Genomic DNA, 60948 nt, shown 5'->3' with positions numbered 1-60948 from the left:
TTAATTTTTAACTTTAAATTTGGAGTAGATTTTGGGGGTTTTCATCAAAGTTTATTTTCAGTATTGGTTTTTAAATCCTTAAGAACACGTATATAAAGCTTTTATTCTTAAATTATTTTTCACCTGCAAATATATCGTTTGGTTTTCCATTGAAAAGCCAAAACAATCACCACTGATATGTGGTTACATATTTACCAAAAGAGATATTATATATGACAAAAATGGTTGTTAGAAGTGATGTACACGAAGCTAAATATATCCGGGCGAAAAAATAAATGTAAAAGTGATCCAAAATAAAACTAGTGTAATAAAAAGCGATCCAAACTAGTATCATTTACTCTATAGTAGTTTTTTTAAAAGATTATGCTAACCCTGTGAGCGAACACAAGAAGAAGAGAGGAGAAGATATGGGATTACAAGTTGAACAAGAAAAAAAGGGTTAACTTTTATTTTCATATCTTGTGTTGTGTGTGTGTCTGACGGACAGTGGTAGCAGAGGAGAGCATCTATTAATTCCTCCTCTCGTGTCTCTCGCTCTGCTGTCCTTGTTATGCCTTCATTATTATTGCTATGGATGGATGCATCCATAGTCCCATGCATGAGGAAGAGGTTGCTCTCTCTTCTTCTTCTTCCAATGTTAATATTCTTCTTACTTTAATTTCCTCCCCCAAGAAGAGAAGTGTGGCAAGCATTATTTACTCATGCATTGAGTACTCCCAGATAGTAGTAGTAGCCTTCTTGCCTTGTTGTTTGCGTTAATTGTTTGTTTGCGTGCGGCGGCAAGACAACGCAAAAAGAAAGAAAAAAAGTTTTTTTTTATTTTTTTTGAGGGGGGGCGCTCTTCTCTTGTGTTGGTTTGCTTGCAGTGCGGGGGAAGAAGAAGAAGAAGACTCACCTGGAGCTGAGGCAAGGTCTCTTCTCCAACTGGCAAAGCTAATAAGCTAGTCCATGTCCATGTCGTTGCTTGGAATCGCTGCCTTACGCCCCCGGAGAAGCAACTTGCATTATCAGCAACAACCATTTCTTTGATATAAGCCAAGCACCTCCCTCCCTCTGCTTCTCCATTACCACCTCCTCTTCCTCTTCCTTGCCGCTGGCTGAGGTGAGTCGCTAATGCTTTTTCTCCACCTGTCCTTTCCTCTGTTACTGCTACTGCTAATGCCTCCTCCTTTTGTCTTCTTGCTTCCTCCGGCTGCCTTCTTTTTTCCCCATTTTTATTCTGACCTCCCCTTTTTGTTTCTTCCTTTTGGCTCGATTTGCGTTCTAAGAGAAAGGGGGTTGATTCAGTTTAGCCTCTGCTGGTCAGCAGTTTAATCTCTTGAAATGGGCCATCTTTACTTGCAGATTTGCAGTTGCTCTAATCTCTACTCCTTTAAGCGCAGATTCTCTTATACATCTTCTCTGCATGTGTGTTTTTTGATCTCTTGCCCTTCTGCAGCAAGTTGATGAAAGGGGCCAAAAGTTTTGAGAGATTGAGGCGGTGAAGAAACCCCAAAACAGGATTCCAAGTGACCCAAGACAGAAAAAGGCTCTCTTGCACCTATGGTGATAGCTTCTGGAGCCATTGACAGGAGGCACCTGTCGCCGTTCGCCCCAGCGTCAGACTCGTCGTCTTCATTCTTCTCCCAGGACCTTGTCCCCACAGAGGTTAACAAACATCCTGCAACTGACTTCTTTCGATTATGCACAATTCTAGCACCTCAATTATTTCTTTCCCATGCTTCATTGCAGAGGCAAGTTGGATTTTGGAATTCGGAGTCAATGGTGGACCAGAAAGGTGTGGATCATATGCTTCTTTTAAAAATTTGTGATTATTAACATCTCATGGTCGTTACTTCTTACATGATGGAAATTGTTCATTTAGGTGCTCTTTTCTATATTCCTGCTGCATACCGGAGTTTTTGATGGTTCATTGGGGTTTCTTTCTTAAATAGACCATGCTCCATGCCTGACTTGCCTTATCCACCTTATTATGCTTCAATAACAGTTCAAAAACTCATCTTTCATGTTTATGGGGATACTGTTCTTATTGGCGCGACAGTTATTGTGATCACCGATCACTTCCCACCTGTTATTTGTCTGCCAATTTAACTAACTAGTGGAAAAAACCAGAAACTTTAGGCTGCTGCATCAGTTTGTTAGCTAAAAGGGATTGAGTATCAAATTTTGGTTGGTAAAGATATCACTGCAGCAATTCAGCAGGGAATGAGTACTTATAGGAGAATGCTTGGGAATTTTGTCCGAAGACAGTTTGGTAGGAATTAGTTGGGTGGTTAATTTAGCACAGTTCGCTATTAAATGATATGATCAATTTATCATATGACACATGTGTTGAAGGTTGTAATATGGTGACAGGTTAAATAGCTCTTCAGGAACTGACATTGTTCATTAATGGCAGGGAGCAAGTCAGTTTTTGCTTCTCCACTTGAAAAGATCCATCCCAATGGAGCAAATCATGCAGGAGGTCTGGAGACTCCAGGAGGTCAAGCCTTCAAGGGCCTGGACATCCTTAGCCTCAGCAATTTGATGGGGCAAGAAAATGCTTCAGGTTCACCATCAATTTCTTGGGATGAGATCCTCACAAACCCCATATCAAAGCTTGGCTTGTCGACAAGAAAGTCAGCTTTTGTTGAACCAGCTACTGCTGATCAGCATCTGCCTGGTTATGGGAAGGGACTTTCATCCAGCTCCCTCTCTGAAGTATTCAATGGTAATGTGAATTCCTGTTGCCTCCCTTTTTTTCCCTCTGTAAGCTGTGTTGCGAATTTGAAGTCTGGTATCATCTTAATTGCACTACAACCAAAAGTACTGTTTCTGAAAGAAGTCGCAATATTGTTCATTAAAGATTAATGTTATGCAGCGAGAGAAATAGCAAGTGGTGTTCTTTGTCAATCTGCTGGGCCACATACCTCCATCTGCAATGGTGATGAGCCTCTAGAATCTATGGAAGAGATAGAGGCTCAAACTATTGGAGATCTGCTTCCTGATGATGATGATGATTTAATATCGGGAATTGCCGATGGCTTTGAATTTACTGGCCTGTCCACCAATCAGGATGATGCTGATGAAGATATATTCTGCACTGGAGGAGGGATGGAACTTGAAAACAATGATTCCATCAAAGGTGACAAAGTTCAGGATGGATCCTTCAAGAGCCAATTTTCTGCAGGACATTTCATCAATAAACAATCCTCCCGAACTCTTGTAGTCAGAAATATCACTGCTAACATCGAGGATTCTGATCTAACTGTTCTGTTTGAGGTATTGAACCTTTTACTTATTTCATTTCGAATTTTGTTTTGTTTTAGTTTTAGTTAATAATATCCTTTCAAACACATCATATATATCTTCCAGCAATATGGGGACATATGCATGCTCAACACCACCTTCAAGTATCATGGGTTTGTAACAGTGTCTTACTATGACATAAGAGCAGCACAAAGCGCAATGAAAGCACTCCATGCCAAGCCCTTGGGGATGATGAAACTTAATGTGCAGTTTTCCACTCCTAAGGTACATATAATAATATCAGTAGTTTTGAATAGGCATGCTATCTAATCTATATACCTTTCTTTTCATTTGTTGGTTCTGTGATGCTGCTTCTTTTTCACATTAACTTTCTACAAAATCATGTCGCAACTTTCATATGTGCCCCTTCTTTATCTAGCATTTTTTGTATTTATTAGAACGCAAAAGCGTTTATGTTCTTTGTTCTGAAAATTATTATTACCTAAGATATGTTTAGTTACATTGTATCTTATTATATTCCACAGTTCTCCTCCAACCTGAATTGAAAAGGTACCGATGGCTGTAAGAAAATGTGTGCATACTTTATGTCCCATTTGTGTTGAGACTACAGAATTAAATGTGCCTAATTTGCTATGTCCCGCTATTATATCTAAAAATAAAATAAATTATATAAACTCCAATATTAATCAAGATTAAAAAAAAAACAGATGGTTCCTAGTTTCCTACCTAGTTCCTACTGCTTAGTTTGGTTGTGAGATATCATGAATGGTGCGTATTATTAGGACATAGGTGAGAATATAGTTGTATTTCAATCATCGGTGTTAGAGCTGTCTTAGTGCTATTGTAACATAAAAGTGAGCCACAGTTTGTTCAGGACTTCAGGTTATGCTATATATGTTGGCCTGTTTATTTTTGCTCTAAATCCGTCTTCCCTACTTTATGACTCCAATAGTTAAACACTCAATGTCAAAGTAAATATTTTGATGCTTTCATGTTGCATACTTTACTAGGAAAATGTTCCAAACAAGGATATTGATAAGGGAGTATTGGTGGTATCTAACATTGATTCGTCCATCTCCAATGATGATCTTCACCAAATATTCAGTGTTTATGGTGATGTGAAGGAGGTAATTATGTCGTCAAAATTAAATACAAAAAGTTGAGATCCCCACACGATGATAACCATTCTGTTGTTTATAGATTTCCAGCTCTGCTATAAGCTGCACTAAGAAGTTTGTAGAGTTCTATGATGTTAGAGCAGCCGAAGAAGCACTACATGACCTTAATAAGGGTGATATTCCAGGTCCAAAGTTCAAGGTTGAACTTAACCAACATGGAGAGGCAAGATCTTGGTAATTTTCTTGGCTGCCATTTTTCTATCCTTTTTTGGTATTATCTTGTCATTCTTGTGCTAGAAATCGTTTCCTTCCTTCATATAGGTTTAGTATATTAGAGCCAAGGGAGTATTTTCAATATGCTGAAAGTGTTAACTTTGGGAGATGGGACAATAAAATGCTGTGTATTGTTCTCTTAGGTAAAATTATGCAAATGCTCCTAGATGCAAGGAAAATGCCTCAAGTTCTCATTCATGGCTTGTATCGCAGCATTTGCTGCCACTGACACACTATTGGATGAGTTCTTCCATTTTGTGGAACTGTCTAATAAGAAATCCACTCTATATCAATTACTTGAACCTTTTAAATATTCATTCTCGGACCAAACCTACTGAGCATGTTACTATTCTTTTCTATTCTTTTTTTATTAGTGTGGTGAAGATCTTGTTATGTACTGAACAGCTTGAGGCAGCAACATGATAGAGATTGGAAGCAACACGATTTGCCTCACCAACCTAAAAACTCTTCACCTGGGACCATTGGTACAATATTTTACTTACACGTATTTTGGAAAGTGCTGTTCATTTCCAATTGAAAAAAATTCCCTTCATGTCAAAACAGGAAAGTTGGGCAGCAAATTTCAGGAGAACAGTGCCCTTCATAATTTATTTTCTCCAGTTAACCCACAACTAGAGAGCCCAACCCAGTGCATCTCTACTACTTGTCCTCAAATGCTATCGTCACCTATCGGAATTAAATCAACACTTAAGCACAATAATCAAGCTCCTATTGGTGATTTTAGTGGCTCACTTGGTCAAGGAAACTTTGGACATGGAATACAGACCCTCCACTCACGCTCATTGCCAGAGCATCACAACAGCATTTGTAATAGCTCAAAGTCCATAACAGTAAGTGGGAGGAATGCAAACTCTAGACAAGATGGAATGGATAGCAATATCCATAAGGTGGGCTCTGCTGGTTTTTGTGGCCGTTCTTTTGGTCGAAATAATGAAGGTAACACTTCTCAGCTTGAACTGCTTGTCATTGGCTTTACCAACAATTTTTTTTTTTTTGGTCATAACAGCATAATGTTGAAACTTGTTGGAAATCTTGGATGAGATTATTGATGAATTGACCAAATATTATATGTGATTTTTTTGTTCGAATTTCATCAGCACAAAAATTGTTTTGCAGCATTTGGCTTTACTGAAATCAGAAGTTGCCCTCATCATGGACATCACTACAACTGGAGTCATACAAATGTTTTTCCACAAAGCCCCTCAGCTCCAATATTGTGGTCGAACTTGCAGCACCCAATGCGCATGAACAGTTATGCTGGCGTTCCACCTCACATGCTTAACACAGGTACTCATCCTATGGACCAGCATCACTTGGGTTCAGCTCCTGAGAATGGAGGCAGTTTCGGAAATATGCACTCTTTTCATCCAGGATCTCTTGGAAGCATAGGATTGCATGGTAGCCCTCAGTTATATCCATCAGAATTCTCTGTCTTTGCATCCAACGGAGGACACTTTAGGGAGGCTATGTTCTCCCCAGTTGGTACTGGATTTCCATCCCTTCAGCATATGTGCCATGCAATCAATGATCAAAACCCTTTGATCCATGTTTCCACTTCATACGATGCTACTAATGATCGGATGAGGAGCCGCAGACATGATGGAAATGCTGCACAGTCCGAAAACAAACGGCAATTTGAGCTTGACATTGACCGCATAGGAAAGGGTGAAGACTCACGTACCACCCTGATGATCAAAAACATACCAAACAAGTAGGTTTGCACATCTTGCCACCAGTTGTCAGTTGTCTTGCACATTACTCAGGTTTCTTTTTTCTTCAGTGGACTCAATCACACTTGATGTGATCAACAGGTACAACTGTAAGTTGCTTTTGGCTGTGATTGATGAGAACCACCGTGGAACCTATGATTTCATCTATCTTCCAATTGATTTTAAGGTTGATCTTTTTTATTAAGTGTAAAGATTGCAACTGTGAGTAACATTTCAGGGTCTGACTTTTGCATTATTCACTTTTCTCAGAACAAGTGTAACGTGGGCTATGCTTTTATCAATATGACTGATCCACAGCACATAATTCCATTTTATAAGGTATATATACCCATGCGTTACTAATTAAAATCAGCTTTCCCATATTTAGTGTACCTTCCTAGAGTAGAAGCTTAACATATGGTATATTTGCAGCAACAGTATCTCACATTGTTATGTGTTATATTTACTTTTTTGGGAGAAAAGTTCTTTTTCTTACATTGGCATTTCCAGTTGAAAGTATGCTTACGACTAACCGGAGTTGACATTTATGCAGACATTTAATGGCAAGAAATGGGAAAAGTTCAACAGTGAAAAGGTGGCATCGCTGGCATATGCCCGTATTCAGGGAAGGAGTGCTTTGATTGCGCACTTTCAGAATTCGAGCCTGATGAATGAAGACAAATGGTGTCGACCTATGCTTTTCCACAAAGATGGTCCAAATGCAGGAGATCAGGTATGAATTTCTGCCCAAAAAAACACGCATATAGTAGCATACTGACTGAGACGCTATCGCACAGAATGATTGACATGGCACTCTGACTCAATGCAGGAGCCTTTTCCTGTGGGGAACAATGTCCGGTCCAGGGCTGGGAGAAATAGGTCAGTCATCAGCTTGGACGCTAAAGATGGAAATCCATCAACCTCCCCAAACCAAGAAACCAATTCTCATTCTGTTGGCAACGCCGAGTCCGACCTTGGAGCAAACCTAAACCACTAACAAGAGGCTGTGTGATTCCCAGTTTTGCTAAATATTTATTTGATTATCACGGAGCACAAGTTAACCTGCGAGTGCACAAACTATGAATGAAAGGAAGGAAGGCTCTGGCAGTGCCATGCCCCACTAAAATTATCATGAGAGAGGCCATCAGTTTTGCTCTTTGTATGTATGGAAGCTGCCAAACTGGTATTGGTATATGTACTACTACTATTATTATACTGTATTTAGTAGTAGAGCAACAAGTCACAACTTTGTGTGTGTGACTGACTCTGAAAGATGAGAACTGTAACCTGTACAGTTGAGTAGTCCAAGGCTTTGATTGACCGCTGAAAACTCGCCTTGATTCATTTCATGTGTCCGTGTCCCTTCTTCACCCATGCAGTGCACTTCAGGGATTTCAATATCCTGATTATCACCAAGATAATCAGCCAGCAGCCAAGCAGGCAGAGTAAGATAATAATAAACCGTGTTTTTGTTTGGTAAATATCATAAGAATTCAATTTTTTTTGGGAAAAATAGAAGAAAAATCAAGTAATAATTATAGTGATATATCATGATAATTATGACCTCGCACGGTTTTTACACAGAAATTGTCATTATTGATATAACTAAAAAAATCATGATTATCCTTCCAAATACCTTGATTATCATTTCCGCCAAAATCATGGCAATAATCATTACCTACCATATAATTTGACCTCTAAAACCACAACAAATTTATTTTAAAAATAAATTCAAATTCATGCAATTTTCACAAAATTATCGCTGATAATTGTGGTATCATTGGCGCACGGTTTCAGGCTTTCAGCTTATGAAACGATAACAGGAAGAGCGTACTTGCATCAAAATTCAAAACATGCATAAAGATAATTGTAAAGTTCAGGAGTTGTTGGAGTTGAATTACTTCACATACATGATCGATCGCAGCCTGCAAAATACGCGAGCTGAGTACGACGACCCTCAGGCATCTTAAGAGGCATAGCAGCAGCAGATTAGATTAGTTAAAGACATTAAAGAAGAAAGGCAAACCATGCCAGTGCTAGGAAAAGAGTATGATGAACATTCATCATCCATACAGGTAAAGGTAACGGTACTCCACAGCTACTGTATATAGGTATGTTTCCTTCGACTAACAACCCACCCAAAAGCCAGCACAGTAGGCACAGCGCGCCAGTTCCAGGTCCAAAGTTCTGAGTTCCCACTTGCGAACCAAACTACTAGTGCTGTAGAGCAGCACAAGGCACACGGCCCAAATTACTATAGATTCATAGAATATACGACCCCAAAAGTTGAGACATGGCTTCAGCTTCCGCCATGGCTCAAGCACTCCCTCTACAGCCAACCCACCTTGAGGCTTCAGAGAGCACCTGTATCAGCCCGGCTAGCCCTCCTGGTCCTTGTCGCAGGGCTACCATCGGCTTCACCAGCCTTTGCGCTGCTCCTCGTCACCCTGCGAGGGCTGCTCGCAACAGGGCTACCGCCGCTGCCTTTAGCATCCACCTCACCACTCTTCCTGCTCCTCTTCATAGGAGTGCCTCCATTCAGGGGACCATCTTCTTCCACCACTGTCTCCATATCATCACCACCACCAGCAGCGGTTTTCATCCTTTTACCACCATTGGTGGCGACAGTCTCAGCATTCCCCTTACGCTTCCTTGCCTGCTGACCACCTCCCTGCTTGTTCTCAGCCTTCTTAGAGCCCTCCATCTGTTTCTCTTCGACTGCAATGTCCACCACCGCATCAGCACTGTCCTTGGTCTTCTTGTCACCTTGTCCTTTCTCGTCCTCTCCTTTGCTCTTCTTGACAACTTCTCCATCATCCTTAGCATCCGAATCAACAATAAGGAGGCCCCCAGTCTTTTCATGCCTATCACCATCATCTTCGTCATTCAAGCTGCTTTCGTCCTCTTCCTTCTCTAAAGCTTCGGTGTTTTCATCATCTCCAGACGACTCAGCCCCATTGCTACCATCTGAGCTTGTCTTGTTATCGCCTTCTTCAACAGCTTTCTTTTGCAAGGACTCAATTAGACCCATCATTTCTCGATTTATCTGAAAGAAGCAAGGAAAGCGAAGCATGAGCAAGAGAGAATTTACATGTAGTAGCATGCTTCAACAAACCTAATATTAGTGTACCTGTGGATTCGCTAGGAAGTCACAAATATCAGTTGGACAGGAAGGGCACTTCTTTACAACCTTCTGTGCCCTTAGAGTACGGCCACCCCGGCTTCTCTCCCTTATAGATGATTGGCTGTCATATGCCCCAAGTAAACATGTCTTGCAGAAGTTGTGAGCACAGGGAGTAGTAAGTGGCTCCTTCATCACCTGCTTGCAAATGGAACATCCAAACTCTGCAGGAAACATAAACCAATCTAGATTAACTTCCAGTTCTTCTAAATTACAAACACAAGTCTCAGTGGTGCATATCTAAGTAATAAGCATGCATCAGAAAGAACCTTTCAGCAGCCTTTCAGCCACAGACATCTGAGCACGCCTTACAACCCTCCGAATTTGCTTGTCAGTCTCAGGATCCCCTGATAGATTAGGCTTCCTGCTGATTGGTGGAGGCTTTACCCACTTCCAGCCTTCTTTATCCTGTTATGGACCAATAGTAATCATTGGTGACTGGTACTCTGGTAGCATCCTAAGCATAGTATGGTGAAATGGTGCCAAAATAAAACACGGTATGGTGATATTGCACCAAATGGAAATGTTCTACATACATCAAAGTTCCATGAAGGAGTTCCTTTCCTCTCTGATATGTCTGTTGCACCTTTCAGCTCAGCAACCTTGGGTAGTGGCCTCGGACGGTCACCGTAAATATCACTTAAACCAAATAACACAATGTCAGTGTGAACAAAATGTGTTGTTCAAAAGAACAATGTGCATCTATCAAGTCAAAAGCAAGCATTTCAACGAACCTGGTCCAAGGAGCTGGTTCATTGTCACAACGTACAAATAGATACCTGCAAACCTTGAATGTACCCTAAGACACATGGAAAAGCAAAAAAAAAAAGATCCATTATGTTTCCAATAAAGAGAATTATCAAGTGATGAACAAGTGCACAGCACAAAACAAAACTACAAAGCAACATCTACAAAGATGTGCAGAGGAGAAGGAATTACCTGAACACTAATCTTCCTCCAACATTTCTCAATCCTATAAACTCCATCATACCTCACACCACGTTCAGGAGCATATGAAGAACGCTTCTCCTTGTGGGACCTTTTTGTTTAAAAAGGACGTGATCAGAGAGGAAGGCATGACAAACTATAGATCACCAGAATAGTGAATAAGATGTATATTCCTATCATCGACAACAGACAGACAAACAAAAGAGAATGAATATATACACTAAAGAGTAACCTCCATAGAGTCTCAACAGTAGTAGTCCTACAAAATTTTCTGTGTTTCAAGAGCCAACAGATACCTATGTAACTACAGTAGGAGCAGATCAAAATTATCTTCCCATAGCAAGATTTAACCAATTATACTATTAATGGGAAGTACAGATTACAAATTTATTACAACTTGCCCAGGCATAACATATCTCCTTAAGATTAAACTGCAAAATATAATCATAGGCTCATGGCAGAAAGAACATACCGCACAACCCTGACAGGATAACCATTTAGGCAACTAATACGAAGAGCAGCATTCAGCTTCTCAAATTTCTGGTCTGAGGACTGCTCCTTGTTTGTACGCTTGTTCCCACTTAGATCTCTTCCACCACTGTACAAGTATAAGTTAGAATGTATAGAAATTGCTCATATCAGAGATCAGTGAGAAAAACAGAATGATAGCAAATGGCCAAGTTTGCTAACCTTCCAGTATATAGAAACCATTCGCCATGGTCCTCATCATCAACATACCCACCCGAGAGGGCTACTGACTGAGCACCATATGTGGACTGGCCAGCAATACCAGCCACATGAGGAAAATGAGCACCCCATTGCCTGCATTCAAGTCTGTCTTCCCATGTCTCGCCAACTCGAACACCCATGTTTCTTCTGGGGTCATTCTCTGCAAGAATGGGACCAAAATGGTCGGGTGGGATAGTCACAAAGATCTGGCCACTTGAAGCATTAGCTTTTCCAGCTCTCTTAGCCCTTTCAGTTGTAAAAGCCTTGTCGGGTCTGTCATCATTTCGTATGTAATGACATGCAGCTGCTGAGACAGCTGAGTTGGCATTTTTTGAAACCTTAGCCATACGGATAACTGAAACTAATGCTGAGTTGATTCTCGGTTGCTCTGCCATTTTTGCTGGTATTTGTGCCCGGCATTTACCACATGTTCTTTTTCCGCTGTTAATCCATTTCTGGAAGCACTTCAGGCAAAAGTTATGGCCACATGGCGTCTGCCCAAGACAAAGTAGAAACTGATGGTTAGAAACAGTACGAACAAATGGCAAAAAAAACAACAGAATAGTAAGAACATTTACCTACTGTACTACATGGATCAAAATAAGAATTATGCAGAAAATGGAAGGTCCAAAAAATCAAGATAGGACAAATGCATGGTATTGCATCAATACAGAAGAACAGGTCCAGCGATTCAATAGAAGCTAGCTATACCACAAACAAATATCTAGTCACTGGTTAGGCAGCTGTTAAGGCAATATAATGAGCTAGACTGGTAGAGGCAGAATGGTGTAAGGCTAGCCTAGGTGCGTTACATATGGATCCCAATTTAAAACACCAGTTGCATTATCAAAAATGCAGGCTGGATTTAGTATGACCAAAAGCAAACATATCTAGGCACAGTAAATGCGTGCATGTGGTGAAAATTAGGAATGACATGCTGGTTACCATTACCAAAGCAAACAATTGTTTATCTAAAAAGGCATACAATTCATCACCACGTGGTGTAAATTGTTATGAATAGCAGCCAAGCCCAGCCGCCGAGCTCAAAACAGAGAGGATCAGATCGGTCGAACAGGAGCAGAGGTGGCGCCAACAGCGAGCGTGATGGATCCCAGCAGTGGCGGCGGCCCCAACAGCAGCGGCGAGGCATCCCGGAAACAAGGGATCCCGGGCAGAGGTGGCAGCCCTGGCAGCGGAGGCAATAGATCCTGGCTGCGGCAGACCCAACGGCGGGCGATGGCAACCCGGGCACGCCGGGGTGAGGCAGAGTGGCGCTGGCAACAAGCGCGCGAGGGGGCACGCCGGGAAGGGGCAACAGCCGTAAGGGCAAGGCGACGCGTGACGACGCCGGAGCCGGCGAGAAGACAGGAAGATGACATGCAAGTGCAACACGCCGAAAAAACCGGTACGCTTTGATACCATGTTATGAATAGCACTTGTATTCAATATGAGGGCCCTAGACCCAAATATATACAGGTACAAGATGAGTACATATGTAAACTATAAGAAAAAAGGAAACTATAAGAGTATGAATACATATACACCCAACATAAATATGTGGACTGATTGGATAATCAGTTAGAATGGTCTAGTGGGAGGATGTCAGCCTAGCACCTGAGCGGGTTTATGGATGCCTGTTTAGAACATGTGTTTAATTATCCCGTCTGTAGGTTGGAATTGGTCTGACCTAAAACAAAACATATATGGAGATGCTGTAAATGCATGTACATGCATGTGATGAAAATGAGAAATGGAACACCGGTAAGCAAAGCAAACAGCTATCATCTAGAAATGGTATGTGATTAACGCGTTTTGACAAGTTAGAATCCTTAAAGCATCGCAGTTTTAATTAACAGGCATAAACACTAAATGTTAGCACAAACTTTGAGGTGCGCACAAGACGATCTGATAGACAGAGTCAGATATCATACAAGCCAAGTGGAAGTATGCAGTGATGAGATAATCAGTTATACTGGTGAGGCAAGATGACGCGAGTCTAGCGCCTAAGCGGATTATGTGGATGGATGCATTTTTTAGAGGGATTGTTCCGGTATTGGAATTGTAGCTTAGATTAGGTCTCTGGCCTAAAACAAACATATACAGATGCAGTAAATGCATGTTGTAGTGTTTGTGGCTGACCGGAAGCTATATATATATATATATATATTATATCATCTAGAAATGATATATGATTAACATGTGTTGACAGGTTAGAAAGCTTAAATTGTAACAAACGGAAACGGAAACCTAATCTTCTAGAAATAGTGTATGATAAATGAGTACTAACAGACAGGAGTTGTAATTTCAGTTAATAGAAACGAATAGATGTAGGAACATCAAGTTAGAGATGCGCAGAAGATGATGAGATTATAGGCGGATCACGAGATAGATGAATCAAGTAGAATGAATAGATTTGTATATCCCCTCTATTTATTTGCTAGTATTGGTAATAATAAGAAGATGGTAATAGTATTACTAGTAGTGAGATGGAGTAGATAGCAAAGCAAAAAAAAAAAAACGAAAGCGGGAGGGAAGAAGTGGCACTGACGGTGACGGGGCGTTCGGGAAGCTTCATGCAGAAGGCGCAGCTGAAGTTTTTGCCGATAGCCTCGAGCACGTCGTCCCCCTCGTCATCGTCGGCGTCGGTGTCGGCGGGCGCGGTTCCACCGAGAAGCTCCTGGCGGCGGCGTGCCTTGTCCTGGTCGGAGAGGGTGTGGTCGCACTCGATGGCGCGGATGGCGGCGACGAGTTGGCCGGCACCCCCGGCGGCGAGGGGAGCAGGGGCCGGGGGCGGGGCGTCGGCGGAGCAGTCGGGGCAGGTCCAGCGGGCGGCGTCGGCGAGGGCAGGTGGGTTGGAGAGGCAGGGGGAGTGCCAGGGGGTTGCGCAGGTGGAGCATCGGAGGAGGTCGACCTCGGGAGGGGCGGCGGCGTGGCAGAGCATGCAGACGCCATCGCCGTCGCAGGGGAGGTCAGGCATGGCGGCTAGGGTTTTGGAAATGGAGGAAGGAGATTTGGGTGCTTTCAAATCCAAATTTCGATCTTCACTGCCCCCCTCCACTCCCTCCTCCCTCCTCCCTCCCTCCCTCCCTCCCTCCTGCTTATATAGCAGCAACCAGCAAGCAGGTGGTGGACCCCCACACGCCAGTGAGTCGTGGCGTGGGTGTGAACGCGTCCCACCGGCTGCTGGAATGGATTTGCGTTTTTCACTCCCTCCCTCACCACGTTCCTTTTTTCGGCTCGGCTCCGGGGGCGCCAAACGGAAAATTGAGTCGGAATGACCACTATGCCCCACTTCGCCTATCTCTCCTCTCAAGATTTCTATTCCCTTCCTTTTTATATTATAAATTTTTCTGATCTTATCTAAACATATATATATATATGGATAAATTCAAAAAAATCTTATAATATTGAATGTATGAAGTACTGTGCTACGCATATTTATGGATACTACCTCAACGCACGTAACGTCTTTCATGTATATTCTGATAGTTGTATGGTATATTTTACTCTATAACAATATAATGGGATAGGATAACTAGCGATGTTCGTGCATGTTCGTATCTATTTTCTATATGGCAATAAAAGCAAACAAGACAAATTAATTCCTGGGTATTTTAAACTCTTGTCTTCTCATAACCTGTCACCCATGTATACTCGTCTCTGCATTTAAATGTTAACTAATGCAAACGACATTTATTTCTGATAAGCCCATACGTCATTATGTTTGCACAAAAAGGTCTTTATAGCAAATCTATTTTTCACCAACGTTTTGCATATCTTCGAAACGACACATGTCAATTTTCATATATCTTTGAGTAAGGAAACAAAATCGATAACACGTCCAATGTCGAATGTAATCATAACAGTGTGCATGATACTATCAGCATGAAGACAAAAACATTTGTCTTACGAAGAAAACAATCACGTTTGCAATAAAGCAACGTAACATCGCGGTCATGTACTCGTGCCATATCAATTAGTGAAAATCCAATCAACCATAACCGGATGAAACATGTTACTATCAAGTACCATTATACCCAGGAAGCAGTTGATCAACAGGAAGTTAAACTGGAATTCTATCAAACAGATCAACAATTGGTGGACATATTTACAAAGGTTTTATCAAAGAAAAAAATCCATCTATGACATACAGCTTATTTGAGTTTGCAAGAAATGATTTAAGGGGAATTTATTGAAGCTAATTCATTTTCTTAAATCTTCTAGCTAACTCATTTTCTTAAACCCTGCGTTTGACCTGGCCACGACGCCCAATCACCGTATTTATGTCGATGAGAGGGCGCCTGACGCATCACGCCACTCTCATGATGGGCGCAGGCGTGTGCCTGGCCGCATTAAATATGGTCGCGAGTGCATGCCTCCGTCCATGCTCCCTCCCACAAAAAAAACAAGGGAGACATGTCATCCATGACAGCATAGTGATATCTCTGTCACCACGGGCGGCGGGGGATCTACTCGGCGTCGGGGCTCGCAGTGAAAGGCTGGCTGGGATGGGAGGGGCGGGCTGGTGCCCGAAGGCCGGAGGGCGACGGGGCTGGATTAGAAGGAGGCGGCGGGGCTGGAAATAGACAGCGACGCCGGCAGCCTCCGCCTGGCGCATACACGCACAAAAGTTCGATGCACGTGATGTCGTCTCCCTTCTCTGTTCGGCCTCACGATGATGCTCGGGTTAGCTGGAAGTTTGGGCCGGTTGGGCTATTGCTTACTGGGCCAATTTGATATGAGGTTGCCGTCCTGCTATCGGAATTCTGATTTTTTTCGAAAAGTTTTCGACCGATTCCGAGTTCCGCGGTTAATACCCCTACTGTATCTGTTACTGTTTCTGAAAAAAATTCCAATTCCAATACCGTTTCCCAAAAAATTCCGACCGACTAGTTCCGTTTCCGAAAGCTGGTCCGGATTTCGAAAAAATTCCGAATCATTTTTAATCCTACTCGTCTACTCGTATGTGTCGTACGGGGAGATAGTTATTTAGATGAGCGACCGAGCAGGCGCAAAAAAGGCTCCGTAGCTAGGGTGAGCAGAAACGGTGGAATTGAGCTTCTCTCGTCGGCCAGGCCGAACGCATGCGGCCCCGCTGCACCCGCCCAGGAGCGAGGGGTCATCTCCCCCGGCCTCACTTCTCTCCCCTTCGCTGCTTCGCTAGGGTTTGAGGCCTCCTACGCGCGCTCGGGTTGTCCTCGCTGCGCTCGTCGCGCCGTCCTCCGCCGGTCGCCGTCCTCTGCCGGTCGCCATCCTCCGCCCCGCCCTCCTCCGGCCATCGTCCTCCTCCGCCCTGACCTCCTCCGCCGCCCCCTTCTCCTGCAGTCGCCCTCCTCCGCCCGTCGACCTCCGTCTGTCCCGCTGGTCGCCCTCCGTCTGTTGAAATCCTCTGCAGCCAAGTACTGGTGAGATATAAACATAAGTTTCCCTGTTTATTTTGTTGGGAAATGCTAATCCAACACCAAACATTCATTTGATTACATTGCCCAATTTTAACTGCAACAATGTAGGTCTGTTTGACAGGTTCTGTAGGCAAAGTACCAAAAGTATGGTATCATTTTTTACTTTGACAGTTGACTACTAGAATTTAATATAAACTTTTGATTGGTTAGAAAAGATGGCAGGTTTCCACATTCCAGGGTGTGGAAGTCAAGAACAATTTAAATCAAAACGCGTTGCCAAACAAATATCTGAAGATAGCTACTTTATGTTTCTATCAACTGCTGGGCATATTATTGTAAATTGTCTCTATCTTATTATTTAGTTATACATAATCTGCGTAGATCAGCAAAATATTTGAGTGGGAGTGAAGAGATGTTGATTTGTTTTAGCCTTTTAGGTAGTCAGATCTCATTCGGAACGTCATCTGTCATTTGATTGCTTGTTGAGTTGATATAAATTGTATAGATAATATACTGTACTAGAAGTATGTAACCTTGTATCATTTCCTTTTTCAACACATGAAATTTCAATTCTCACCTTTTAAGCCATAACTTACAGATTGCTTGATAATTGGTCATAGGACTTTGTATTTTAGGGATTGTCTCTGTTTTAAGGATTAATGTTGTTTCATTACTCCCTCTTATATCAAACTGTACTTTTTGGCTGGGTACAGCTCCACACATTCTAATTACTGTACAATTTCTAATTACTGTACAGCTCCACACATTCTAATTTGTGATATTTGTTCATGTTTCTATTTTATCATATAAGAAAGTTATGCAACAAGTGTTGAGGTACGTCCTCACATATGAGTTCGAAAAATATATAAGCTGTTCATTTTATTAATTATATAAAGACTTTTTCAAATTAAAATTAATTTGAAAATTTATTCACTGCACAACAGTATGCACTTCACATAAATTTTCATTGGAATGATTCATGCGGTGACCTTACCACTCAACACAAGAGGTGACTGAACTCAAGTCAAAATCATCCAACCAAACAACATCTTCTGGATACAGCATCCAGAGATACAACCAATCAAATAGGATCTCAGGTCATCTAGGATAAACTCATACAGACAACCAAATACAACCAATTGTATGACTTTAACCAGGCTGAGAGCAACCAGGCTAGAGGATACGGACCAGGTTGAGATCATACAAGTAACCAAACAGACCCATAATGTATATGTGTGCTTGTATATGTTCTTGCATGTATTTCTTATTTGTTAAATGGAGAGAGTATTTTGGAACTTCTTAAAGATATAAATTCATCTGTATGTGTGCTGGTATATGTGTGCTTGTTTATGTTTTATGGGCTGTCATTGTAGCCTATAATTGTGTGTTTCAGATTTAGTAAAATTTTGATGGAGCTGAGATGTTAGCACCACTGAAGCAAAATTATGTTTTATGGGCTGTCATTGTTGGCTGGTAAACAGGTATACCCATGGTATATGGCGCCCGCGGGTAGCGGGTTTGGGCAGAGTTTTTTGCCTGTGATGTAGTGACAGGTATACTCGTGGGCATAATTTTTTTCAAGGGTACGGGTGCGGCGGCGAGATATGATAGGTTCACATCCTACGCCCACATCTTCCTTCTCACCCACTTGCGATTTGCTTGTGTATTGTCACCAGGTGCCGAACATAGCCTGAGAGGAGAACATATCAACAAACATGGCGAAGAAAAGTGGATCCTCCACCCTGAATGCCAGCGATACTCCGTGGAAGGGGCGGCTACGCTCTCACCACTCGACGCTTTGCAGCTTGACCGCTCTGCAGTCCTCTTCCCCAGCCAAGAACCCAAAGGGCGACCAGGAGGCCCAATCATTGAAGAAGCGAGCCATCTCGCTGAACAGCAAGAATACAGGTAAACGTGGCATCTGGAGTGAGGAGACTGCAGAGAAGCGCCCGCCTGCTGCTCCTCCCCGCCGGTCCCCACGTCTCATTTCCAATCCCCCTCATTTGGTCGATGGGGTGTGCAAGGTATTGCTTGATCATGATTATGTATTTGTTAAATTACTTGTACCATCTGAAGTAACGATAAACCAATAGGCAATATTAATTTCTTTGAAATAACCATCAAAGTATCCATTTAATTGCTCCACCCTACTTTGTTGAGAGATCTCATTCAAAGCTCTTCATTCTCCTGGAAACTACTACCTCCATGTATAAAGCTTTGATTTTTAGACTCGACGATTGACCATTGGTCTTATTTAAAAAATAGTACAAATATTCAAAAATATATAAATTTCGCTTAATAAAGTACTTACAGGTATAAAACAAGTCATAACAAAACAAATTTTTTTTTCCAAAAAACTTGAATAAGATTAATGGTCAAAGTTCATGTCCAAAAGTCAAAGTGTCATAGTACATTTAAATATGTAGGTAGTATTTAAAACAATTTAAATATAGCCTGTGATTTATCGTTATTAAGATTAACTGACTCCTCTGTATTGAGCTGTACATACAGAGGTCAACTGTTTACTGATCTTTGTCTAAATGTGATTTTAATTGCCAGGGCAATTTCTACAAAACAGGCTTACTTTTATTATCTGATAATATGCTCATCATTTCTCGGAAATAAATTGATGTGTTTTCTATACATTTTGCCAATATATAGAATTAATGAACACTGTAAATAAGTCGATATGCTTTTCTGTTCATTTTGCCAATATATAGAATTAATATGTTCATTATTTCTTAGAAATAAATTGATGTTTTTTATGTTCATCCTTTTCTTTGCTAACAAAGTAATTAATTTACAGAGTCTGCCAGAAGTGTTGTTTCACTATAATGATACTCTCCAACCTTGGTTGAACAATCAATAAAGGAAATGGTGCATTTAGCACTACTGAAATGTCATATTTCAGAAGTTATTTGTTAGGTTGAAAAAAATTGTACTAGCCTGTATAGATATAAATGTATAAAGAAATACAAAACTCCTAAATATGGTTGCTCCTTGAACATGACATGCATTTATGTGAATCATATTGAGTTTGATCAAATATATGTTAATAATGTTACCATAATGTGTCATAAACTTGAAAATTCTTATTTAATTGACACTGCAACATGTATAGAATTTGATAATGTAACACCTAATACGTATATCACTTATTTACGCTTGTCCTACTCCTATACATATTCTGCAAATTGCAAATCTCTGTAGTGCAGCACTGCAGTACATGCACTTGCACTGAATTTTTACAAGACTGATCAGATGCAGCTAGAATGTAGGTTGTTCTCCCTGACTGTATACTCATTAGCCAACTTCATTGCTTGCTGCAGCTAGCTGGCAATACCATGAGCTGGTCTTTGAATGGTGATGACTGTGGCCTTAATATGCCCTTTTGGTTGACAACTAAGCAAGATCACAGCATACATAGTCATGTCAGGGCCTGTTGTTGAGCCACATATGCAGTTTTGATGACGATGACCTCCCTACTGACATCGTGCATACACCCTAGTCCTTTTAGCTGTGTAGGGCTTGTTGCCACCACCTCATCCTGCACCCTCCGTTAAACTGGTTATGCCAGCAAAAAGAATTATAGTTAGGTCTGTAGCTGAATTCCCTTACATGATTTGGCATCTCTAGGAGGTATGCCAAATACAGAGATAATCAAATGGGCAGGTTAAGTTAATGGTTCAAAACTTGTTGATGTGGCTTAATCATTGTTTTGTTATTAACAGTATAGGGGAGATATACAGGCCTTTATGAGATACATGACATTATTGCTTAGTTCACGATTTTCTTATTCTATGTTTTATTCACTATTTTCTGATTTGGTAGACAAAACCCCATTTTTCTTCCCCAAATTTGTCATTGTATATTGTTTTGAGGCTTCCATCAAAAGATGAACACTGAATAGTAACTTTCTCCAGTGGACGATGCATGTCGAGCAAATACCCTACTTTGTCCCTTTGAGGCTTTTATCAAAAGATGAATCCAGTGGATCATGCATGAAGCAAAATCTTCTACCCTACTTTGTCCCAACAATAGTTCTTGTGCTTTCTTGATTTCTAGCTTGGATTGGTTGGATCCTCGTGCCTGTTGAATCCTAATACTAACAATGATTAGAATGCTTAAATCATTTCATGTAATGTTTGTCTTTGGAAAAATAGTGTGGTAATTTCTACTATTTTCAGGAATCTATGGTCAGGGGAAATCAGTCAGCAATTCCTTTTCGGAGATCCCTACGGCTTCATCAAAATCAAACCAATCAAAATGCTTTCAGTGTACACCAGACTTGTGAAAAATCATCAAGGAGCCTGAGAAATGCTGTGGTAAAGCATTCTACGACGATGGTAAACCACATGGATTCACAAAAAGTATGTTTTCAAGATTGCCAGCATATTTCTCCCAGGACAAGTGTACCATATCCATCATGCAAAAAAACTGAGAAGGAAGCGTCATATTCCAGTTGCTGCAAGAAGCTGGCAAGAAAGAGGAAGAGGGGAACTGAAGGAGGAATGTCCTCATATAAGAGTCAGAGTCGTCACGATCACAAACCATCGCCCCTGGAATTCCAAGAAATTGCACCAACCAATAAGCCTATAAACACAAGACACAAAAAGAGTGAAAGTAGCTCTTCTTCAATGGTACAGCCTAAATTTTGTGATAGATTGGTGGATGCTGAGAGCAATAATAAAGAGCTAGATGGTAGTGAAAGAGGAGAAACACAATGTGGTCATAACTGGTCAGAAGAGCAGGACATGGTATTGCGCAAAGCTTACTTCACTGCTCGACCATCCCCAAATTTCTGGAAGAAAGTTTCAAAAATGGTATCACCCCCCCCCCCCTTTTTTTTGCATCAATGGTTTTATTATTTATTTGTACTTCCAACAGCTGATTGATAATATGCAAATTAGTGCTTGAAGAAACATTGTTCCTTACTATAGTTGGAATGGTTCATCAATGGACATTAGTTGATGACTCATTGTGCTAGGTCCAATGTTATCTGATCGTCTGATTAATCACGATTAATCGTCCTAATTGATCGGTCCACTGACTCCGATCAGGGCTATTCACTCGATCAGCTTGTTCAGAAATCTGATCATCCAATTAGCTGTTGATCAGTTGTGATTAGTCATCCAATTAGGCTAGGTATCGATTACTTTTTGTATGCGTTTTGGGCTGCATGTGAAGTTGGGCCTTGGCAGTATTGACCCAGCCCATTCTCCATAGGGTTTAGTACCCCAGAAGCTGTTGCCCTCTCTCCAGAAGTCATTGCCCTCTCCCGCAGATGTGTCGTGACTCGTGTCTTGTTGCCACCCTCTCTTCTCGTCCAAGCTGTTCCCACCACCGTCACCCTCAAGTTACTGCCCTGATCTGCTGCTGGCGGCTCCAGTGGCAGTCTCCACTGGGTGTTGCTCCTCAAGTACTGTCAGTGCCAGGAAGATGAGCTCCTCCAGCAGTTAGTGCACCTCCATCCCCCATACTCTGATTGCTTTATACTATGCAGTATGCACTATACATTATAGTATCAATTAACCTGAGTTAATATATGTGATCGACGATTGATCGTCCTAATCGACATGATTGGTGCCTTGGATATCAGGGTTGGTCAGGCGATCAGATAACATTGGCTAGGTCCCATGTCAATTCTCTTGCAATTGGCCTTCAGTACTTGTCTCTTCTTACAATGACTGCTGTACATCAGACATCCAGTAAAAGGGTAAACCGCCTGTCCAAAATATACCATAAGTGGGTGATAAATAAGTTAACCAGTAGGGTGATAAATAAGTTAAACAGTAGAGTATGCATTTCCTGATTACATGTTGGGTTTGTTACAAGCGTATAACTCACTTATGATGGGATTTTTAATTTCCCCCAATTGATTTTGCACTGAAGGGGAAAGTAGTAATGATGATCCTAATGCTGCTCTTTTTATATGAAATATGTCATGTACATGAAAGATAGTACTCTTCTGATCTTAGTATCAAATATGCAAAATTTATGTCCAATAACTAGGTAAACGAATTTGACAATGGCCAGATGAAGTAAATTGTAGACGCTGGCCAGTAATATGGCATGCATTGCAATTAATCGATATCGCTTGGAGATGTTATCTCCTTTCTTCTTATACCCACATCTTTTCACTTTTGTTTATGCTTATAAGCCCAAATTTGAATTTTTAACCTTAAATTTGGAGTTGATTTTGGATTTTCTTTTATCGCAGTTTATTTGCAGCCTTGGTTTTTAGATTACTAAGAACATGCATATAAAATTTCTATTCTCAAATTATTCCCTGAAAAAGCCAAAAGATCACCTCTTTATACAATAACACCAAAAGGATCTTCAGAATTAAAGTCATAATGCAAGAATTTTACTGTCAAACTCTTTTTCTAGTGTTGTTGCAACTGGATTTTGTACAACTTGTGCTGGTTTCAGTTAATTTTCCAGTGCTGTTTAGCATATGTTGTCAATGTGGGCCATGTGCACCATGATGACAATCTCAGTTGCACTTCTTTGAAATACTTAAGTGGCATTTTGCTTAATGTACATCTACCTTTATCATTTATTAGTTCAGCAATTTCTGAGTCAAAAAACTTTTCAGGTTCCTGGAAAATCTGCTGAAGAGTGCTTGAACAGAATTCATGCTGATCTTTCAACACCGACTCCAATTGCTCCTCGTCCTACAAAAAGTAATATAAACTTTTCTCCTGTTGCACACTTCACACTGTCTGATCCAAAACATCGAAATGTCCTGGAACCTTCCTTCAAAAGACGGACTGCCAAGCAGAAGAGCCTAGCAGCACAGAAGACAGTGAGACATTTACTGAAGAAGCAGTGCATCACTGACAAAACAGAAGAGGCTGATCACTTCTCAGTTTTTGAGACATCACCAACTGTTCTACCGTTGGACTTTTCCTTTGAGGGTTCTCCTGGGACTCCTGGTAGTGCAGGCAAAAAATTGATAGCGAATTTGGAAACTATAAAAAGTGTTGGCACAAACTCTTCCGAACCGAGCCCAGCAGTTCTGAAGCCTGTGAAAAATGTCATCTTACATGAGAAATATGTTGACCGATTGTCCCGCAGAGAAGGCCAAAAAAGGGCTGGCAAAAAAGCTGCAGGGTCCAAAGCTCTAGATTCTGTGAAGACTCAACAAACAGGTGGTCTGAAGGCTGCAAGGAATGCTCTCATCTCAGAAGCAACAGACTTTATAAGCCATTTCAAGAAGATGCAATCAAATCCCCTTGCGCATGTCGTAGAGGACAATGAAGATGATGAGATTGATGACATTGAGTCTTACTAGCAAGACATCGACTGATGCCAAGCTGCCCTGTATGTAAGTTTAAAAATTGCAGCCGGTTAGCATATTGTCTTCTGCAATGATCGGCACATGTTTTGCCGCAGCTATTTTGGGTTTGCTTTGGTTCTATGCCATGTCTATACCTACCAATTCTCTCTCTCTCTCTCTCTCTCTCTCTCTCTCTCTCTCTTTTGGCAGTGACAACTGGGCGCCATTCAGCCTAAACACGGATCAAGCTAACCTGGCTGAACCCGTAAATCAAACGGTTTGGAATCATGTCCTGTGCGTTCGTCCCTCTAATAATAGATAGAAAGAAGAGTGGCATGCCTTCCACTCCAAGACTTGTGTTGAGGTGAGAGGAGACTAATTTAATTGCACACTAGAAGTACAATTATCCACAAAAATCATGACAGGACTAATTTGTTTGCCTTGCTGTTTGTTAGGTTACTTGCATCACGAAAGAATCAATGAATCGACAGACACTTTAGAATTACAAATCATAATCATACAAGTATATATGTACAGTACAGTCTACAGAGAAGATGAGCAATTAGCGAAGAAGAAATGATTAAACTTGTGAGATGAGATGCCCGGCCGGGAAAAGAATCGAGTTGAGTGGATTGAATAATAACGACTCAAATGGATCGATCTTTCCCCCACCCTAGTAGATAGATAGATCATCGAGCAATAATGAGCTGCAATATATGGAATTCTATCTGAGTATGGTCCTGGAGTGCCTGAGGATCATGTGGAAGCATTGAGGCTTCGCCGTCGTCGTGGTGGCTTCCTTGGGCCTCTGCGCCACCATCCTTCCCACGCTGTCCCTCTTGCACGACGACGGCTTCCTCACACCAGCAGCTGCAGAACTTGCCTTGTTACTACTGATGGTTTCTTGGTTCAGCTTCAGGGTGGCCGGTGCCTGCACGTTGCTCCTCCTCCTCCCCCTCGTGATGGCGCCTCCTAGTCCCAGCAGCGTGCCCGGAGGAAGGCTGGACTCGAGCAGCAGCACGGTGGCGCAGTGCTTGAGCACCTCCAGGTTCATGCGGGCGTCGTCCAGGCTCCTGTGCCTCTGCTTGCCAATGCCGAAGTAGGAGGCCAGCGTCGCCATCTTGAGGTCGCCGGCGCGCCGCCCAAAGTCCTGCGCCAGCACGTTGAGCGAGTCGACCACCGCGAGGGGCTCCGGCGGCGGGCGGCCGATGGCGGCGAAGGCCTCCCGGATGCGGTGGCAGTCGAAGCGCTGGATGTTGTGGCCCGCCCAGACGCGGCCGTGGAGGATGGCGAAGATGCTGTCGGCCACCTCCTCGAAGGTAGGCGCGGAGGCGACGTCGACGTCGGTGAAGCGCTTGGAGACGGCGGAGAGGTCGGCCGGCCGGATGAGCGTGTGGTAGCTGTCCACCTCCACCAGCTTGCGGGGGCACACCACGATGGCGCCGAACTCCAGCAGCCGCTGATGATGATCCGCCGCCGTCGTCTCCACGTCGAAGAACACCATCGCCATGTCTACGTACGTTCGGTTCTTCGTTTAATTGCAGCTAAACCCTCGATCGATCTACTTCTCCTTTCCTTTACCTGATATCTTGCTGCACTGCACTGCAATATATATATGATATGATATATCCTATCTATCAATCATCCGATGACGAATATTATTCCAGTTAACAGTGCAAGCAAGCACGAATGCCTTCATGATATGCTGAGATTATTCCATGCCCATTTCACAAGCAAGCTAATCAAGAGTACGCCCATTGCCTAAGCCTAAGCGTAAGCGTGTGTAATAACATAACACACATATGAGCAAGCATGCATGCATGCAGATATGTACAAGGAATAATCGATCCACAAGAAAGATCCTAGCTTGCTTGCTAGGAAGATTAATGAATTGAAGATGAATTAATATATTGAGATGAGCAAAAGGAGGAGGAAAAGAGAGAAGCAATTAACAAGATGAATCACGTACGCGAGCACGCTTACTACATATGCATGATGGATGCACCTCTGTCAGAAAAGGCACATCGATCGATCGATCCTCTTCGATCTGTTGCTTGCTTGTGTGGCTGGGTCACCGTTTCACGCACGTACCCTCCAACTGCAGGCAACATAACATACATGCAAATTAATAAACTCAAACAAACTAACTAGTAGAACAATATTCTCTTCCTTCCTTCCATCCATCCATCCATTCTTCTTCTTCTTTCTAGCCGCCGCCGGCCATACGTACGCTGCTTACCAGATTTTCTCATTCTATGCAATATATAGCAGCAACACGTACCATATCCAATTCCAATCTGCTACTCCTTTCTATATATTTACACCGATCAGCATCTTCCAGGCAAGTAAGGTAGCTAGCTCAAATTAAAGCCCCTGACGATCCTGCACCTACATCTACATGCATGTACGTTTCACAACCAACCAATTAGATTTCTGACCTCTTGATGAAATCTATTACTTTACTAGATAATACAAGCTAGGCAAACACCTCTGTTTTCTGCTCGAGGCTAGACAATCTTCAAGGCCTCCTGTGGGCTCAAAACCCTTCCACCAATATATGCTAAACGCCGATTCAGATCGAAACTACCCTTGAGATATATATATATATATATATATATAGGAACAATATATGATCGATCACTTGCTACGTACGTACCATCTGCAGAGTTGGATACCTCTTCGGCTCTTCCCTATAATCAATCTAATATGCATGCCAAATTAAGTCTACTGATCTAGCTAGGGATAACAGGATCGATCGTCCAACTATTTTTCTACTTCTGACTTTACATACATGCATCTGCACTGAAAACTTGAAATTAAGCTAGATATGGATCGGAGTAACGTACTGGTCGATCTGGATCCTCTTCCTCCCTCCCCCCACCGATCGATCGAGCTGCATACATACATAGCACCAACTTTTGATTGGGGCCTCCTTAGTACTGTTTGACCAAATCATAACAGAGCTGCCCGACTCTATTGATCTCATTGTATATGCCTCGTCACCAAAAAATAGAGGGGACATAAAACTGCAATAACTCAAGCTTATATATAGCTGTTTGTTTAGGACAGTTGCCACAGCCATGAAATCATGCATGCACTTCAACACATTATTTCTCAAACAACCCAACTATTTCATTTGTTATCCTTCCTATCAGTTCATTCTCACGTTCAGTCCATCTTCTCATGGCCATCCGGATTCCACAAATCTTGAGGAAGTACGTATTAGCAGTAACATACTAAGCATCCAAAATCAGTTCTGCAATGTCACACAACAGTTTCAACTTACTGCAGACCTCTTTTGGTAATTTCCAGTCTCATCATCAGGAGCACCAATATACTGTTCCTCTATTCATCTTAAGTGTTCTTACCAATTAGAAACACTTTCTATATATTAGACTTTATATAAATATATAAATTTTTAATCATAAAGTTTCTACAAATGTACATCTTTATAATCAAAGTTCAATCGTAATTTTTTAATCACACCGTTAGAACAATGACAATGATACCAAGACAATGAAGTCCGTGTTCAACACCATGCCATGGTTGCGTTAAACATAAGATCAATCAAGAATTTATACCACTATTATTGAACGTCCAAATAGCCAAATCGATAACAATAATATCAAGATAAATCTCTGATAAATAGGAATGAATATCTAGTGTTCTAGAATTTTGTGTTAGGACCATCTTTTTATGTGAAATAAATAAATTTCTTGATATGTCAAATGATACATCACTATAAAATATTTTTTTTGAGATCATTGAAAGATTTGTTCACCTACTGATAATAATGAATTCAAAACACAACTAATGAAAAATATAATTAGCAATTTCAATTTGTTAAAAATTATCATATGTTTTAAAACTATAAAGAACTCGTGCAATAATATTTGTTAGATATTATATGACGACTTAATATTGGATTTAAATATCTTTTTATGTAATATAAGAACAAACGATAAAATTTGTTTTTAAACTCATAATATATTTAGACTTTGAATTACGTGTTATTCGAGAGTTGCACCAGTGTTATGTTCCCTTGATATGTACGAACACCAACGAAATTTTATTTATTATAAAAAAGACAAAAAGTTATATGTGATGCAACTCATGTTTGTATAAAGTTTTTTTAATTAAATTTAGCTTTATATAGTTTACATTTTATGTTAATATCAGACAATGTGAATAAATTATCTAATTAAAATTATCCATGCAATATGTAAACTTGATATTGTAGTGATTATGAAATTAGTGTATCAATTTGTTGTTGCATTGTTTTTAGAATTAGCATGTAAATTTGGTCTTGCAAGTTCTGCAATTAACGTCAAACATGAACATTTATAACTTATTGCAATATGGTTCAACCTATAACTAATTATGTAATGTTATAATAGTACAATTGTTAATTGGTATTTCGTGGCTATTTTATTAGAGTTTATTTAAATAATTAAATTAATAATTTTTTGATAAACAAACAAACTCGATGTTCGGTTTTATATGATTGTATTTAAAAGAATTTGTAATATTTTAAATATATTATTAAATTGAACCGTAGCGTTAGCAAGGGTATAGTACTGGTATGAAAAAATTGGAACCGTGTCTCTTCTGGCATGTTGTGTAGCCTAGGTTAAGGTCGGCTTGTGTGGATTCGCATGCAACTAGTATAATAGTATTAGGGTGATTGTTTGGGTGTTTTATGAAAAAAAACCAAACCATACTTGCAAACAAAAAATAATTTATTAATAAAAATTTTATATACTTACTCTTAGCAATCTAAAACCCAAGATTGGAAAATAAATTTTAGTGAATGAACCCTAAATCAACTTCAAATTTAAGGTTAAAAATTCAAATTTTGGTTATAATTATAAGCATAGCTGTACGTACGAAAAGACAAAGTAATAGACTAGATTAAAATCGTGATTTAAATGTGCTTTAAACCGATGTCATGGCCGGCCGGCCACATGCAGCTGGCATGAAGACCAGCTTCACAAGCTAGCTAGCTCAAGGCCAAAAATTCACACCTTCGTCTTAGCTTCGTCTCGTGATTACGTACCAAAATTTAATTTTTGACGTTAAATTTATAGGTAATTTTAAAATTTTATCATCATTGTTTATTTTCCTGTATTAACTTTTAAATTGCTAAGAATATATATATATATATATATATATATAATTATTTTGTTCTTAGATATGTTGTTTGGCTTTTCTTAAGATCAGCCATCAGTAGTCTAGATCGAATCTGGTTTCACTTTCACCGTACATATATAGGCTTGGATCGATGTTCGTAGGCATTCAGATTAGAGAGGGTAGGAGTGCCACATAGAATTATATTTCCGTCTGAACTGAAAAATCAATAAAACTCGTAGGTACGTACGTACGTGCCCACATGTGGTGCACTAGTATGAACAATTACTTACACGTGCACGAAAGCACCATGCATGCATGTTTCATGTTTGTAGTGTGTACAGTGTATACGTACATACGAGCAAGTATAATAACAAGCTATAAGCTGACTAAATGTAAATGTTTATGTAGAGGAGAGAGAGGAGAAGAGGGAAAGGAGTAATGAGCTGTAATCTTGTAGCCAGCTTGGACACAAGAACCAAAAAATTATATGAGAGTGACAAGTGAGTCATACACTAATGATAAAGAGCTAAGTACTATATAAGTGAGCTAAAAGACGACTACAATAAACTTTATAGCCAGCCTATTGATTATATCACTATCCTTGCTGTACATACATACAAACATACGCACACTTAATTACTATTAATTGCCCACGCGCGGCGTATATTAATTTTATAATGCCAATGCTCTTAATTGCTTGATTAAAACATCGTACGTCCACTCACTCTGATCCTAGTTTTTATAATGGGATTGCTCTCACCATGCATGTTTTTTTTTTCCAGATTCTGGATTATTTATTTATTTATATGCTTCTTAGCCTCTTAAATGGTGTATATATTTACACAGAAAAAGTAAAATAAAACGTTTCCTTTTTGAATTGGCTGGTTTAGTTAAAGATAGGTAATTAAAAATCAGAAGAATACTAAAAGAGCAAACAAAAATTTAGTGCATGTTTGGAACAATGAAGTACAAAACACAAGAATAGTAAAAGAGCACACCCCAAATACACTATACTGTAAAGTGTAACACACATGAAAGACAAAAATTGGGTTGTTTGGATCACTGAAAAATAGGAGAGAGGGGGAGCGCAATGTATAGGCAAGAATAGAGTTAATTAATTAAGGTATGGTGTTTTATTTACTATAAAATTTGAGGATTTGCTCTCTTTTCCAAAGGACTTCAGCAACATCTTTCCTTTGTTCCTGACGGCCGAGCTTGTAGGAAAAAAAGTAATGAAGGGAATACAAAACCTTCAAAATTCCTTCAGATATACTTTGTTCAAAAAAAAAAATCCCTTAGCACATGAAAACACAATTTAGGGATACAAACAATTTAGCCGGAAGCACTCAAAACCATGCATTTATTTCCTTTTTTTTTTAACTTACTCTAGATATTAGGGAATATTTGAGTGGAGTGCCGGCCCATTCCTGAATTCAATAGAGAATCACTTAATTCCTGTTAAATGCTAGTGTATTGCTTACTGCTAAAGATGAACAAATTAATCTTTAGCTACCCCTGTTTCCGTACGTCGCTAGCGATATTATTTCTCTACTCGCGATAAAGTTCTAATTAATCACTTATTTATACTGTAGAGTATCCCAATTAATAATGTTTTATACTATATATATCGCTAATTAAGACACGCGGCCTAGCCTAACGCGCGCACAAGTACGTAACACGGACGTCGTATGGAAAACCTAAGCACGTACGTACTCCGGCCGGCCATGCATGTTTCCGGCCGGCAGACGCCAAATCACAGATGACAGATGATGGATGGAATTTTGGGTCTAACGAAAACATAATTCTATAAACAGTGGAGAAGTAGGAAATTAGATGTGCGTGTTTCGATTAAAAGTCGAATCAAATATCAAGATTTTGACGGAATCACCTTCATTTTTTTATAATATGTAAAGATAAAAATATGCTAGTCTGCAAACTGACAAAATTTTGTATTAATTATTACTTCTTACTTTAAAAATTATTATATTCGTATAACTTAAATTAATACGTACGACACACAAAGAGCAATATTAACTAGGAGAATTTTAAAAAATGGGATTAAGTACTATGATTAAATTACATTAAGACTCCAAGACAGTACTAGTAGGCATATTCCCTAATTCTAAATTAAGTTCAAAAGAACTAAACTATGGAAAATATAATTAAGACGTACTTCAAAGTTCAACTTTGTATTATTGATATTCAATTAACCTTAGGAATCAATAAAAAGAAAAAAATTAAATTCAAGACAGTAAATTTGTGTTTACTCCCCGGAAAAAGTTTGTGTCCCCTAAATGAATTTCGAAATTTTCACCTGGTAGAAAACCGGGAGGTACCTAGCAGAAAAATGGACTAGTGGGGATTATTTGTGACTAGTAATTTTGAATTTTTTTAAGAGCTATCAAAACCAAAACTAAGCTATATTTTCTTGTAATACTGAAAAAAGAATTGAACGATATATATATCGATGCTCTAGCTAGTGATAAAAAACGTGTGAATATTAAAAAATGAACAGTCACATTCCGTTATTTGCGAGTGACGTATATACGATTACGAATAGAGTTGAGGACTATAAATAGTGATCGAGAGAGTGGCCGGTATGGAGCTGGTTTGGTTAGTAATCATAATTTAATTAATATATATTACAGCAAATAAAATAGCTAGCAATGGCGGAGCTGCTGCCGGCGGCGGCGGCGAAAGGAGGAGGGGTGTTTGTGCTTGGCATGAACAGTGACGACGCCGGAGACATGAGCTACGCCAACAACTCGGACATGCAGAGGTTGATCGCGGCGGCCACTGTGAAGGAGCGGCAGGAGATGGCGGCCGCCCTGCACCGCGCTCGCCGCCCGGCCACCGCCATGGCCATCGCCGACCTCGGCTGCGCCACCGGCCCCAACGCGCTGCTCATGGCCACCGAGGCCGTTCAGGCCGTGGTCGCGGACGCCGACAGGATGCAGGCGCCGCCGCCAGAGTTCCACGTGTACCTGAACGACCTCACCGGCAACGACTTCAACAGCGTGTTCCGGCAGCTGCAGCAGCAGCCGCAGCCGGAAAGCTGCCGCTGCCGCTGGCTGGTGTCGGCGTGGCCGGGGTCCTTCTACGGGCGCATCTTCCCGGCGGAGAGCCTGGACTACGTGGTGTCGTCGTCGAGCCTGCACTTCCTGTCTAGGGCACCGGCAGACGCGGGGAACGAGGGGAGGATGTACGTGTCGGCGGGCGGGCCGGCGAGGGTGCTGGAGGCGTACAGGGCGCAGTTCCAGCGAGACATCCGGCTCTTCCTCGCCTGCCGCGCCGAGGAGGTGCGCCGCGGAGGCCTCCTCCTGCTGACCTTCGTGGCCAGGCGGGAGGCGGCGCCCTCGGTGCACGACTGCCCCTCTGGGACCTCCTCGCGGCGGCCGTCGAGAGCATGGACGCCCGCGGCCAGCTCGACTCCTTCGACGCGCCCTTCTACGGGCCCTGCCCGGAGGAGCTGACGGAGGCCATCCGCGAGGAGGGGTCCTTCCGGGTGAGGAGGATGGAGCTGTTCGAGGTGAGCCGGCAAGGGCAAGGAGGGCAAGGTGGCCGCCGGCAGCTGGCGGAGCAGACGTGCAGCACCATCAGGGCGGTGGTGGAGCCGATGCTGCGGGCACACTTGGGATGGGACGCCATGGCCATGGATGGGCTCTTCAGCAGGTACTGCCTGCTGCTTCACGACTACTACCGCCAAACTCACAAGCTCGACCAACTCACCAACGTCTTCCTCGCCTTGGACAAAATCTCATGATCCACCTTTACCCCATATATATATATATATATATATACTCCCTCCATATTTTTTTTATATGACGCCGTTGACTTTTAGGTCCACGTTTGACCATTCGTTTTATTTAAAAAATTATATAATTATTAATTATTTTGTTATAATATGATTTATTATTATAAAAACTTTAATTATGCATTATAATTTTGTATATTTGGATATAAATTTTGAATAAGACGAATGGTCAAATATGATTTTAAAAGTCAACGACGTCATATATAAAAATATCGAGGGAGTATATATCAACCCTCTTAATTAATCAAGTTCTAAAATATCATTTACACAGGTTTATAAATTGTTTTAAGTACCCTGGCTAGCTGGGAACTGAACTGAATTACTCCCTTCATATTTTTTTTATATGACATCTTTTGAATTTACGTTTGACCGTTCGTCTTATTCATAATTTATATCTAAATATGCAAAACTATGAAGCATACTTAAAGTATCTACAATAATAAACTATATTATAACAAAATAATTAGTAATTATATAATTTTTTAAATAAGACGAAAGATCAAATATGAACTTAAAAGTCAACGACGTCATATAAATAAATATGAAGTGAGCAGTATAGACGCTCACAACACACGCATACCCTATCTCTATGAGCACCTTCGAAGCCTGATCAGTAGGGACAGCACCTACCTCTAAAAAGTACAAAGCCGGAAGTCGAACCTAGAACCTTAGGTGCTACTGAGTCCATTCTAACCAACAGGCTACAAGTCCTTTTCGCATTATTTGCCGAACATTGTGGCACGCCACAAGTTGACCATGTTGGACTAGCTTAATTAGGTTCCTGTTTGATTTTTAGGCATATTACCGTACCAACTAATGACATATAGACCCTACAAAAATATTTATTGCTAACAAATATTGGTATTTATATATTACTCGGACATACATATTAAAAACAAAGACCTATCTATAAAATCGTAACACATGAATCAAGCACAACAGAGAGGGTAAATGATAGGATTACAAAAAACTAAACCTTTCGCAGAATCAAATATACCACTGAATTTAGATGGAGTTACCACTCTAGTGCCACCGGTTTGCACCGTCACCGGTCTGACTGCTTTGATCTTGCCGGTCTGACCACCTACAACCACGAAAAACAATCTCGGTGAAAAACTAGAAAGCCGAAGGAAATGTTGGACACTTTTTGGACAGTAAATAATTTAATGTATGAATGGATAAAAGTGATTGGCAAATGCTCTTTCCATAAACTTCTGCAACTTCCTGTGCACTGCGTGTGCATTGGACCATCTCAACTCACAAGGACCTGAAAATTCAGAAACTAAACCTTTTTAAGATAATGAGCCTACATCTATCCAAAAACAGAATTGAACAACCCATTAAACGGAATTTTAGTACTCGCTAAACGTTAAATCAATGACTCGATCAACAACATTAACAACAGCTAGATCAACTAAAATTCAAGGGCAACGCATACACTGGAATAGAGGAGCATACTAGGACCATATAGGAATGTGAGGCACCAGATAGAAACCTACAGAATCTTAGAACAAAATAACTACATAATTCAAAGTATAAGTGTGTAATTATATATGGATGGATACACAACGGGAACCTAGATGTGTTTCGTAGCATCCTATGTATTTGTCAACAGCGACAAGATCTACTAGTTTTCTTCAACAGGGAAGTGGATTGGCAACAGCACTAGAAGGCCAAAATTTAGATTAAAATAGATTGATGTTTAGGGCTACTAAAAATTTGGAAGTTGATTTGGGCAGCTATTGGAGCAATATTTTTAGTTTCTAATGCCAATATTTATTTTTGGGACTTATATTAGGCACTTCTTGGAGGTGCTCTTAGAGAAGGACCCCCTCTATTTTTTTAACACCGTTGACTTTTTGATCTACGTTTGACTCTTTGTCTTATGCGACGGCGACGGGGAGATGACATGCCATCCTTGTGGTGATAGAGATGCCATTGTGCTGTCAAGAAGGCATGTCCCTCCCCTTTTCCCACCTTTTTTCTGTGGAGAGCAGGCGAGAGGAGTGTGTGCGCCTGCGCCGTATTTAATGTGGCACAGGCGCATGCCCGCGTTCATTATGAGGGCGGCGCAGTGCATTATGCACCCTTCCATCACAATAAATATGGTGGTTGGACGTTGAGATCACGACTGCTACGTGGCGGGTCCATCATTATGTAGGCCACACACCGAGAGGGTCGGGAGCATCCCAGCCCCTCCAGCGCCTGCCCTGCCGGGCCCTCTTTAGGGCCCGACCCTCGGGGGCGCATGGTCTCTCGGGGCCCGACCTCCTCCCCTCCCTTCTCTCGGGGGTTTTGGGTCTTTGGGCCCACAACCTCCACGTGCCAACCGTATACAGGGAATATTCTCAGGCTCATATAACAGATGTACTTATCTTTTTAGTCATACTTATGTTTATAAGCTAAAATTTGATTTTAAGTTGATTTTAATATTTTTAATCGTAATTTATTTGTTGATTTCTTTTATGTCGCTAAAATACACACACATATATTTTATTTATAACTTATCTTTTGTTTATAAATAAACCGTTCGACGAAGGCCATCCATTCGTGCATCCTTTTAAATGCGATCCGACAGGGTGAGTGAAAGCCAGCATGCTAGCGCCTTTGCCTTCGAGGCAGCTGGGACCGAGATTATAGTATAGTATCTCTTCGGCTGCGTTCTTTAAGATTTTCTGAGTTCTGTGATGCTTATTTAATATTATAAATAACGAAATTAATTGTTATAAAGTTAAAAGTCTATTTTAGAAACATGAGATTAGCAGAGATTAATGTTAAAGAATGAGGAATAGATAAGGTGAAAGGATAGATAGGGTAAATGAGAAGAATTTTAAATGCAAATTGATTGATTAGACAGATAATACTACGAAGAGTATCAGAAATGTTTATGTTTTGGTACGAGATATAAATCCAAAACATACTTATGTTTTAAAATAGAGTATGTAGCTGTAATACATAGATTCCAACCATTGTTCGTTGGATCTATTATTTCTCTCTCGCTTCTATGCATCCTTACTAAAATATAAAATATAAGTATTTATGATTGTTTAGCAGTGATAAGGGTTAATTAAAAAAACTATATTACCCTTTAATAAATGAGAAATAGAAAGTGATCCATGTGACAAACCATATTACGAATATGGTTAGAAATATTTATATTTTAGGACAATATTTAGATAGTAGAAATGCTTACGCGCTCCATTTGATTGGCAGAAAAAACATAGAAAATTTGGAGTATGAATCCTATAAAAAATTTCCTATAAGAGTCTTTGAAATAAAGGATTGTGTTATATTTTCTAATTATTCCTATAAATTAGACAATTTTATAGATATTTTAGAGAAAAATAAACATAAGATCCTAACTCATGTTTTATCTTACCATGGCTCTAAATTTCTGTGTTTTATATATAATATGTATTAAATGATGGTTTTGAACTTTCATGTCAATTCTTATAGAAATCTAGGTGACATATGTTTTTTCGATTTCCGTATTTTTACAATTTCGTGTTTCAAAGAGGTCGTTTTTACAATTTCATGTTTTAAAAAGATCTTTTTTTTTTTTTGAGGGAGGGTGTAGTGTATGTACTACTCCACCAGCCCGCCTTGAAATGACAGCATCATCTGCAACTTACCGCACGGTCAAGCAAGCTAGTGTCAAGTGACGCCGACACGACCTCCACTACACTCCAATAATGGAGCGAATGCTGTCTGTACCTTAGGCTTTGGCGATTGATCAGCCACCTGAAAATAGCACAAAACTTTTACTAGGATCCATCAGTTCCCGGACCGATTATTTTGTTTATTTACTTTATAGTAGTAGGAACGAATAAAAGTAGTATTGGTAAATCGATCGATCTAAAAGATGTAATGAATTTGTAAAAATGATCTTCTGGGTCTCCTGCGCGCAATCCAATCCACGTTACTCCTCGATCTGATCCTGGTCCTGGATGAAACACTACTTTAATTGGGTCCAAGATAGGAGTTGGAACATTTTGGGTCTCCGACTGCACCCTTCCTATTTTCACAAAAAGTGGCTTCAATCTAATAGTATTTATTCAGTTTCACAAATGTTAATAGTTACTTTATGGGTAAAAATATTAATTAAATTTGACAAACTAGTAAACTAGTAGTAGTTCCAACAAACTTACTTCAAACGCGCGGAGGGAGTAGTAATTAACATCATCTTTTGGTTTTAAAAGAAAAAATAAAAATAATTTACGAATAAAACTTTTATATACGTATTCATAACAATAAAAAAAAAGTCAAAACTAAAAAAAATAAACTACACTAAAAAAACCTCAAAATCAAATAAAAATTTAAGGCTAAAAATTAAATTTTGGCTTATAAGTATAACTTAAAAATGGGTGCATATGTATATATAGCTAAATTAGTGGCTAGAGTATAGGTATAGGTAGATGAGATGTTGGCAATGCTAGGGAGATAGTGGCAGGGATTGAGTGCTGTCGGGTGGTGCTGGTGCATGATCCATCACAAATCCATGGAGGGGGCAATGGGCATTTGGCAGTGGGAGTGGGAGTGCACTGCATGGACTAGTAAGTTTAAATTCAGCGAGGCCAATTACTAAGATCGAGATCGATCAAGCAAGCTCAGGAGGCAGGATAGGATAATTAATGGAGCCCGGCCTTGCAGCAGCATGGTCATGGTCATGGATGCTGCTGCTGCTGCTGGCGCTCCTACTCCTTGCCTTGTCCTGCTCATGGTGGAAGAGGCTACCCCAATTAGCAGCAGAGGCGGCGGCGGCGGCTCCTCTTCCTCCTCCAGCTGCAGGTCCAGGAGCAGGAGGAGGATCATGGTTGATGAGGTGGGTGTGGCAGTGGCGGGAGACGGCGGCCTTCCTGGCGGCGCACGGCAGCGGGCGGGGCTTCTACCACTTCGTCCACGCGCGCTACCTCCGCCACGGGCCCTGCTTCCGCACCGCGCTCTTGGGCCGCGTCCACGTCTTCCTCCCCGCCTCCGCCCCGGCCGCCTACCAGCTCCTCGCCGCGGAGCCGTCCCACTTCGCCAAGCGCTACGCCCGCACCGCCGCCGAGCTGCTCGGCGCCCACAGCATCCTCTGCTGCTCCCACGTGGAGCACCGCCTCGCGCGGCGCGCCGTGGCCACGCTCTTCTCCATGCCATCCACCGCAGCCTTCACCGCGACCTTCGACCGGCTGGCGAGCGACGTGATCGTGGGGCAGTGGAGGCCGAGGAATGGAGACGACACAGCAACGGTGCAGGTGGTGGCGCTGGACGCCGCTCTGGAGATAAGCTACGGGGCCATCTGCGAGATGCTGGTGGGGAAGAAGAATAGGCTGGAGCGGGTGCGGGGCGAGGTGTTCGCGGTGACGCAGGCCATGCTGGCGCTGCCGCTGCGGTGGGTGCCTGGGTCGCGGTTCCGCAGGGGGCTGGAGGCGAGGAAGCGCATCATGGCGGCGCTGAGGGAGGAGATGGCGGCGAGACAGCATGAGCATGATCAGCATGGTGGGGACTTGCTGAGCGTGCTGATGCAGAGGAGGAGGCAGAGGCATCATCATCCGGACGCCCTGACGACGGAGGAGCAGATTCTGGACAACATTCTGACGCTGATCATCGCCGGGCAGGTTACGACGGCCACCGCCATCACCTGGATGCTCAAGTATTTGAGCGACAACCGCCATATCCAGGACAAGCTACGAGTGAGTACTCACTCGATCACACGTTGATCCGTCGTCGTTATGTGCCCATCAAATTAATTAAGAAATGGATGGACCCACTGTACTAGGCAGAGGCAGTTGGGGTGGAGCTCAAAAACAACCAGGCTGGTCTTGTTACGATGCAAGACCTAAACGGCATGGAGTACGCCTACAAGGCAGTCAAAGAATCCTTGAGGATGGCCACCATTGTTTCTTGGTTTCCCAGACTAGCGCTCGACGACTGCCACCTTGCAGGTATTTATACTCCATACGAATTAATTAATTAATAAACTGGATTGATTATTGACATTCACCATGCATATGTACTGTACGTACAGGCTTTCAGATTAGAAAGGATTGGATTGTAAATATTGACGCCAGGTCTCTCCACTACGACCCAGCGGTTTTCGACAACCCAACCGTCTTTGATCCTTCTAGGTTCAACGTACGTAATTTATACTAGTTAGTAATCAGAATAGTTTATTGCTAGCTAATTCATCATTTCTTTCTACTTTGTCTTCTTGTATCTGAATTATAGGAAGAGGGATCAGATGATGAGACAGTGAAGAAGAAGAAGAAGAAGAAGGGGCCATCGGCAGCACAACAGAGGCGGCTGTTAGTGTTTGGAGCAGGCAGCAGGACATGCCTGGGGATGAACCTCGCTAAGATCATGATGCTCGTCTTCCTCTACCGCCTTCTCACCAATTTCAGGTACCCCTCTCTATATGTCTATCTAATCTATTTTATCCTTTTCGTATTATAAAAAGTTCTTTATCCTACCCTATGCTTATCCATGTTTCATTAAATATATTTTATAACGTGTCTAAAATTATTGGCATGTATATAAATCTAGAAAAGAACAAGAAGTCTTATAATATAAAATTGAGTTAGTATCATACTATTTACCAGTATGAGTAGTATTCCTCAATGTTGTAGAAACAGCTGGGGCTGATTATTATTACAACGTATCCATCGTCACCGATTGCGCAATTAGATAATTAATTGAGTATGGTCGGTGTAAGAGGATCTAGTGTGGCATGGTCGGGCACTCATCAAACCTTGCCTTTTAGCCACGAATACCCCTTCTCCCTATGTGGCAGTGATTCTTTGTTCTTCTTTTGTGTTATCCGTCCGTCATGGACAATGTCATTTGAGCCAAGTAGAGAGACAAACAAGGCTATGAGATGCAAAAGAGAGTAATGCTTCCTGTCGACGATTGTGATCTATGGGGTGGCAAGCGAATAGCAAAAATCAATGATTATGCAGCAACAGAGGATTACTCAGATTCGAGCTTTTAAAACGAGATAATACCTTATTTCTGTTGAGGTTTGTATTGGTTTTGTCGACTACTATATTGCATTTACACTATGCGAGCTCAGGAAATATTAACTTGAAGCTAGGCCAAGGATCGATGATCAACGGTCCAACATCGCTAGATTGAGCTTGACCATTAAGATTTACAATTACGGTTACTCTTTGGTATAGAATCGATTGAATGATTAAGAATCTATAGCTTGATTAGCAGGTTTGAATAGCTATTTAACCGTTATGATATTGGACTTGTTACCGTAGAAGATTTAAAAGCACATTTGGGTTTATTTGATATTAGCGGATATAATGCAAAGATAATTTAAGCATGCATGGTTGATTGGAATGGGATTTATCTTTCTATCTTGTGTCATATAAGCCTATTATCTTTACACGTAATTTTTTTTGTTTCACTGACACAGCTTTTTTTTTTTAAAAAAAAATCTCGTCCTCTGTGACTGCTTTAATTAACATGTGGTTGTTGTTCAGATGGGAGATGGCAGACGACGACACAAGTCTTGAGAAATGGGCAATGTTCCCCAGGTTAAAGAACGGATGCCCAATTCGGCTCACACCGATCAACTCCTCCAGTCAGATCCCCCGGGAAAGTTGAACAAGAGATCGATGGGAGTAGCTAGTTCTGATGCCTCAATCAGATTAATTAGAAGATGCATTCTATGCTGCTACAGCTTCATTCAAACAAGAAGATATCATATGATCAGGGCTGTTTAATTAGTTATGAGTGCTGTTAATTATATTCAGGAATAAAAATGTATAATCGTACCACTTAATTAATTGATATGCTAGCGAGTGAATTCGGAGGAAGGAAGGACATTTATTTATAAATATCAGAACTATATATACGAAGGAATAATATCTAACATGGTGATGTGTGGATCAACTGACACACTGCTTGTTTATTACTTAGTATATTTGTATAAATATAGTAGTGAAATATTCTTGCTTTATGGCCGATAGAGTAAAATTGATCGTCTGCAATACGGCACTTTTGATGGAGAGACAATGAAAAATACTATACGTACGATTCTTGCGTACGATATTTGTACAAACAAACAGCAGGGATCCACGGCGTGAGCTTTTCACTACACAGTGCATGCATGTAGCCGTTGTGTAATTTCACATGCCGTTTGATCGTACGGCTATCGTAAGTTCGTAACTGAGTTGTCGTATGTATAGTGGAGCTTGAGAGACAATGGGGAAATCGTTTGTCTTTTTCTATTGGTGTATGCATTACACTGATGACGACGTGTTGAAACAATGTTTCCCATTGCACAGACGGAGAGCGCGCACAATCTGAATTCGACGTCACCCCCTGTTTTCTCGCGCGCGTCACGTCTTTACTACGTGAGATGAGATGAGAGTAGACATGACTGAAATTTTGATTGTTTTAAAAACTTATTTTATAAATAGACTTCTAAAAATAATGAACTTTTTAGATCACACTAACGTCATTGGCGTCGTTGTATAGGATGACGCGAATGTCATTGACGCCATACTTCAAGTCATATCATTGGCGTCGTCCTATACAACGTATACAACGATGACGCCAATAAAGTTGGCGTGGTAAAAAAGTCTATTCATGCAATAAATTTTTTAGGGGTCTATTTGTAAAATAAGTTTTCAAAAAAGACTAAAATATCCAAATTATCCGTAGACATGCATTCTAGTCTTTTAGCTTTGTACTTATCTTTATAAGTTAAAATTTAAAATTTAATATAGAGTTAATTTTAAATTTTTTATTATAGCTTATTTTCTAGCATTTACTTTTAGATCTTCAAGACACGTATAAAAATATATTCATAATTATTTTTTATTTACAAATATATTATTTTCTTTTTTTTCCAAAAACTTTGCAGGTATAGATTTGTACTACATGATGTCAAATTTCATCAGTTGCTCAATTCTCCTGAACCATACAACATGCGGGCGAGCAAGATTACATAAGTATGAAGACTAGGTGTTCTAATACACTCTCTACTAGTTATGAAATTAGTATAGACAGTTTATTTTCTCTAATTCAATTGGACCAGATCTATAACTATAATATTTTTATATTGATAGTAGAACACTAAATCAATGATCGGCATTCTTTTACTGATGATAATATTGATATTAAAACACTACCAATAAAAAGCATCACAGCAAGCTCCTATAAATACATATAATGTATTGTTTTGGAAAATGATAAACTGTAGCTCAGACAGAGCCACAGAAGAGGCGCCATGGCTCCTTCCTCTCTAGCGGGGACAAAACGTGGATGATGGACAGACTCATTTTTAAGGAGTACTTACACAGTTTCTATCGTATCGAATATTTAGAAACTAATTAGACCTCATACTCTGAGACGAATCTATTGAGCCTAATTAGTCCATGATTAGCAAATGTGATGCTACAATAAACATTTGTTAATCGTGAATTAATTAGGCTATTTCATTTGCTAATTGAGGAAATAAAATAGTCTTTATTTATACAATTAGTTTTGTTACCAGTCTATATTTAATACTACTAATTAACAATTAACGTGCACACGTCCGATGTGACGAGAATAAAAAAACCCACGTGCAAACAGCCCCTCTGTTGGTGAAGATGAAAGACACTCCATGGGTGGGCCCGTTTTGGGCCTTGAGTAATAAATAGTTGGGCCTGCATGCATTGGCAGGCAAGCCCAAATACTCCGGTAATAGGATCGGATCGATCGATACGAGACGAGGCAGCCGCACCGCACCGCACACTCCCCCTCCCTCATCCATCCCCTCCCCTCCCCAAGGAAGGAGAAGCAGTAGCAGTAGCAGAGTGGCCATGGCGACCATGCTCTGCTCCTCCATCTCCATGCCCGCCGCCAGGACTCCTCTCCTCCGCACTTCGTCCTCCTCCCTTGGCTTCGCCACTTCTCAGCTTGCCGGCCTCAGCCTCGGCCTCTCCGCCTCCGCCCCCGCCCCCGCCGCCGCCGTCCCCAAGCTCCACCCCATTGTCGCGCGTATGTCTCTTCTTCTCCTCTTCAGCAGCAATTATTTACTAATGTTTCTTATTACTCTATCTTTAGCGTATATATAGACAAGGAATTAATATATATATATATATATTGCCATTGAGTACTTTTCTCGCTTGGATATGCACTGCTGGAATCAATTTGTTTATCCATATTCAATACCCTACTGAATGCAGAACAAGAGGATTTATTTCTGTCTTTGCTTTCTTCTCCCCTCCAAAATAGACTAACACCATTCTCTAGAGTGAGTGAGTGAGTGAGTATATATTGTTATTTACATCGAACAAGAAAGACAACTTCTTTCTTATGATTTTAGTTTGTGTGTGTGTGCGGGTATGTGATGCCATGGCACTGACAAAAAAGGTTGCTTGTGATCAGGGCGGGTGTGCCCCTTCACGGACAAGAAGACCAACAGGGCCAACAAGGTGTCGTTCTCCAACCACAAGACCAAGAAGCAGCAGTTTGTGAACCTGCAGTACAAGAAGCTGTGGTGGGAGGCTGGCAAGCGCTTCGTCAAGCTGCGTCTCTCCACCAAAGCCCTCAAGACCATTGAGAAGCACGGCCTCGACGCCGTCGCCAAGAAGGCCGGCATCGACCTCAACAAGAAATAGATCATCATTTACTTGTATTGATATCCATACTCTCTCCATCCACCCATCTTGATTTTGATGAACGCATGTTTCGGCGGTGGTGGTTTCCTTTCCTTTCGGTGTATTCCATCCATCTTCATGGCTTCATTGCCGCTGCCAATGCTACAAATCAGGGCCTGCTACTGCTCTGCCCTGCCCATTTTCACTCCCTTGTCCTCCTGATTACGGGCTCCATTCTAAAATATAAACAATCTTAGATTGTTTAGCAGAAATTAATCTTGAGAAAAAAAGACTATAATTTGGGTTAATTGGATTCATGCCGTTATAAATTAGTCGGTTTTAAAAAATATCATTACTATTCAACTAATTGGAAGGATATCGTTGTAAATCAAATCATTCTTTGCACTTACAACCGTCTTCCAATTAACCCTATCTTTTACAATCTCTATTTTGAATCTATTTCAAAATATATACATTCTAGTTTGTTTAGTAGGAAATAAGGTTGAGAAAAAAAAGTATGATGTCTCTTGATAAATGAAATAGACAAAGGTGGGAGAGTAGGTGGGAATAAAATAGAAAAAAAAATAAATGATGGATGATTGCTGTCATAATTAGTATTGTGAATTATGATAAAAAATAATTATGCTTTAGTATAAGATTTAAATCCCAGAAATACTAACAATAAAATCGAGAGAACAGTAACTATGCGAAAGGATACATAGGTATAAAATAGTAAATGATTGATACACTAACGTGGATAATACTAAACCATTTTGATATCGTATTCAAATATCAGAAATATTAGAAATGCTTACATTTTATGACAGAGAAATGGGAAGTAATTTTGAATTTATGTGCATTATAGTATTTATTAGATATTGATGTAATTGTTTCAGCTTTCGAGTTATTCATGGCACAACCCAACAGATGGCCTTTTGCTTCTCCCTTGCAACTCACTCCGTTTCGAAATTTGTTTAGCAATACATAAAGGGTAAAACAAAAAAATATTTTTCACTCGCCTCTGTCAGTAATGTCCTAGCTATTTCTTGGAGTTGAATCAATAAAATAGTGTGTATCCTTATATAGACCTTAATATAATGAGAGTAAGGCTGCGTTCGGCCCCAATGTTAGATAACCTATTTCCCTCGTTTTTCGCGTACATGCTTCTCGAACTACTAAACGGTGTATTTTTTTAAAAAAATTTCTATAGAAAAGTTGTTTTAAAAATCATATTAATCTATTATATATTTTTTAATAATTAATAAGTAATTAATCATATATTAATCTATTACTACTTTTTCCGTACGGGCCAAGTTATTTACCAACGTTTTAAACGAACGCAGCCTATGGAAATTCTAGTCTCCGGCCCTAGGAGATATATCCTTTATAGGTAATAAAGTAGATATCAGATGGAAAGTTAATAGTTTTTCCGTTAAGGAAGGCATGGTTCAGTTTGCAAAATATTTTTTATAAAAACATCACATCAGATATACGAACACATATTTAAAGTATTAAACGTAGTCTAATCATAAAATAAATTATAAAATAAATTATAGATTACACCAAGAAACTGCAAGGCGGATCTTTTAAGCCTAATTAATCCGTCATTAGCACATGTAGGTTACTGTGAGCACTTATGAGTAATCACGTACTAATTAGGCTCAAAAGATGCCTCACGATTTCCCCCATAAATGTGTAATTAGTTTTAATGTTTATATATATTTAATGCTCTATTTAGGTGTCCAAAAATTTAATGTGATGTTTTTGGAAAAAATTTTGGTAACTAAACAGGCCCCAAGAGAAAAACAGTTTTATTAGATAAGATGGGCTTTCTTGGAATAGGTGTATAGTCGAGTAAATATTAATCTTCTCGATAATTAGCTGCGATCCTCTGTCGTACCGTCCCCATGCTAACCAGATGTACCATTGTTATCACCAGGTTATCCTCTTATATGTTGTGCCTTCTGAACATGTATGCAAAACCCAAATTATCTTGTTTAAATTGCTTAAATTTCTTTTTGAGATATCTAATCGGCTAAAAGTTAGTATCTATTTCTGTGTATTGAAATCAATGTTCTAAAAATATGGATATTGCGATGAGAGTTAGATTCTACACATACTTTTGAATGTAAGAAGTAATTTATAAATCTTACCAAGTGCTTACTCAAATGGCGCTCTAGAACTATGCAACCACGGAATTTTCACGGAAAGTGCTCTCTAGAACTCATGACTTCCAAATCCAGAGTCGGAAATTCCCCAATCCCTCCGACTCCTCTTCCTCAAATCAGGTTAGCTTGTCATCACTTATGGAAGGGAGATGGTCGCCCTCCTTCCTCCCTAGGTAGTTAGGTTTTAGTCAGGTAAGTCTTATTTGAGGTTCATCCTATTTCTTCCCATTATTTTTTTTTATTTTTTGTGGTTCAAGGAAGTTAAAAATGCATGGATTTTTTTCTCATGTATGGCTTCCCAGGAGCGCCCATCCATGGAAGCCCTTGAGGAGGTTCTCTCCAGCGAATGTTTTTGGCCAAAGAGCCTATGGTTTTGGCCCTAACGTTAGCTCCTGAGAGTGTGGTAGATATGCTTAAGTTGGAGATAATGCCCTCGGTCTCCACGGCAATAAGGTAATGACGACTGTCATCTTTTTCTTTGGTCCTGCTATTGATACATTTGTTGGAACTCTAATAGTGAATCTTAAAGAGGTTGTTGAAGTTTCCCTCCTATGCCAAGATCGTCTCAACCTTCATCTATTGAGGCCTCAAATGGGTTTGTGTCTTGACATCATCCATAGTGTTTATGGTTCTTCTGACACCATCGTTGTCGTTATCCCAGTCGTCAGTGCGATGGAAGAAGTGAACCCTAGGACCCAATCGTTTTTTTTACTTTTGTTAGAGCCCTTCTTTCCTAATTAACTTTTCGTTGTGCAAAGCCCATGTTTCCAAGGGGCCTCTTGGCAAATATAGATATTCTCTTGGCTAGCTCATCATATAAAATATAAAATCAAATGTGATTATCTGACTTGCTTCAAAAAAGTCATGGATGAACAGTACAGTGACTTTCGGAGTATTTTCAGTCGTCCGATTCGCAATGAACGTTCGAGATTAATCGCTACAGTAGTGATGACCATTGAATATGCACAGTAAAAGTTCATGTTTATTAATTTTTTTTTACTATTGTTATAGTGTTTTACGGCACAATATTATAGATTAAGACCATTTCACTGTGTACTTTCGTGACTTTTGTAAAGAAAGTCAGATAATCCGGATTGATATAAAATACCGAGGCCTCGTCATCAGGTTTGCTTAAAGAAAATGTGCTTTTAGTCTGGTATTTAGTCCTTATGAAGTAAAATAGTATACTATAAAACAACTATAAATATATTTAGAGGAGAAAGAAGGGCAATGAGCTATAGATTTATAGTCAACCGCAGTACGGACTTGAAGACACAATGTGTCTATAACAAATAGGACGCGATAGTATATATTTTATAGATAATTATTATATAAATTGACTATTAAATTAACTATAGATAAATTGAAGCCATTAACTATTGAACTTCCTCTTACAAGCACCTGAAAGGAAGAAACGCAAAGAAGTGATGTAGTGCTGTGCACAGTACACGTGTAGGGAGTTGCACAGTCCCTTTCCCCCTGGAGTATACTAAAATACTTTTGTTGTTCCGGTCCGGGCGATCCCAGCTATTCTCCTCTCCTCCCTCCTCAAGGATGGAAATGGAGTACCCCGTCCCCGTGAAGGAGGAGGAGTGCTATGAGGAGGCGACGGCGAAGCGCGCGCGCAAGAGGAGCAGGTACCTCTCCTCTCCCTACACCGACGACGTCTCTGCCGCAGCCGCAACCCACACCCATACTAGTAGTCGGTCGGAGGAGGAGCTGATGGCCAATGTCGCTGTCCCGGACATGCTGTCGGCCCTCCGCGCCGCCGCGCTGCTGGATGCGGATGCATTTGCTGCCAATGCCGCCGCCGGTGAGGAGGTCCTTCGCTGCTTCTTCACCCTGCACAGGAACTCCTCCACCCGTAAGCGAACCATCCCTATCGATCGATCGATTATATTCCCTCCGTTCCGTTACAGACTTTCTTACGATTTATTTATTTGTATAATAATAAATCTAGATATATATATATATATACAGTATATATATATAAATAAATCTAGAAACCATCGACTAGATTACTACCATCCATCGAATCGATTACATACAGTCGTACGTACAATGCAAACTCTTGCAGGTGTCACCGCTGAAGCTGAATTGACTCCAAGCAGCAGCAGCAGCAGCCAGAAAAAGGAGGCTACTACTACTACTACTGGTCCCAAGAAGAAGAAGAAGAAGAAGAAGAAGAAGAATAATGCAGCTTCTACTCCAACAACAACAACAAGGAGGCTCCCACTCACGGACGTTAGGAACAACCTTGAGAAGATGATCTCCTCACTGCAGGGCTGCTCGCCTATGGCTACGGCTACCACTAGCCATGGCCACTTCAGTGGAGCAAAGCTTGCGGGAGAGATGCGATGCCTTTTGGCCAAAGTTGATAAGATGCTCGATGCACATCGCCACTAAATTAAGCTATAAGCCGGTTACTAAAGCTAGCTAGCTGCTGCTAATCTCCGCATGTTAACTACTACTGCTTGTTAATTTCTTGTCCCCATGTACTGTACTTAAGCAGTACTCTATATGCACCTTGGTGTCCTCTACTATTTGTTGTTCGGTATTTGCCTATGCCAGCTGCACTGCTATCTGTTGCCACTCAACTATGACATCTACAAATAATCGTTGGATCACCGTACATTTTGGGTGATTGACGGTATATTATTATAATCAGAAAATAATTTATAAATAAAAAATTTATGTACATATCCTTAGTGATTAAGAAGTTAAGGTTAGAAAATAAACTTTAGTGAAAAACCCCTAAAATCAACTTTAAATTCAAGGTTAAATATTTAAATTGATTTATCAGTATAACCAGAAAAAAAAAGGGTGATTAACATTAACAAGCTAGCATGTGACACAGCTAAGTTGAGATCTAACAAAGATTGTCCATCTCAGCCCGTCAAAAAAAGAAAAACGAGCAATACGACCTTGGAGATTAACAAGGGTGAGTTCCAACTGTGTGTTTAATCACCGTGTATGTCCATATAATGTAGTATCACAATAGCAGCATCTCTTATTGTATAGACTCGAAATCACAGATACAAGATTGTTTGATCTCATCTTTTGCTATCAGTAGGTGTTTCTGTACTGCTGACCCAAATATCATATCATGCTTCTGGACATTTAACATCTCCCAAATCAAATTGTTGCCGTTGGTTGACGGATTCTCCAGTTTCTATTGAAATGTTTCAGACGGCTTCCGATGATTGTTCTTCGATCTCGCTACGCACGGCGTCACTGCCATTGACTGCCTCTTCAAGAGACGACGAACCTGCAGGAGCACCGTTGGCATGCGCCTCAGATGCTTCTTCGCTCGACGGTTGCTTTGCAAGAGACTTATTTGGTTGACGTATGGCAGTAGCCGCCTCCGGCATGACAACAGCTGGAGGCTGTGGAGGAACCCAGCGGCGCTGAGGTGGCGCCGGCCTTTCCTCAACCCCACTGATGTACACCGATGGGGATGGCCTGGCATCCTCTGCTTCAACTTGAAAATCCGGGGCCTTCCCATTCTGGTGGTACGAATGGCTGTCCTGAACTTCAGGGTACGATGATCCGTCATCACTCAACTGGCTGTTGGATCCATACCCAATCCTCTGTTGTTGTGAATATTGCTGCATCTCCCATGGCTGTAGATTTTAATCATGAAAATACTATATAAGTCAGCTTCATTCAAGTCAGAGGTGCCCCTCGTATCATAATGCAGCAAAAGAAGAGGTTCAGCACCACACCTTACTTCCTGAAGATCTATCCCCTCGCTGCGCAGCAGGTGTCTGCTGAAAGCATTTAAAAATGAAGTTATTAGGTCTTTTACAGTGCTACACCTTACCTCCATGGTGGTAAGAACTAGGATAAATCTTGACCATTTCTTACTATGATTGTTTTCTCTATAAAAAATACATTTTCTTCTCTCAATTAATATTAATAATTCAGAGTATAAAAGGAGAAATTATTGCTGCCCTCATTTGCCCTTTCTAAGCTGAACTGTACATGCAAGAATTAACGGTTTACTGCATTGTCAACCTTCCAGCATATTCCCTCCGTACTAATAAGATTTCCCTTTATACATGACTGTAGACAAGTATTTGTACAAGTTCATGTATAGAAGTGAACTTTATTTTGGGATGGGGTAGTACTAAAGTTCACCAGCAAAAATCAAAGAAAGCGATTACAATTCAAACTAAAAGCTATAAAACATAAAGTTAAAAATTGTTCATGTACGTCAATTATGGTAAAAATTGATCTAAACTGAAAATAAAAGCCATTTATTGGTTTCTATTGAAACCTAATGTTTCAATGTCAAATTCACCATTTCAAAAAGAGATAAATTCCAAGTATTTTGCGGAGATTTTTTCACAGAATTTAAACTAAAGTATGCATTGTGGTTTAGATATAATCAATGGAAATTGTGCGTGTTAATTTGAATTTTCATATATGGTCACCAGCTAGCCATTATAAATACTCCCTCTGGTTCCATAATTTTCAATTATAATATATACAAAAAATAAGTAAATATTCAAATTATGAAATTACTTTCTAGAAGTAATAGGTATATCATGTTCTATTGTCTTCAAAGTAAATATTTTAAAGGGTTAATTGGATCCATGCCATTACAAATTTCATAGTTTTGAAATACACCATTACAATTCACGAAATCGAATGTGTGCCACTGAAATTTTGTCAAATTGTAACCATGCCACTCCCGTGACTTTTTCCATCCAATTGTTTTTCTGTCTTCTTCCATCTTCAATCTACCAACGGCGTTGAGCGATGCCCGCCTTCGTCGCTGGCGCGGGAGCACGAGCGGTTCTGGAGCAGAGTCGTTGCCGCCGCGGCCTTGGCCGGAGAAGTCATCCATCAGGAAGGAGCCCGCGCTGTTGTTGGGGGAAGAAGACAAGGCGGGCCCAGCCACGTCGTCCTACTCCTCCTCCGCCACGCCATAGCCGCCACCAGATGATGGCGATCGATTTACGTCGAAGCATTGCGTCGACGCCTCCAAATGCCCGGCCATGCCCACTGCTCACCACCACACTCTCTGCTCTCTGATGACAACGACGGCGGCCACGGGAGGCTAAGGCCGGGCACCATGGGCACAAGGGTGAGTCGCACCGTCGGCTCCGACGAAGAACCATACCTGCTTGACCCAAACTCCAGCTCCCTCCTCCCTGACTACGCCGCCCGCTCCTCCGTCCTCACCCTAACCCCAACCCCGACCCAAGCCCAAGAGCTAGCTCCCTCCCCACATACGCCATAGCCGCCTCCCCCAAGCTCAACCCGAGCTCCATCACTCCCAACAAAAACGGTAACCCACTGCTAGCAAAAGCGACGATACGTGTTTCTGTTGACCACAAAACGATGGTTGTATGTGCATATATATATATACACATGAGATAAAAACAGTCGGGCCCTAATTACAAGTGATATTGATAATCTAAGCTAACTACCGGCTTTATCTCAATCTCTAGTACTAGTACATACGGATTACATGCATCTTTCAGATATATTCTAACAGGCACCGGAGCTGAAGACGGGGTCGGATGGAGACGAGGTCGACGCCGGCGCCAGCGAGGGTGTCGAGTTTTTGGAATTTGCTGGTGCTGGTGTCTGCGGGTACACGAAGGAGAAGGAAGAGAGTGCGTTGGAGCCGAAGGCGGGGTCGGTGGAAGAAGGAAGAAGACGGAAAGGCAGCGGTTGGACGGAAAAAGTCACGGAGATGGCATGGTTGCAATTTGACAAAATTTCAGTGGCACACACACGATTTCGTGAATAGTAATGGTAATTTTCAAAACCGTGAAATTTACAATGGCATGGATCCAATTAACCCTATTTTAAAAGTTATTGGTAGTCAGAGTTCTAATAGTTTGACTTTAACTTTGGCCAAAATGTCAAGAATTATGGAACCAGAGGGAGTAGCAAGTAAGAAAGAATATCATTCAGTTCTTTCTATAATTAAGACTGTTACCCCTCCACTAGGGTAAGAGGAATAATAACCATTGAATCAGAGTGAAATAAACGGCCAAACAGAAAGCGCTGTAAAAAACTCCAGATAGAATAGGACGGCAGAATAAGCTTTAGCAGGGGACATTCTTCCAGTGTTAACCGCAACTGAAGATCCCCACAAAAAAAAGCACAGAAGGAAGATGACAAAAAACTAACTAATGCCATTATTCATTTACACCAATACATAGGAGCATGGTTGATTACTGCAGTTTTGTATTTACACAAGGGTAGCACACAGTTGTAACATTTATGATGGCAGAGCTTGAAAACATCAAGCTGAGATATTAAAATGCTATAAAAAGTATGTTAACATGAGAAATAAACATATTTGAAGATTGAGCTGTACTATGAAAAAATGGAATCAGTGCGTCTTGCTATGGGAGTGTTAATAAATGCCCAGTTTATGACTTAAGTGTCGTACCAGCTAAACATGCATCTAATTAAACAGCCTACTATGGGCTTAGTAAGATACTACATATGAACAGAAAAAAAAAAAAGAACACAACGGCGATAGCTATATAGCTACCAACTTATCTGGTTGATGAACGAGATTTTAAAGGAGTTGATTAACTGGAATGTGAAACTGTTCAAGGCTAGATAGGAAGAAATGTGACATTTGCACCACGCAACACTAAAATGTGCTTAAAGGTGATCCCCAGCTAATTACAGCAAGTGCTGATTACCTCAACATACGATCTTGTAAATGATCCAGGCGCAATCTCATTATGTTGTGGCGCAAATGAAGGCCTTCCTGCTCAAACAACAGGCTAATGGTTGGAAAAGGAAGCAGAGTAACACCAGGAAGCACAAAGGTAGAGAGAGAGAGAGAGAGAGAGGGGGGGGGGGGAGCTTTAAAAAGTTTGACTGACCTGAGACAAAGTCACTATTTGGCACACCATACATATTAGTTTGCTACAAAAAGGGGAAGGAATCAGATATTTCAGTATCCTGAGCACATTATTGGAGGTATGGAAAAGGATGAACAATGTAAGCACACACCTGAGATGCTCTCCATGGAGCGTTTGCTGGCCCTAAAAATTGCACAATGTGGTGAGACTTTCATAGTTATCGTACCAATAATTACACTCAACCATAAAATGAAGGGATTTAATTTATTGCCAAACAATAAAAGAAAATAGAGAATGCTTTCACTGATAGGCACGATAGGCAAAAGTAGCATTTATGGTCTCCCACTGCCAGCATGGTTCCAGTGTACCTAGGTTAACTGGCAAAGCGATCGTATGCAAAGAAAGAGATACTTAATTACACAATGATGTAGAAGATAGGTACTGACCATTCCTTGCAGCAGAAGGGGTATGCTCTTCCAATGCCCGGTACTGAGAAAACCTATCTTCCCTGGTAATATTTATAGATTCCCTGCTATGATTCAACGAGTCGCATAACGATTTTAACTCTTTTGCTTGGGAATCTAGTGCTTGTGTTAATGTCACAAGAATCTTCTTTTCTGTAAACAAATATGCAATAATGAGACTGAGTGATATAGGAAAATAAAAAAATATGAAGTATGACGAGCAGTTTTTACAATCCTTGAAAAGGTACCATATTTTCTAGTATAAAAACTTGGTACATCCAAGTACTAGGTACTCCATCCATTTCATATTGTATATTGTTTGCATATATATCAAGGTTCATTAACATCCATATAAATCTATGTGGTGCTAGAAAGTCTTATATTGTGAAATGGAGATAGTAGTTACCAAAATTTTACACTAAAAATTTGATAACTTCAGGTACTTCCTCAAGGACCATAAGATTTCTCTTTAACGAAGCGGTGAAGGCAAACAAAAAAAAAAGGAGCATTGTGAAACCTTCGTCCTTTGAAGCAAGCAGTTGTTGGTTAGTTTTAGCAATAGAAGAAACAGCAGATGCAGAAGCTTTGACAGCTTCAGCAGTTTCGTCGTCGATCTTGGACTTAAGTTGTGCGCCGTCATTTTCATCGCCTTCAGCTACGACCTTGCGGATCCAAGACTTAAGCCTAGGAAGGAGCAGTTTCTATGCGAGACATGCAAATTTGGTTAAGATTATGAGGCAATTGGTGAGTTGAAAATATATGGAGAGGTGAGCAGAAGATACCTTGACAAACAAAGCAGTGCTAACTCCAAAGCCAAGCAATAGGCCTGCAGCAACAAATGCACGGTACCAGCTGAACTTTGGGCTTGTGGCAACAATAATAGAGCCAGCAGGTGCAAGGGCTGTTGCTGATTGCACTGGCGCATGGGGTTGCACTAGGGTGGACTGGTTCTGGTGGCTGGCTGTAGCAAAGCAAAAGGAGAAGAAAGACATTAATATGATAGTCATGGAGCTTATCTGTTTTGTTGATGAGATGGATGATGACAATTGGAAGCAATGGATGCGATGCTATTGGTAATTGTGATAAGTCTGTGAAGAAAGGAGATGGATACCCTGGTGGTGGTGTGAAGTGGTAGTAGAAGGGGGGGTAGCGGTGGTGGGTTGGGGATCCTGCAGGCAGGCATAAACAAATAAGAAGAGCAGGTCGTCCTGTTGAAAGAAGAAATAGATGTATGGAGGGGAGGAGAGGTAAGGAATGGAATGCATGCATACGGGGACTCGTCGGAAGGCCTCATCGATCTCGTCCTTGGTGAGGCCCTTCTTGTCGAGGAAGGAGCGGCGGTAGAGGACGGGGGAGCCCCTGACCTTGGGATGGGACAGGAACTTGACCGCGTTCTGGACGTAATCCTCTCTCACCGCCGGCGGAGGGGCGTCCAAGACCAGCTGCTGCTGCTGGGGATCTGCACACACACACAAATCCAATGAAGAAAACCCAAGAGGGGAGGGGAGGGGGTGGGGGGAAGGGGCGGGAATCAACAACACCAACCTCCTTGCTGCGCCTGCGCCTGCGTGCTGCTAGGGTTGGGGGGGTCACCGGTGGAGGCCATCGCCAACTCCTCTTCTCTTCTCTTCAACTCCCAAACTTGAAGAGACGAGACGACCCACCCCACCCCACGTCGTTTTGGACTCCCTCCTCCTCGATCCACTGCAAGACCCTCGACCACGTACGTCTACCAGTATATCCGATTCCGACCCGATCCGTCTTTTTTTTTTCCCCTTTTCGTTGTTCACTACACCAACGAGATATTTCTCTTTTCTTTTTCCATCTTTCGGGACAAACAAAATAAATATAAAATACTCCTTTTAAATGTTCTTTTCTTTTTCAAAGGATAATATCACAAGGCGTGTGTGTCGTCCGGTTGCAGCCATCCAAAACGGAATTGATCACCTCATCACCCGTTTTCCCATTATATAAGCAGGACTAAGGTTACGTTCAGCGATGGATAAATTGTTCAACGTGGAAACATTGTAATATATTAGTGCATGATTAATTAATTGCATGTTATAAAAATTGTAAATAAATCAATATAATTTTAATAATATATTTTTAATAATATAAATGGTTAAACATCAACATAAAAGTCAACGAAAGCGTCATATAAAAATATGAAAGGGTATTTGTTAAGAAAATATTGAATTTTATGTTTGTTGCTCTTTTCTTGATTTATTTTCATGTTTATAGAATATGAAATCCATGCCATTCATAGGATTTGAAATGAGTATCAAGCCATACCAAACTATTGATTTATTTCCATTAGAATGATAACATTGAAAGCACAAGAATTCGTCATTATTACTAGCCATATGACCATATCTGCTCGTGTAATTTAGTGCATAAATAAATCGAACACCTCTTGCTACTATTAGTGAAGAAATACATGATTCGTGTAGAGGTTACATCTTCTTTCTCAACCTTTCACCCTGCATTAACCGGAAAACATGAAAAATACCAATTCAAACCTCAAAACACAAATAATTTGTAATCTCATGTGCACTTGCCAAGTAGGACATCAATACATATATGCATTCATTGTTCCCCTTCCAGGTAGCTCGTGGCTTCCCGGACCTCGGTGGTGGCTCCATCGAGCGGACCCAACGTGTCCCCCAGAAAACCAAGCATCGAGATAGCCCAATCACGGCCAAGTGTGGAGCTCCTGTGTACAATGGGAGGCTCGTTGCAAGGTGTCAAATCAAGCACGAAGGCCTCACATACCACACTTAACGCTAGGCGTGTGTGATGCCATGCTCTGCCTTGCCACCTGATGTAGTAAATATGAAAAAATATTTGCATGTTATTCTTTGGTAGGCGTGAAAAATAAGAACACCCCGTATTATGGGCACTATCAATTGATGAGACATCACAAAAACCATTATCCCACATGAATTATATGGAGCAAGTAGATAGAGAGAGGTGAGATGGTGGGTGAATAAAATCTGTTGGGTGGAGCCACATTGCTCGCGCAATGGAAAAAGACAATCCTACCGGTGAGGTGGGTTGCCCTAGATCTATGACTGGCAAAGGCGGGTGCTAGGTGGTGGCGGCAACAAAGCGATGTGTCTGTCCACCCATGACAAGACGCGAACGATAACGCAGCGAGACATCTCGATGGTGGTGCTTTTCAATTACAAACTTTGAGAACAAATTAGCGGATTTTAATAACTCTTTTTCTTGAGAAGAAAGGGGAGATGTAGAATTGTGAACTCTTGAAGCCATACATTAGCTATCCAATTAACATTGGTCTAAACTTCTCAACCAATATATATATATATATGCTATTCCGAATTCGGTTATTGTGTAATGGAAACAACATTGCTCTTTCTACGACTTCGAAAAACAAGAAATGGTAGAATACAAGTGTACAAACTATCTATCATCAAAGCACACCTATATGGTGGCAATGTGCACCTATATTATAGCAGTAGTACCCCTAAATAGTACAGGAACCATGGAAGTAGATATAAATCACATGTGCTATAGTTATAATCCATGTATTACTCTACTATTAAACTTGCTACACATGACATGCTTGGAGACTACACAGTATGCATGGTCTGCCAAACCGACTACACATACCTGAATGGTATTGCTTACTTTGGATTGCCTAATGAACAACAATCAGAGTAAATAAGCAATATATGTGCTCTGTCAATATATTCTACCTTCTTGTAATGCCTATGGATATCCCTCCTCAAATCTACAGTGTTCACCATTTATTTTTGGAATTGAGCAGATTGCGCAAAGCACAAATATATATATATATATATATATATATATATATATATATATATATATATATATATATATATATATATATTCATGTACATGATTAGATTACCTTGTAGATACCGCGTTCGGCACTGGGAATTAGATATCTAACTCCTCTCTTTTTCTGCGCGTACGCTTTTCGAACTGCTAAACGGCGTATTTTTTGCAAAAATTTTCTATAGAAAAGTTATTTAAAAAAATCACATTAATCTATTTCATATTTTTTAAATAATTAATAATTAATTAATCATATATTAATCTATTACTATATTTTCCGCACTGGATAACTAACCCACCTCCCACACCTACCGAACGCAGCCAAAGAAAAAAAGGGGCCTGCTATAGGCTCTATTCAAAATGTTGGCTTGCCTGCAGCATGGAAGACATTTGACCGCCTCTTCAACAAATTTTCTAAAGGCAAAAGCTGAATCTATCACTATGCTTGTTGCTTCTGAGAGATTGTCAACATCTTTGGCTAGCTAATACATATGCAAGAAAGGATCAAACATTTAGATATGTTCCTGGAATTTGATGACAAGGTTGCCAAAGCCTAAGCTCACATCTCAACCAAGAAAAAGAAATCAAGGTTGCCAAAATCTAAATTTGATGTATAACCATACATAAATCATCCCTTCATGACCTTAAGTTGAAATATAAATTGTGGACTGCAAACCAACCATACAAATTTAGAGTAATAACCGGATAAGTTACAAAACCATCACAAACGATTCCACCGAGAGGTTTCTCATAACTTAGTGTTCAAATAGTTCTAGCAGGAAACATCAAATTGTTTGGTTGAAGTGAACTTAGCAGATTTATACAGGCGCAATATGAGTGAGCACATACCAAGAATGAAACATGTCCACTGGTTCCTTGGTTGATCGACAATGATTGTGAAACATCAAGATATCGCATAAATTGATGGGGTGAATGTCCCCGTAAAAACTCAATAGTGGAAGTCAGATTCTCACCAGAGTCTCCGGGATAGTTTCTCTGTCGAGACATAGTAATTGTATCAGACACTTTGGAGCTATGTACCGGATACTCCGTACGGTATTGTAATTCTCCTTTCAAAGGAATTTCAAAGGATCTCATAGGCACAAAACACAAGCACAACACATAGAGAAGACAAATACATGATAGTTTTTGCCGGAGTTTAGATTTCACGATCATACTTTCTGTTGAGGGACTCCAAGGAGTTGGATCTTTCTCGATCCCAAGACTCACAAAGCTCACAACCATGGGAATGCTTAAAAAAGGAAAGGAGGACTTTTGTTACAACCCAGCCACCACTAGCCGTTGGGCATAGATTTGATTTTCGGAGACATAGGTAGCTCCATTTTTCTCATAGCTACAAGGGCATCTCCAATGGATAGTTGTCACGCCCTGAGTTTTACCCAAGCCAAGAATTAATTAAATAATATATTAAAAATAATTTGTTAATTAAAGTTTAGGAGAAAAACAGTGCATAAATTTAATTAAACTAATTGGAAGCTTTTCGGAATGTTCTAAAATGTCCCGAAAGCATTTTAAATTATTACCAGGATTTAAATTTAAATTTCAGAGAATAAAATTTGCTCTAATAAACTTAATAAAAATCGGCAAAATTGGAGGCAATTTCCTTTTTTCCCTCATTCCTTTTTCGTTTCTTTTTCCCTCCTTTCTTTTTTTCTTTTTCTCTTTTTTTTCCACCCTGGCCGAACTCCTCCTCCTCCCTGGTTGCACCTCCTGCTCCGTCCCCTCCCGGTGCACGCATCCAACTCCCACCTCCCCCTAATGCCGCACATCCTCCTCCCCCTCAACAGCCGTGAGTCAACCACCATCTCCACCTCTCTCACATGAAAACAATTACAATCAATTAATTAGGACTCCAATTTTTATCCCTTTTAAACATTATCTATTCTCTTTTTATAGGAGATGGATAACTAGATTTATCTCTAGTTTTCTCCTATAAATAGACCCCCAAGCCCCCACTCTTTCCCGTCTTTTTTCAGCCGCGTTGCGCCCACGCTATCGCTCTGCTTCGCCGGCGCTGCCTCCTGCCAAGCCGCCGCTTCCTGCCCGGCCGTCCCCTCTAGCCGCCGGCGGATCCGCACCCCGCCGGGAGCCCCTCTGCCGTGCGCCGTCCCTGGCCAGACTCCCGTGCACTGGTTGATCGTGCTCCCCGTTGCACGTCCATGCTCTGTCCCTGACAAACAGCGAGCAAGCAACAGCAAGCTGCTACAAGCCCTGCTGCATCCCTGTTCACAGCACATCACCGACCAGTTATTCTTCCACCAAACCTCAGGTTCGCATATATTTTATTCATGCGAATCAATCTAAATTCATCTGCCGTTTAATTGTTTAGGTTTTCTAGCTGAACAGCGAGGAACAACAGCAATCCGTTGCTGATCTCTCCACCAAATCTCAGGTTCGCACATGTTTTACTCATGCGAATCAATCTATCTTTGATCTACCGTGTAATTGCTCAGATTTTCCAATCTAATTAGCCAGCGTGAGATTGATCTACAGTGCGGACTTTAATTTTGTACACGTAGATTGGTTTTACGTTAAAGTTGTTTAGTTTCAGTTAGCGAGTCGTTAAAACTCAATTTAACGGATCGTTCAATCCTGTCGTTGTTTCGCTAACAGTTCACGGGTTCGCGTTTTGGATCTGATTCGTCGTATGACTCTTTGATTCGTGCACATTTTGGTTCTATTTTGCGAATACGCGTACTGTTCGCAAATTTCCCGAGCCGCGGCACAACACGCGCTCGAAGTTTCCATCGCCTCCCTCAGCACACTCCTCCTTTTCCCTCTCCTCCAGGCTAGCAGGGCGCCGGCCCAGCCATCCAGCCCGCTCCCTCCGCTCGGCCTGCTCTCCTCCCCTCCCTTCCTACACTGGGCCGGCCGAAGGCCACGGCCCAAACGCCACCTCGCTCGCGCCAAGTCTGGGCCGCCTCCCTCTCCTCCTCCGGGCCACTGATAGGTGGTCCCCACCTATCAGCCCTGTCCTCTTCCTCCGACCGCCCTCCGTTGCTGCCACCGCACGGCGTTCCCGGCCGAGCCACGCTAGAGCCAAACACGCATCCCGCCGCGATGTTGCGTTGCGCCAGCGCGTCGCTGCTACGCCGACACGTGTCGGCGATCCGCTGTCGCGCCCATGCGCCACACCCTGCCGCCCGCGCTCGCGCCGCCGGTCGTGCCGCGCCACGTTCGCTCGCCACCGCTGCCCCGCTCCCTCGCTGCCGGCCGCCCTCGTGCCTCACCGCTCGCACGCCTCGCCGCGTCGTGCGCGGTCGCTGCGACCATCCTTCGTGCACGCGTGTCGCCGCTCTGCGTCGCTGATAGCGTCGTGCCTCGCCGCGTTTGCGCCCTGTCATTGCCACCGAGTTGCACTCCCGCCTCGCGTGCACCGAGCCACCTCGTCACCACGCCGGCACCCTTGTGTTGCTGCTCTGCCTCGCCTCGTCGTGCATCATGCCGTCGAGCCGTCGGCCGTCCCTGTCCTCTGCTCACCCGCGCTAGCGCCGCCGCGTCCTCGCCTCGCAGCCGTGCGCAGCCACTGTGCCGCTTTTCCCGGCCGCGTCCCGCGCCGCCGCCAACCACCTCCCGCTTTAGCCGCGCCACGTCCACCCCGGCCGCGCTAACCGCCCCTCCGCCCTATGCGCCGGCCGCCACCTATAGATCCCCTCCTCCCGGCCGCCGCCGCTTGGTTACGCCGCTTGGCCACCGTCGATGCGTCGTTCCGCCGTCGTCATGCTGGTGAGCCGCCTTTCCCCCTCCCTCCATCCTCCTCTGCCTCCCATTCGCACATGCCGCGCCGTCGGGCCGACGACGTCGTGCTCGCGCCACCCTTTGGCGTCGCCGCCTTCTCCCCTCTCCTTCCTCCCGGCGCACTCGCGTCTCCTTTCCCCAGCACCGCTTCGGCCGCCGCTGCTTTTCTCCTCGGCCGCCGCCTAGCCGCTTCGCGCCACCACCGTTTCCTCCTCGCGCCGCCCTTTCCCCGGTCGTCGCGTCGTCCCTCCCGACCGTCGCCGCCGTGCGCCGCGTTCGGTCTCCGTCGCCCCAGCCGTCGTCGTTCCCACCGCCGGCCTTCGCCGCGCGTCACTCCCCTTCGTTGCCGCCGGTCGATTCACCGCCGCTCTTCCCCCTCCGCCTGCGAGCCGCCGTCATGGCCGCCGCCTCCCGTCTCCTCCGCCACCGCCACTTAGCCACTCCGCTTGCCTCCGCC

General features: G+C 41.6%; 8 protein-coding genes and 1 pseudogene across 12 annotated transcripts; 6 read left to right on the top strand and 3 right to left on the bottom strand.

Annotated features, from left to right (window-relative positions):
* Positions 1–555: 555 nt before the first annotated feature.
* LOC102706843 (protein MEI2-like 3) lies at positions 556–7392 on the top strand. 2 transcript variants are annotated; one of them, XM_040524022.1, is made up of 15 exons: positions 556–1102; positions 1439–1647; positions 1732–1777; positions 2399–2710; positions 2861–3261; positions 3355–3513; positions 4260–4376; positions 4450–4601; positions 5046–5125; positions 5205–5597; positions 5778–6372; positions 6473–6557; positions 6641–6709; positions 6924–7103; positions 7200–7392. In XM_040524022.1, the coding sequence occupies exons 2-15, from the start codon at positions 1543–1545 to the stop codon at positions 7365–7367; spliced, it is 2862 nt and encodes a 953-aa protein (XP_040379956.1). In that variant the 5' UTR covers positions 556–1102; positions 1439–1542; the 3' UTR covers positions 7368–7392. The 2 variants fall into 2 exon arrangements, with proteins under 2 accessions (XP_040379956.1, XP_006653934.1); XM_006653871.3 differs by lacking the exon at positions 556–1102 and adding an exon at positions 1261–1301.
* Positions 7393–7692: 300 nt separating this feature from the next.
* LOC102706104 (E3 ubiquitin-protein ligase ORTHRUS 2-like) lies at positions 7693–14295 on the bottom strand. Of its 2 annotated transcripts, XR_005811844.1 has the most exons (10): positions 13777–14295; positions 11190–11722; positions 10972–11097; positions 10491–10590; positions 10286–10350; positions 10088–10190; positions 9821–9959; positions 9501–9715; positions 8281–9416; positions 7693–7772 (listed from the first exon to the last, which is right to left on the bottom strand). XR_005811844.1 is itself a non-coding variant. In XM_040524023.1 (9 exons), the coding sequence occupies exons 1-9, from the start codon at positions 14203–14205 to the stop codon at positions 8724–8726; spliced, it is 2403 nt and encodes an 800-aa protein (XP_040379957.1). In that variant the 5' UTR covers positions 14206–14295; the 3' UTR covers positions 8225–8723. The 2 variants fall into 2 exon arrangements, 1 of the variants encoding a protein (XP_040379957.1); XM_040524023.1 differs by lacking the exon at positions 7693–7772 and having other exon boundaries at positions 8225–9416.
* Positions 14296–16273: 1978 nt separating this feature from the next.
* On the top strand, positions 16274–24200 carry LOC102706564. 2 transcript variants are annotated; one of them, XM_006653868.3, is made up of 4 exons: positions 16274–16633; positions 18307–18654; positions 20818–21453; positions 23229–24200. In XM_006653868.3, exons 2-4 carry the CDS (start codon positions 18346–18348, stop codon positions 23925–23927), a joined length of 1644 nt encoding a protein of 547 aa, XP_006653931.1. In that variant the 5' UTR covers positions 16274–16633; positions 18307–18345; the 3' UTR covers positions 23928–24200. The 2 variants fall into 2 exon arrangements, with proteins under 2 accessions (XP_006653931.1, XP_040380107.1); XM_040524173.1 differs by lacking the exon at positions 16274–16633 and having other exon boundaries at positions 18052–18654.
* A 147-nt stretch (positions 24201–24347) lies between these two features.
* Positions 24348–25634, bottom strand: LOC102705818 (protein NEN4). The gene has a single exon (XM_040524174.1). The coding sequence runs from the start codon at positions 25420–25422 to the stop codon at positions 24637–24639; it is 786 nt and encodes a 261-aa protein (XP_040380108.1). The 5' UTR covers positions 25423–25634; the 3' UTR covers positions 24348–24636.
* Positions 25635–31708: 6074 nt separating this feature from the next.
* Positions 31709–32805, top strand: LOC102705534 (annotated as a pseudogene).
* Positions 32806–37286: 4481 nt separating this feature from the next.
* Positions 37287–40781, top strand: LOC102705255 (cytochrome P450 85A1-like). The gene is made up of 5 exons (XM_040524203.1): positions 37287–38531; positions 38618–38783; positions 38867–38973; positions 39067–39239; positions 40326–40781. The coding sequence occupies exons 1-5, from the start codon at positions 37488–37490 to the stop codon at positions 40447–40449; spliced, it is 1614 nt and encodes a 537-aa protein (XP_040380137.1). The 5' UTR covers positions 37287–37487; the 3' UTR covers positions 40450–40781.
* Positions 40782–42574: 1793 nt separating this feature from the next.
* On the top strand, positions 42575–43635 carry LOC102706284 (50S ribosomal protein L28, chloroplastic). The gene is made up of 2 exons (XM_006653867.3): positions 42575–42834; positions 43225–43635. Exons 1-2 carry the CDS (start codon positions 42657–42659, stop codon positions 43455–43457), a joined length of 411 nt encoding a protein of 136 aa, XP_006653930.1. The 5' UTR covers positions 42575–42656; the 3' UTR covers positions 43458–43635.
* A 3510-nt stretch (positions 43636–47145) lies between these two features.
* Positions 47146–48188, top strand: LOC107304262. Its single transcript, XM_015837510.2, has 2 exons — positions 47146–47468; positions 47682–48188. The coding sequence occupies exons 1-2, from the start codon at positions 47159–47161 to the stop codon at positions 48008–48010; spliced, it is 639 nt and encodes a 212-aa protein (XP_015692996.2). The 5' UTR covers positions 47146–47158; the 3' UTR covers positions 48011–48188.
* A 348-nt stretch (positions 48189–48536) lies between these two features.
* Positions 48537–54638, bottom strand: LOC102704980 (peroxisomal membrane protein PEX14-like). Of its 2 annotated transcripts, none has more exons than XM_015837824.2 (11): positions 54456–54638; positions 54182–54369; positions 54022–54079; positions 53693–53871; positions 53428–53611; positions 52893–53063; positions 52598–52629; positions 52468–52510; positions 52282–52349; positions 49330–49374; positions 48537–49227 (listed from the first exon to the last, which is right to left on the bottom strand). In XM_015837824.2, the coding sequence occupies exons 1-11, from the start codon at positions 54514–54516 to the stop codon at positions 48790–48792; spliced, it is 1467 nt and encodes a 488-aa protein (XP_015693310.1). In that variant the 5' UTR covers positions 54517–54638; the 3' UTR covers positions 48537–48789. The 2 variants fall into 2 exon arrangements, with proteins under 2 accessions (XP_015693310.1, XP_006654891.1); XM_006654828.3 differs by having other exon boundaries at positions 49330–49371.
* Between the last annotated feature and the right edge of the window lie 6310 nt (positions 54639–60948).

The sequence above is a fragment of the Oryza brachyantha genome, chromosome 5 (assembly GCF_000231095.2).
Source record: "Oryza brachyantha chromosome 5, ObraRS2, whole genome shotgun sequence".
NCBI classification, from domain to species: domain Eukaryota; kingdom Viridiplantae; phylum Streptophyta; class Magnoliopsida; order Poales; family Poaceae; genus Oryza; species Oryza brachyantha.
This window is presented reverse-complemented; position numbering and strand designations above follow the sequence as displayed.

Bases quoted from the DNA above. Each gene is read 5' to 3' on its own strand.
- LOC107304262 (XM_015837510.2), top strand. From the start codon at position 47,159: ATGGAAATGGAGTACCCCGTCCCCGTGAAGGAGGAGGAGTGCTATGAG. The intron at 47,469-47,681 runs GTAAGCGAACCA...AAACTCTTGCAG, and splicing joins GCACAGGAACTCCTCCACCC to GTGTCACCGCTGAAGCTGAA.
- LOC102706104 (XM_040524023.1), bottom strand. From the start codon at position 14,205: ATGCCTGACCTCCCCTGCGACGGCGATGGCGTCTGCATGCTCTGCCAC. The intron at 10,591-10,971 runs GTATGTTCTTTC...TTAAACAAAAAG, and splicing joins TATCCTGTCAGGGTTGTGCG to GTCCCACAAGGAGAAGCGTT. The intron at 9,960-10,087 runs GTATGTAGAACA...GGTCCATAACAG, and splicing joins CTCCTTCATGGAACTTTGAT to GATAAAGAAGGCTGGAAGTG.
- LOC102705255 (XM_040524203.1), top strand. From the start codon at position 37,488: ATGGAGCCCGGCCTTGCAGCAGCATGGTCATGGTCATGGATGCTGCTG. The intron at 38,532-38,617 runs GTGAGTACTCAC...CCACTGTACTAG, and splicing joins ATATCCAGGACAAGCTACGA to GCAGAGGCAGTTGGGGTGGA. The intron at 38,784-38,866 runs GTATTTATACTC...CTGTACGTACAG, and splicing joins CGACGACTGCCACCTTGCAG to GCTTTCAGATTAGAAAGGAT.
- LOC102706564 (XM_006653868.3), top strand. From the start codon at position 18,346: ATGGCGAAGAAAAGTGGATCCTCCACCCTGAATGCCAGCGATACTCCG. The intron at 18,655-20,817 runs GTATTGCTTGAT...TACTATTTTCAG, and splicing joins TGGTCGATGGGGTGTGCAAG to GAATCTATGGTCAGGGGAAA. The intron at 21,454-23,228 runs GTATCACCCCCC...AAAACTTTTCAG, and splicing joins GGAAGAAAGTTTCAAAAATG to GTTCCTGGAAAATCTGCTGA.
- LOC102704980 (XM_015837824.2), bottom strand. From the start codon at position 54,516: ATGGCCTCCACCGGTGACCCCCCCAACCCTAGCAGCACGCAGGCGCAG. The intron at 54,080-54,181 runs GTATGCATGCAT...GCCTGCCTGCAG, and splicing joins AGGCCTTCCGACGAGTCCCC to GATCCCCAACCCACCACCGC. The intron at 53,064-53,427 runs GTTTCACAATGC...ATTTGTTTACAG, and splicing joins GCTTGCTTCAAAGGACGAAG to AAAAGAAGATTCTTGTGACA.
- LOC102706284 (XM_006653867.3), top strand. From the start codon at position 42,657: ATGGCGACCATGCTCTGCTCCTCCATCTCCATGCCCGCCGCCAGGACT. The intron at 42,835-43,224 runs GTATGTCTCTTC...GCTTGTGATCAG, and splicing joins GCTCCACCCCATTGTCGCGC to GGCGGGTGTGCCCCTTCACG.
- LOC102706843 (XM_040524022.1), top strand. From the start codon at position 1,543: ATGGTGATAGCTTCTGGAGCCATTGACAGGAGGCACCTGTCGCCGTTC. The intron at 3,514-4,259 runs GTACATATAATA...ATACTTTACTAG, and splicing joins TGCAGTTTTCCACTCCTAAG to GAAAATGTTCCAAACAAGGA. The intron at 4,602-5,045 runs GTAATTTTCTTG...TGTACTGAACAG, and splicing joins CATGGAGAGGCAAGATCTTG to CTTGAGGCAGCAACATGATA.
- LOC102705818 (XM_040524174.1), bottom strand. From the start codon at position 25,422: ATGGCGATGGTGTTCTTCGACGTGGAGACGACGGCGGCGGATCATCAT.